The sequence below is a fragment of the Gossypium hirsutum genome, chromosome A12, assembly GCF_007990345.1.
Source record: "Gossypium hirsutum isolate 1008001.06 chromosome A12, Gossypium_hirsutum_v2.1, whole genome shotgun sequence".
Classification (NCBI taxonomy): Eukaryota; Viridiplantae; Streptophyta; class Magnoliopsida; order Malvales; family Malvaceae; genus Gossypium; species Gossypium hirsutum.
In genome coordinates this window covers 98788587-98848211 of record NC_053435.1, presented here as the reverse complement: position 1 = coordinate 98848211, position 59625 = coordinate 98788587, and the positions used below count along the sequence as shown (strand labels likewise).

Below are 59625 nucleotides of genomic sequence, written 5' to 3'. Positions count from 1 at the left end.
ATAGAATCGGCTATAATTATGATGGAGTGATTCGGTCATTGTTTGGCATAGGTGAAACCATTATGAAATTGCTACTTTGATCTTGGAATGAAAATTTTAAATGGAGGTTAAATTTGTTTGGTTAGGGCCGAATAGGGTTTATAAGTTAATGGTATGCTATATATATATAGTTAAATTTGTGTATATGAAAACGTGGTAAGTAATGTGAATTTTTGTTTGTGCATGCGAATTAGGTATTGGTATAATAAGCATAAAAGTTAGTCATGGCATATTTTATAAACATATTATGCATTGAAGTTATATGATTGTCAAATGTGACTATTAAAGAAGTAATGTTGAATAAGTAATTAAACAAATTCATTTGTTTTAATTAAGCTCATGAGCAAAGAGGATCTAAATTAGATAAGGGAAAGGAGAAAGCAATCGAGTAGCCTATCCGCAGTTGTTCAAATAAATCCGAGGTAAGTCTTTGAGTAATGGAACTTAGCTTAAGATTTGATAAACGATGATATATATTTATATGAACATAATAAATAAAATGTGACCTAATGGTTCTACTTGAATTACATATTGAAATAAATAAGTTTCTAGCATATAAGTTTAGTTATAATGAAGAATGATATGGAATACGGGTAAAGAGGGGACTATGAATTGGTGTAATTACCTATAGTAAAATGATAAGGAATAAGTGACTTCTATGAGCCTTAGCTGATTGGTTATTAGAAAAGTGATATTTAAATTATGATTTGTATGTGATAATAAGAAGTACTTATATATGATGATATGTTTTAAACTCAAATGGTAAGTTCTTAAGTGTTTGGACTTGGAAATTTAAGAGCAAATTGTAATAATCTGCTTAGGACAGCAGTAGTAGCGTGATTTTTGAAAATCACCATAAATTGTTGGAGTGGAATTAGAGACTGAATAAAATATGTAATCAAAGATCAATGAGTCTAGTTTCTTATAAAATAAACAGTGCAAGCAAAGGAATTTCCTATAGAGAGATATTTAAAGTTGTGTGTGACAGTGTCAGAATGAATCTGAAATCCCCTGTTCTGTTTTTAGAAAATCATTATAAATAGTAGAAAAATTTTTATAAGATAAAATTTATATTCTTAGACTCCTTAATGAGTCTAGTTTCAAATGAAATAAACAAAAACATATTTTGAAATCTGTACAATGAGAAATTTGATTCGTAGCTGTTGCAGGCCCATTTGCCCGGGCCCAAGAAAGAAATAAAAGGCCCAGCACCCTGGCCCAACAGCCAAGCCCACATCAGACTAGGGTTTCAGAAACTGAAACCCTAGTATCCCACTTGCCGCTGCTCTCTGTCAGCCGCACGTCCCATCGCCATCTCTCCTCCACCTGCTCCCATCACCTCCTTGAACACCTGCAAACATGACGGAAGCAGCAACAGAAACAGAGACGCAGCAAACAGTAACAAAACAACAATAGGACTTTGTATAATCGGCTATAAAGAGCCATTCATTTTCAATGTAAAAGGGGGGAAACCAATTGTATTTGAGAAAAAAAAACTGAGTGTATTTTAAGGGAGTTTTCCCCTCTTTTAAAGACTTTCAGGAATCAAAAAGAGATTTTAAGGTGATTTTTGGTTTTTACAATAGTTTCTTTCATCTAGTTCTGGGTTTTGATTTCTTTGTTTTTTTATTGTGTTTTAGTTCTTTTTTCTTTTTCATGTACGAAAATAAACGAAAAGGTAAAGAGAAAGGTAACCTCACCTTGATCTTCCCACAGACTCATCGCTGGAGATCTCTTCTCCAATCGCCGAAGTCGAACCGGGGAGAGGGGGAACCTTTCTTTCGATTTCTTTGGGGTTGAGAAGGCATGGCCTTCGAATGTGCCTCAAAACGAGGCTAAGAAGCCCATCTCCGCGCTTCGTCGGCCACCGGGTACGGTGGTGGTACGGCGGGCGGTGGAGAACATGATCGACGGAGAGAAATAGGGGAGGGAGAGAAAGCAAACAGCTTTCTGTTCTTTTTAAAATTGGGGGTTGGAAATGAAATTAGAAAAGAATGGTTTTTTTGTTGTTTAAATGATGATGATGAAAGGGCGCCGTTTGGTGGAGTGGGGGGTGTGCATTCTCCCTAAATGGGTAATTTTCGAGATTGGTCCTTCTCCTTTGCAACTTCATTCGATCAGGCCCCAGATATCCACTTTTCTTGCGATTGGGTCCATAGACCTTCTGCACAGAACATGCTAGAACGGCGTCGTTTAATAAGTGAGGGGTTATTTCCCTCTTTGGTCCTTCGCCCTTTTGCGCCCTTTTGTTTTGGTCCTCCTCTGCGCATTTTATTATAGTCTTAACCTTTAAATTTTATTTTTATCCCAAATTGGCCCATTTTGTTATTTTTTTTGTTTTATTAACTAATCTAGCTATTATTATTATATTGTCCCATTATATATATGTATATTTACGTTACCATTATTATACCATTTAGCTTTACATTGTTATTGTTATATTTTATTTATATTTACTTATTTAAATTTTGAATATATTTGTCCTATTATTATTATTATTATAACTATTTATATATATCTTTATATCTTATTATATATTTATATCTTATTATATATCTATATATCTTTTTATAAACATATTTTTTAGCTTATATACATGCATACGTTTTGTTATACATACATACATATACATCTATATACATCATTCATTTTTATAAAATATATGTATATACGTCTATTTTCTTTTATATATACATATACATACTTACATTGTTTTATTTTACGATATACATACTTATATCTTTTATTTTTATGTAATATATATATGTATACACGTACCCATTTTTTTATATATATACATATTATACTTTTATAATATATATACATATGTACATACGTGTTTTTATATATATATATACACATACTTATACATATTATTTATATTTCAAAATCTATATTTTTCTTACGTATTTTTTATATTTTTATAATTCATATACATATGTTTTTATATATATTGCAATACATATTAGCATCGTGTTTAATTTTACCCGATATATCAAAATCTGTTTCAAATAAATTAAATCTCGCGTTTAGATATATAAAAAAAAATCGTATCCTAGCTTACTGGGTTTCGATTTTCATAATAAATCTAAATACACGAATCTTTTCAAACTCAAGTTTTTAAACGATCTCGGGAATTAAGAAAAGATCGTGCCCTAACTTACTGGGCCTGATTTATTTCTAAAACCAAGATAATAAAATATCTTTTAAATAAGCATTTTTCATCCGCGTATCGGGAATTTGAGACATTGTGTCCTAACTTACTGGATATGATTCTCTTTCTCGAATAACGTGAAATATCCCCTTTTTCCTGAAAATTTTCAACGTTTTAATAAGGATCGTATTTTTAAAATTCTTCAAGGTTCTCAATTTTTGACATTAAGACATTAAGTAATCAACTAGGTACCAATTTTGGGCGTATCGAGGGTGCTAATCCTTCCTCGTGCGTAACCGACTCCCGAACCCGTTTTTCTGAATTTCGTGGACCAAACTTGTTGTTTTAATAAAATCAAACCGTTTATTAAAAACAACCCCTCTTCGAGGTGATCCAATCGCACCTCATAAAAAAAAAGAGGATTGGTGGCGACTCCCGTTTCTTTTTTCAAAACCCAAGTCAACCCCGTTTTTCATCCAAAAAATAGTGTCAACAATAGTGAAGAGTGGTTAGTATAGTCAAACAGTGAAATAGGGGAAACTTTAAGAAAATTCTGGTTTTGATTGGCCAAACCAAAAATCCTGAAAATTTTATGGATAGAAGATATATGAGTCTATTTTTGGGAAAAAATTACGGCACTTCATTTGGAGTTTCGTAGCTCCAGTTACAAATAATTTAATGATTGTTGCTCAAGAAAACAACTTGTAGTGAATCTGTGATTTTGTTGTAAACATTGATGAAACTAATTGAGTTGCTTATAAGCTATTGCTGAATTGATATACAAGATAAATATATAGGTGGTGAGGCCAAAATGGCTAAAATATAAATGTGTGCAAGTTATCCGAATGGCTATTTTATAAACGTAAGCAATGTATATGTAATATGTGTTGATAATTTTATAAATTGAAGGTGTGGTGACTTATATGTTGTTTAGCCGAATGGTTGTCATGAGAAGAATGTAAGTCATGTGTGTATTTTCTTATTTAGTTGGAAGTTTATTGAAAGGGATATATATATGTATATATAAATATATGTTAAAGTCGAATGCTATTATGACATGAAGTTAAGGTACATGCTATACGCTTATATTCGAATGAGGTTAATGAATTACAATGGTGATAGTTTGTGTGAAATGTGGTAACATGTGATTAAATATACATGGAATTTGGAAAGTATCCGAGTTAAGACTCGCTGACTGCATGATGTGGCCTAATGGCTCTTGTGAAATGAGACTAGCTATATTGAGATACGAATAAGTTCGAATGAAGTGATACCTTATTAATGTGTTTCCGTGTTGGAAAAATCGAAGGTATGTGAATTGATGTGTATACAACTTTGTGAATTAACTATGATGATATATCCGGGCTTAAAGTCCCGTAGGCTTGGTACTGGTAACTGGATTCAGATTTTTTTTAAAACCTAGCAAGCTATGGCTAAGTGCCTTGAATTATTTCAAACCGAAGACCATTTGTATATCATTAAGATAAGGATTTAATTAGTTTCATAAAAATTTACTAATTTGAGTTGTATTCGGCAGGATGTGCAAATACAAGGTATGAATTGCGTTTGGTCATTTATGTATATGTGATAAGGAATATGTTTGGTCCTTTATATACGTATACGAAACTTTAATACTTGTCATGATTTGATTATTTGAAATATTAATGTGAATATGAACTAAAGAACTAAGCTCCTAAATACATATATACAATTATGTATGTGCACGAAATGAGTGCATATGATTAAGTGGTTAGAGGTATTGAAAGATTGAATTGGTAATTGGTAACTATGGAAATGGTAAGTGTACAAAGGTTAAGTATATGGTAAGTGATACTTACTTGCTATGTGAACTCGATTTCGTTTGTATTACAAATGTACTTGGGGAATCACTTATGAGATGGTTATAAGTTATATTCAACGAGTATTGACTCTATCAAATTGTTTATGTAAGATGAAAACATGAATATGTGCTTCCAAATATGGAAACCGAATGTGATTATAGTGTTATGTTTTAGTTCGACTGATTAAACTAAAAGTAGCATTGATGTTTTTAAATGCGAAGGGGTATATACTCTTAAATTTGGATGAAATAGATGAATTACATGTGCATACATAGGGTTTAATCTATTTGACCGAATGGTGATATATCTTGACATTTCAAAACGTGATTTGTGTAAGGCCTAATCTTAAGCGATTTAGTAATAAATCAACAATTACGGATGATCAGCACATTAAGTTGGCCAGGTATGTATTATGTACTTGTGTAGGCTTATTAAGCCCATCAAGACTTTACTTGGATTTTGTGTAAGTTATAAATGTATTTAATCCAGCAAAGTTAATTGTTTTACTTAAGACTTACTAAGCCTTGAAAGCCTACTCTGTTGTTACGTTTCTCTGTTTTATAGATTATCAAATTTGGCCTTTGCTCGGGGATTGTCAACAACTCGTCACACTATCACTATCCACTGTTTGGTACTGCTATGTTTTGGATTATTTTATGGCATGTATAGAATAAACTAGTAGCAGAATAATATTCTGGTTAATGTATATAAGCCATGCGAAAATGGCATCTTTTGAATGTGTACTTATAGAAGTTTAATTTTATCCCTGGCTGTATTTAGCATTTATCTAAATAAATGATCTTTATTTCAAGAAAAAAAAGTAAAAAAAAAAATTACTGTTCTGACATGAGTTACAAGTCTGGTAATACCCCTTTCCTATTCCGACAACGGTTACGGGATAGGGGTGTTACATATAATTAGGAAGTTCACAAAAAACTTTTAATCAGGAAGCTCACGAAGAGCCTTTAATCAAAAGCTCCGGATAGCTATATATCAGAAAGTTCAAGTGAGCCATATTAGGACGCTCACAAAGAGCTGCGTTTGTGTCCGCAATATATGCTGGATCACAACCGATCATATAACAGGACGCTCACAAAGAGCTGTGGTAGTCCGCAACACATACAAGATCACTACCGATCAGGATACTCGCAGGAACCAAATAACGGGAAGCTCGAAAAGGCTTATAACGGGACGCTCGTAGAAGCTATAGTGTGTCTGTAACACATGCAAGACCACAGCCAATCGGGAAATCCTATATCCATCGAATTCCATTATTTAAACCGGATTTAATATTTATCTGGCTTTGTTGGATATGTAACCAATTTCATATATTTCGCATTTATACAATTCACATACACAACATTTAATTCAAACATATAAATATACACAATTTAGTTACATGAACTTATCTCAAAATATGTTCGTGCACGTAAAATCTACTAATCCGACATTTTCTCTTTTTCTCGTTCTAACTCCGAATTTGGTCTATCCGAATATATATGAATGAATTTAACATCAATTCATGTTCATTTCAATTCAATTCACATGTTTGGAAAAATTACTATTTTGCCCCTAAACTTTTAATTAATTCTAATTTTGTTCCTAGGCTCGGAAAATGAAATTCATGCAATTAAATCTTTATTCCAAGCCTAACAAATTTTTCATATAATATTTACAGCCCATGTATTTCACAAAATTCAGAAATTTTCCATAACTTTTACATCTTTACAATTTAGTCCCGAAATCACAATTTCATCAAAATTCACTTGACAAAAATTGTTTATCTATCAACAACCTTTCATTTTCTACCATAAACCTTCATAATTCATTTATATTCATCCATGGAAAAAACCTAGTACTTTGATATCTTTACAAATTAATCCCTGAGATAGTTAAATTAAGCTATTACGATATCGGAAACATAAAAATTACTAAAAATGGGACAAAAATACTCATCCAATTGATCAAAATAAGCTTGTCTATCTTTAAGCTTTCAAACTAAGGTTTTCATGGCTTTTTGTTTTGGTAAATATGATAATATGATGATAATTTTTTTTTATCATTTATCATCTTTTATTATTTCACTTTCCAATTTTATCCTTTTCTTTATTTTATTTTCCATGGATGAATTATCATCTTTAACCACTAAGCATTTTTAATGGTCTATTTTCCATATAAGGACCTCAAATTTTGAGTTTCATAGCTATTTAATCCCTTAACCTATTAGAACTTAACTTTTGCACTTTGTGCAATTTGGTCCTTTATCAAGTTAAACATATAATCGGTAAAATTTATTTACGAAATTTTTATATGAAATTACTATCATACTATAGACCATAAAATAATATAAAAATATTTTTTTTCCGAAATCAGATTTGTGGTCCCAAAACCACTATTCCGATTTTACCGAAAACGAGTTGTTACATATACTACAAAATATTTATTATTAATATATTTATAATTTTAATAAATATTTATTATTGAAATATTTATATTTAATATTTTTCAATAACATATGAATAATATTATTTAATTTTTTATAAAAAAATTATTATTAAAATAAAAATGAACTTTTAAATAATATATTAAAATAATAAATTATATTAATAATTTATTATATGATTCGGTATATTTTCAAGAAAAATGACTTATTTTTCATTGACTTGCAAGTCATTTTCTCATTTTCTGCTGACCAAACTGTTTTCTATGAAACAAACAGAAGAGAATGCAAAATATTTTCCAGAAATCATTTCCAGTGAAACAAATACATGTTTATTATAAAATCTTCTTGAACGAAACTTACACTATGTTTGGTTGGGTGTATTGGCATAGCCAATACACCCCTAATCAGTGGCCCCACCTAATCCCCCCTTATTCCTATGTTTGGTTCATGGTATTGCTAATACCATTGTAATCCATTACTGACTTAATCGGTGAAATTCACCGATTTGTAATCCATCCCTTTTGCCCAGATTAGGCACCGCTTCAGTAAACCATCCCTGTTTTACCCTCCCATCAGCTTCCCCTTTGTTTCTCTTCTGTTCCTTCTAGCCTCTGCCGATTTGCTCCCTCCGTTTCTTTTCTTTTCTGCCCTCTGTTTATTTTCTGTTCTTTTCTTCCAATTTGCTCCCTTCGTTTCTTTTCTTTTCTTTTCTGCCCTCTGTTTATTTTCTTTTCTTTTCTGTCGATTTGCTCCCTTTGTTTCTTTTCTTTTCTTTTCTGCCGATTTGCCAGTTTCTGCTGATTTCTGAGTTACTGCAACTGAAAGGTAGGTTTATAACTCTCTATCAACCTTGTTACTGTCTTTTGTTTTTTCTGCATGTTAGCAGATTTGAATCACTGCCTTGTTAGTGCCCTTTTCTCATTAATCGGTAACTGCATGTAATCGGTTTCCCCTTTTCTCATTACAAGTTCTTTTTCATCTCACTGTGCCCTGATTTTCTCATTTACAGTTTAGTTTTCCATGGTTATTTTGTTTGTATTGCATGTCCGATTGAAATGTAGTTTTCCCCGATTGCATGTATACTCTTCTGCATAGGACAGCATTCTGTTCCGGAGAAACAATTTTTGGATTAGGCTTAAGAATTGATGATTGTTGTTTGTTGATAAGGTGCCTTGGCTTAAGAATTGATGACTGTTGTCTGTTGTTGGTTAGGCTTAAGAAATGCATACTGTTGTTTGTTGATAGTGTTGTTTGCTTTAATATGGATGGATGGGGCTATTGAATTGTAGTGTTATTATGCATATTGTTGATACTGTTGTCTGTTGTTTGTTGATGTGTTTTGTGTTGTTGGTTAGGCTTAAGAAAAGCATACTGTGGTAAGAATGATAGAAATTTGTAAGAATGATAGAAGGATTATTCTCAGGCACACCTCAAATACATCTTACACCAGTTAAATGTCTCATATCAGTTATATAAGTAATGTCGCACTTTACCAGTCCATACCTCAACAAAAAATTAACTTTGGAGTGTAACCAGATTTTCTTACACATCATATCATACCTATCAAAAAGAATTCCAGGCTGGTGATAAACATATTTATTTTCTTTGGAAATCTTATATTCCCTTCTTTTATGATGTAGGTAAACCACAAATTTGAATTTAGAGAATCAATTAATTGCTGCTTGCAAATAAAAGTACCATTTTAAATGGAAAATAGATTCATGAAGTATGCAGTTCATGGAAACAATATGACACAGAAAGTAACTGTTATTAGGAAAAGTATCTAGCGAGTGAATAGGGAATATGAGAGATCTTGCAGATTATCCTTTACCTGCCTTCTTGCTTTGGTGAGTGCAATGGAGTCTCCATTCTGATCTTACCTAAACCTGATAAACCAGAATAAACTTGGGTAATACCATGTTATTAGGATGTTGAAATTTGAAAACCACTTGCATCAGTATCTTGATAACATAGAAAACAAGTAATTAATCAAAGTTGAGATACCTTCATTAGTGATGCACTAGCAGGTTAATTAGAGCCTAAATGGGTAAGGTAACTGTAATTCCTTCTATAATAATGAGAAACGCATACATTATCTGTTAATGTATTTTTTTTATTTATGAAATTTACCTTTTTCGATCTTTTTTACTGAAAAGTATGAAGGGAGCAGGTTTGTTAATCATCTTTAAAACTGACTTGACTACTTCAACTTTGAATGCTTTGAAATGTTTGCTCACTGATAAATGAATGGAGACAGACTAATTTCGTGAATGATCCTCTATTCTCTAAATTATGTTTTAATATATATAAATATTGAATGTGTGTTAATACGACTAGTTTGAAATGAATTAACACCCAAGTACATTTACTGCTAATTTGATCTCCAAGTTGGTGTGGAATTATGAAACTAAGAGAGTTTTTTTCCTATATGTTGCTTTTACATTTCACTCTTTTTGAAATATGTATGTGTAGCGTATGTTTGGATATATGTATGAAGATACTGATACTTCAATATCTTTCAAGTATTCCATTTTTTCTAAAATAATTAAACATACACATGGTCAGTTACATAGATATCAAAGACTTTATGATTTCAATCTTGTAGGTAAAGTACTTGTACATTACAAATTCATGGACATAATATTGTTATAAAAAGGAGCAATATATAATTTGGTACTTGTGTTTTTTCTTTTTTAATCTATTATTTGTATTTGATAAATATTTTGATACTTAAAGATAATGGTGTACCAATTTTTGTATTAATATAAAAAAATGTGAGTACTACATGGATCAAAAAATGATGAGATCGTTATAATTTAAAAAGGACATCAAACTTTAGTACCAATTCTTGTATTAATATCAATTATGATCTTTATTTAACGATTTTGATACTTTCAAAGATCTCGTTCAAATTTAAACATTATTAAAATAAATTGTGCTAACTCTAAGCTCAAATAAAAATTTGCATGAAGGAATGGTATATTCATGGTACCTAAAAAGATGGGGAAGTAACCAAGAGAACCACAAATGATGAAAGAGCAAAATAATAGCAATAAATGAAGACATGTGGGCATTGGCCTAGAATGGTACCCCCAAATTAATTGATGAAAAAATAATTAAAAGAAATTTTTATCATAAATTTAATGACACAAAATTATAAGCAGATGCTGAAAAATAAACCATGGGTTCCCACAAACATCTATGTTTGTTGTATTAATCAATTCCTTTACCTACATTGTGGACTTTAGCTTTTTCTTCCCCTAATTTCAGCTTTTATTGCAGTTTGTACCAATTTTTTCATTCCAAAACCAATATAGCTCTTTGCCTCTTAATTCTCTAGCCCCTAACATGGACTACTTACATATATATATACATAAAACCTAGTTGCTCTCATTTTTAATTTGTTTGTCTCTCAATTATTTTTATAAAATTTATATTTGATACATTGATTGTATATAAGATTATTTCATCTAACCTTTTCTTAATATAAGTTAATTATGTTTATCCAGAATATAATTCTCAAGTTATATTTTGATTTGAGTAATTTTATGAAATTATATATCATTATTAAATTAAATTTAATATTAATTATTTTAAATTGTATAAATTCATATAAGAAAATTTATTATCAAGAATTTTATGAAATTATATATTATTAAATTATACAAATTCATATAAGATAATTTATTAGTTATAATTATTTTAAATTTTATTAAATCATATATTTTAATTAAAATATATTTAATTTTAATTATTTAAAATTATCTTTTATAGTATAATATATTATGATTTGAGTAAATTCATATAAGAATATTAATTATTAAGAATTTTATTAAATTATATATTTTAATTATAATATATTTAATAATAATTATGTTAATTTATATTTTATAGTATCATATATTATGATTTGAGTAAATTCATATAAGAATATTGATTATTAAGAATTTTATTAAATTATATATTTTAATTATAATATATTTAATAATTATGTTAATTTATATTTTATAGTATCATATATTATGATTTGAGTAAATTCATATAAGAATATTGATTATTAAGAATTTTATTAAATTATATATTTTAATTAAAATATATTTAATTATAATTATGTTTAAATATGATTAAAATATTTATTACTGATAATAATAATCTTATTAAAATTTAAATAACAATAACAATAATCATTTACCAAAACAATTTTATGCTAAAGGTATTCTAGTCATTTTAGTTTTTTCCATTATGCTATTACACCTCTATTCCATTCAACCAAACACAAGATTACTATTACGCCTCTATTCCATTACATTCAACCAAACAGTGGATTAGCTATTACACCTCTAATCCAATACACCTCTAATCCAATACAGCGAACCAAACGCACCCTTAAAGTTTTAGGGTGAGGTGATTCATTTAAGGTTTAAAAAAAAAAGAGTCGTAGGGGTGTTCAAATGATCGGTTCGATTATTAACCGAATCGAACTAGCATTAATCAAATTAATTGAACTGTATAATCTATTAACCGTTAATCAAATCAAATTTTTTTCAAAATAAATTAAACGAACCAAAATATTTCGATTGATTCAGTCGGTTAACCGAATAAATCGAAATGTATATGTTTGTCTTTTGGTTAAAACAAGTATAAAACATATCAAATAAATATATTGAAATTAACTAATATATATATAAATTTGTCTTAAAAGTTAACTGAATTAACCAAAATTTTATGACTTGAAAGAGTACATAATAAAAAACACTACATACGTCTTAAAATTAATACATAATATTAATTATTAAGTTCGATTAATTCGGTTAATTATTCGATTTCAAATCGAATTAACTAATAAACTAAATTTCAAAAAGCCATTAACCGACCTTCGACAGTACTAAGTTCAACCACCAACTGATTAATTAAATAAGATTGATTTAATCGGTTAATTCAGTTTTGAAGTTTGAACACCCTTAAGTCCCCTCACCATGAAATGACAACGTTTTTCAATAAGCATGCTTTGATAACCTTGGCCTTGGATGCACCATCAATGGTGCCGCACGTTGTAAAGTCAACCCATAAGCTTCTTCCATGTCCAGCTTCTCAGGCATTAATCCATCAGCCAATTCCCAATCGAAAGCATGCGCTAACGTCGCCGTCAACAGTTGAACCATGTGCAATCCCAAGCTCATTCCTGCACAGATTCTACGCCCGGCGCCGAACGGTATGACCTCAAAATCATTGCCCCTAACATCAGCGTTTGGCCTTTCGCCGCCGGGCAAGAACCTCTCGGGCCGAAACTCAAGCGGGTTGTTCCACTCGTTAGGGTCTCGAGAAATGGCCCATACGTTGACCAAGAGGGTGGCGTCCTTGGGAATGTGGTAGCCGTTGATGTCGCAGCTGTCGGAGGCCATCCGAGGGAGGGAGAGTGGGGTGGATGGATGGAGGCGGAAGGTTTCTTTGATGACGGCTTGGAAGTAGGTTAGATTGGGCAAGTCCAAGTCGGAGACTAGGCGGTCTCGACCAACGACTGAGTCCAATTCTTTACGAACTTGAGCCATGATGTTGGGATGCCGTATTAGCTCAGCCATTGCCCATTCAACTGTGCTTGAAGATGTATCAGTTCCTGCTGTGAACATGTTCTGCAATAATCATGTCCAAACAAGTTAGTAATATCAAAGTTAATTAATATACTTCAACCCATTTGTTATAAGGTATTCGTTGTCGAAGTCCTGGGTTTCGAGTTGTAGAAATTGTTTGGTGGTGGTATTTGCGCGGAACTAATTTGTTTGTAGTAAAAAAATGTTATTTTGCTTAAAGTTTGTTAGAATTGTGTGACCCAAATTCTAAGAGATTGCTTGCAAGTCAAGTTAAACAAAAATATATTTTCTTTCTAGAAGATTTAGCATTTATTAGTATAGTTTATTTGACTTACTAATTTAGCCTATAAATAGGCTCCTTTACAATCTTAAAAAATAGACACCCATTAGATTAGAACTCATAACACATTCAGAGAATTTTGTGTTTACGTTTGAGGGTTCTTTGTTTTTCGGGTTTTCGGGGTTTAGTTTTTATCTCCATCTTTTGTACTCTTCATTCTTTTGCCATTATAGTAAAATTATCTTTGCCCGTGGTTTTTTATCCTCTTTTGAGGGGTTTTTCCACGTTAAATTTGTGTGTTCATCTTCTCAATTTCTTCTACTATTTTTACTTGTTCGTTGCTTAATCGGGACGATCCTAACAAAGTTTTTTCTAAAAATAACCAATAATAACTTTTAAATAATAAATTGTTGAATATTTAAAAATTAAAATAAAATTTGAAAATAAAAAATCAAAACAATACTAAATTATTATTATAACTACTTATAATTCGAATTGTATCACTGTTGGAGTTGATTCTAAAAAAAATCATATTATTCAAACCCAACCCAATAGGTAAGCTCATTTTACTATTTAAATAAAATATTTATATATATTATAAAAGTTAAATAAATTTTTTATTTAATCTATATTATATTTAAATTACTAATTAAGATAGTATCATGAGACAATTAAATACTATTGACAAAAAAATTATTTTATTTAAAACATAAATTAATTATTATTAGGAATTTTTTTATCTTCTTATATAAAAATAATTTTAATCCAAAATAAATTTATAAATAATTAAATTTAGAGAAAAATTTAGTATACTATCAGTTAAATTTTTAGATTCCATAAATAAAATTAAAAAATTAAAAATGTTTTATAAAGATATAATAAAATATTAAAAAATAAAATATATAACAACTTTTTAAGAAACTTATAAAATAAAATAAAAATAAACTACCTAGATTTCAATCATACAGCAACCTCGTTTACACTTTATATAAACTTTTAGCTCAAATAGTAGCTATGACGTAATCTAATTTGAATTATGTGAGGAGCCCCAACTTGCGGGTAGCCTAAAGCTAAGATACATGTTATATTATATATAATATTTTAATAATAATTTTGTATATTAATATTATATTGATTTTTATATTATAATATTGCAATTAGGTTTTATCCGATAATAAAATTATTATGAGGCAACACTAACTCATCTAAGAAATAATTAAAAAAATTATTGTTTTATGAAATAAATTACGTTAATTATAGAAATTTTTTATTTTTTTACATTTGTATATAAAATTTAGGATTTAAACTTAAAATTTCATATTTTTAAACTTTTAATTCTAAAACTTCAATATATATAAATTTATAAAAAAATATTTTTTACATAATATTTTCCCAACATAATTTAATATTTGTAGTGCCGGCAAATTATAGAAATGACTTTTGTCACTATAGTACTGTGATTAGAAAAAGGTTCACACGCATGACATCATTTAATCAGCAAGCAAAAAAATCACATTAATTATTTCAGAGTCTAGTAGTAACTAAACAAAGTGTTGCTTGTACCATCCACTTTGCTAGTGGCAGATAAGTACAAACTTAACTAAAACTTTAAAAAAATTTAAAGGGTTTAGTGAGAATTTTTAAAAATTTTGATAAATCTAATTAACATTTTTTTAAAAATTTTAGAGATTTTACGAGATTATAAAAAAAAAATTGAAGAGTAATTCAAAACTTTAAAAGTTTTCAAATGTTTAATAATATTTTTTTAAATATTAGAGGGCCTAATTATTTTTTAAAATAAAGGGTATAATTACAATTTTAAAAACTTTAGTTGGCCTCTGCACTTTGTGGTGTTATATTACATAATAAAAACATTTAAAATACAATTTAGATTTTGAGTGAAAATATTTATATAATATATTTATTAAAAATTAATATAAAAATCAAATATTACTTTAGTTTAAATGATAAAGTTAAGGAGGATAAGTTTTACACCTTGGGTCTAAATGATCTCATGTATTTTTTTATTTTTATATAAAAATATATATTTGAATTAATATTTAATAGTGCCTTAAAATAAGGGTCTTTTGGTACTATGGAGAAAAGTAAAGTATAACATATGATATATTTTTGGTTCAACAAAAATAAAGATATAATTATAATAATGAGTATTATAAGATATAAATTATAGTAAAAATAAACAGTTATAAAATTTATAAAATATATAATTATTAATATAAAGTATTGGGGATTGTATAATATTAGATTTATTAATATGATATAATAAAATAATTAAAATTAATATTTTGAAATTTATATAAATGTAGAATATCTGAAACTAACTAAATAAATAAATCATTATGAGAGAAAAGGACAGAAAGGTACTTATAGTTGGAAAGTGGAAAGAGTACCAAAAGTAATGCTTTGATCTCAGTGTCGGAGAGCTTTCCACCTTCAGCACCGTCAGCATTCTCCAATGAAATCAACGTACTTAATAAATCCTTGTGTTTCACTTGCCCATTACTTTGTCGAGCTTTGGTTTTGTGTTCTTCAAGAATGCCACTCAAGAACCTATCGAATCTGTTATGGAGTTTCTTCATTTTAGCTTGCACCCCTTGCAGGTCCAGCCATTCAAGCGCCGGAATGAAGTCGCCGATGTTGAAAACCCCGGCTAACTGCATCAGTTCCACCACCATCGACTTGAACTCATCCGCTTCTGGATCGGCGCCGCCGCTGCCGTCTCCGAACACCCTTTTCCCCATCATCACTTGCCCCAGGGCATTCACTGTGCATACGTTCAAAAGTTGCCCCAAATTCACCTTTGTTTTAGCGCTTGCCAAAGCTCGTACCAACACCCTTATCTCCTCCTGTTTGCAAATCATATCCATGATTTAATTAAACCCTATTCAGATCCTTAAAGTATAGTGAGGCTTTATAGTATTCCCTAAATTCGGATCTTAAATTGGGGGGGGGTGCATTAAGATCTATAATAATGATAAAATTGAAGTATAACTTAGAGACAATAATAATGATAAAATACTATAGAGTAATGAAATAAACCTCGCGAATGTGTCTAAAGTCGTCCAAAGCCTTGCCGGAGAAGAGATGAACGGAGCTGATTTTACGTAGCAGCCGCCACCTCGGTCCGTACGGCGCAAACACAAGGTCCTGATAGTTGTAAGCCACATACTTGGCGCCGGCATTCGGTGGGCGGCTGGAGAAGTTAGAGTCATGGACTTTCAAGAATTGAGCCGCCATGGAGGCGGACGCTGCCACCACAACATCCACGAACCCCAACCTGAGGTGCATGAGAGGGCCGTAGACTTTGGCCATGGCGGCTAAACCTTGGTGAGGCACAGGACTCATATGTGGCAAGTTGCCAATGATGGGCCATGGTTTAGGACCAGGAGGGAGAGGCAGACGGCGGCGCTTCCTCGAGATAATGAAAACGAAATAGAGGAAAACGGTGGAGAGAATAGAATATAGAACAAAGGAGGCCATGGATGTTTGTTGAAGTTGGAAGTGGTGAAGAAGAAGAAGAAGAGCGGAGAGTATTTATATAAATTAACAGGAAAATAATAATTATATAATAATAATAATTTAAAGATAATTGTAAAGAGAGAATTTTCGAAGGGATTGATTAGATAACAATAAGTTAGCTATGGTTTGAAAACGAGGGTTGGGGAATGCGATGGGTTAGAACGTGAGGCTGGTAGGTAACACTAAATTTAATGGAGAACCATTGATTCACAGGCGAGAACGGAAGCTAGAACTAAGCAGAGAACACACGATTCATCATTCAAGGCCACTCTAAAGCATTAGAGAGGTATCTACTGTTATCGCTATAATATGATTTTAGCTCCGTATTTGCATTTAATTCGACTCATTGAATGTTAACTAAAATAGATTTTTTTTTATTTGTAAGATCCAAAAGCCATAAAGTAGGTGAATTGAATGGACTGAAAATTTTCCAAGACTTTTGCTATTATTATTTTTAGGTTTAACCCACATTTTTAGTCTTTCAAGTATATATTTTTTAGTTTAGTCCTTAAATTTCTTTTTCTTAACATTATCAAATGTTATTAATTTAATTTTTTGCACAGGTTGAGATATTCAATTAATCATACATTGACACATTACATAGTTAAAAAATCTTAATTTTTTTAAAAGAATTAAAATAAATTCTAAAAATATATGTAAAAATACAAAAAATTACAAAATTACAAAAACAATATAAAATAATTTACTAAAATTTGTATCCCCTATTCACAACTAAATTGACTACATCCAAAAAGTATAGTGAAGCTTTAGTATTCCCTAAATTTGGATCCTAAATTAGGGGGGCCATTAAAATATCTCTGGACATAATTTATTTTCCTTTAGTAATTGTGGTATGATTTAGAGATATTTCCTAAAGTTTTAACATGAGATCATTATCTTGTGGAAGGATATTACCTCAATATAATTTAATAAATCAAATTGATAAATATTTTAGGTGATAAATTTAGATAATTTTTTTAAAATTATTTAAATAATGAAAAATAATATTTTTATTATTTAATTGAAATAACATTATTTTTCATTATTTAAATAATTAAAAAAACTTATCTAAATTATCAACTAAAATAATCTAACAATTTATAAATTTTAAATATACGAAAAATATAAAAACTGAAATATATTTTAACCTTTAGAAAGATTCAGACAAACCCAACACTGAAGGGCAAGCTCTTCAGTTTTATTGGCTTCTTTCGTCAACCATTACCATGTGAAACCAAGTTGAATCTTTGTAATTATGCATTTACAATCTTTGTTAAGTTTATAAAAATTTTAAATAGCATTTTTGATCATTTTTCACGTTGACATTGTTCCGGCATTTTCAAATCTAAAGGATGATGCTAATCTTTGTTATATATGCTGGTAATTAGATGCCGAAAGAAGAAACTTCTAATGATATACTTCCAGAAAGGGACTTTAGATTATGTCAACCTTCAAGTTTAGTTTAAGGCAAAACATGTTAGTAATAAGAGTCTATAACACCAAGTTTTCACATTATGGGACAGAAAAATAATAACTTGCCTGCAATTCTTTTCCTCAAATTCTAGAGCAATTACTTTTCTGAGCTCAACTTAATTTGGAAGTCGTATATAACAATTTCAGAAAAAGGGAGTGAAAATACAATTAACATTTAAACCTTAAGTTGTCTCCAGCAGTGTCATATAAGTCAGAGAAGTAAGCAGCAAGCTCAGCTCCAACATCCTTTCCAGCTACCAAAGTTGTGTGTCTATAGTTCATTGTTTGAGGATACGATCATTTCCCCCTGTGAAATCATAATTACAATCAAGATTAAGAATTATAGTAATTGATGTTAGAAACAATTTAATTATCATAGTAAATAAGCATAACCCGTAGTTGTTTGAAATGAAATTCTTTTTTAGCCCCGGCAAGGCATTAGTAAGTTCAGCGCAAGTAGGTTGTTTCACCGAAAATAATTTATGAAAAATACTTCTTGCATTTTCTGCATTTGTTTCATGAGAAAACAGCACAACAGAAAATAAACCCTTTCAAGAAAGAGCTATTTATAAGTAAATTTATTTTGATGTAAAAATTAACTTGAATCATGTCTAATATGATTATATTAATAATAGATTTTTATTTTAATTTTCAAAAAGTAACTAAAATATTAATATTAAAAATATTGTAATGTTCGATTAGTAAACATACATATTTAACTATTTATATTTAATAATATTTATAAATAATTAATATATTTTAATAAATTATTTAACATTATATTTTTATTTTAATAATAAAATTTAACAGATAATAATTTTAAATTTTAAATAATATTATTGAAATATTCTTGAAAAATTAATGTTTTAATAATAAATATTTTATAGTATAAAATATGAATATGTCAATAATATAAATATTATGTTTAAATCATGCTTAACTTCATTTATTCCTTTCAATTTTAATGTATAACTATCTACTTTCATGTATATAATATATATAATTTAAATTAAGTTTTAAATAAGCATTTTTATTATTAAATTTATAAATGATATTAATTATTATTAAGTATTTTCTTATTATAAAATAAATTTCAATTGTCAAAAAGAAATGTTACTATAATATTTATGTTATCTTTTTTCAGTAAAAACAACTTTTACAAAATGATTTTAGTGAAATTCGTCAAACAACAAATTTTTTTTTATGTAGAATCATCCAGAATAAAAAATTATATGTATCAGTTTTTCTTTCAAAAAGTTAATTCACTTTCCAAAATCATTTTTCAAGGTTGCGAGACAACCACACAGTGCAATGCAAATAATAACCACAAATCTTTCCTACCAAAGCAGGAATGGGTCGTTTGGTTATCTGATGTTTTTACACGAGGGAAAAAAATATTTTTTTCCCTCCCCTTTGCTCAAAGAAATCATGTTTTCAGTTAAAAATTATCAAATGGATTTAATTTACTACCAACTTATGCAAGTGGTCATCATTGCTGTCAAAAAATACTAGAGAAATAAAATGTTCATTTTAAACATGACTTGTAAAGTAAAAATATACATTTAAACATTGTTTAAATTTGTTAATTTTATGATATTTTAGTAAGAATATAAAAAATAATTTTTTATAACTTTTTATTAATATTTTGATATATAAAATATAAAATTTAAATTCTTTTAAGCAATTAATATTAATTATTTCTAAATTTTAATTTGAATATATAAGCAATATTTTAAACATTAAAATATAACTATTACAAATTAAAATATATAATATTATATATTTGAAATAAATTTCAATAGGGAAATTATTGTATACTCAATATAAATATTACATAAAATACATTGGATTATAAATAAGGGTTGAAAATGTCATTTTACTCCAAAAATGTTTTTCCCAAACATTTTTATGTTTGGGTTCAAAAACACTTTTCAAAAGAAATTTTGACTTGAAAAGTTGTCTGTTCAGCATTACTTTTCAAAAACACTTTTGAAAAACAATGAAAAAAAAAGAAGAAGCCTAATACATGCTTAAAAATCAATATTCCTACCAATAGTCGCATAAAGATCTATGTGCGCGTTTGTGTCAGTGCATATGTCCAGAAAGAGGGGTGAGAGAAACTTACTGTAATCTTGTTTCATTCCTCATCACTATCATAAACAACTGCCATGCGACGATGTGTAGGAGCTTTTCTAGGAGGTGAGTCCTCATCCGACTCGATTCCCTTGCGCTTACTGCTGCCAACAGACTCCTTCACTTTTTGCCTAGGCTCCTGCAAAATAATCAAGATAATAAAATTCATAAAACTCACAAGACCGTATAATCGATGGGGAAAATTATTTCCAGATTTACTTGTCATTACTAGCCATTATTCTGCATAAAAAGAAGCTATTATTTCCTCTAAAGAGATAAAAATATCGAGGGAAGGTGTGGTCCAACCAAAGCAACACATACAAAGAATCGTCTAATACTGATAAAAGACGAGTTCTATTGATCATATTCTTCTGCATATATGCTCCACGTTAGGGATATTGATGATATCTAAAATGTTCACATTACAATCTTCACCATTTTTCAATCCAATCACAGACGTTTAAACATCACCAAACAAACTTAGACACCCGTAGTAACCATTTCAGATGTCCCAGCACAGTCCAAAGTTGCAGCCATGTTAAATGAACATGCTAATAAAAACTTCACTCTTCCACTCAAGATGGTAACTGGAATGCTTATAGTAGTAGTAAAGGGCAATAGAGACATCAAATTTTAGTATCTAGGAAGAAGCCTTTCCATGCAAGCACATATGTTTTCTAATAAATCCAAAGACTTCCCCAATAGCATCATGTCTTACAACTTGAATAAAAACCTTGTTTTTGAAGGATACTATGTCATTCAGCAAGAAAACATAATCCAACTTTTTAGATTCATAGCATGCAAAAGCATATATTCTTTCAATTTTCTGAGTATCCAACCCATGTCCTCTTTTTGGCGGGTTGGGATTCCATCCATTACTTTCCAATACATTTAGCAGCACCATTAAAATGTGTAGAACCCATCTATGAATTGTCAAAGTCATACCTTTAAATGGTGATTAAAGTTGTATTGGACAAAAATGAACATAAAAGTAATGGATGGAAGCCAAACCCCTTTTTGTCCATATCGAATTCAATGCATGGCATATGCGAGTAGAAGAATGTATAGCTATCAGAACAATTAGGGACCTCTTAATATCACAAAATCAGCAAAATGAATTGTGGACCCAACAGTTCAAGAAAGTAGACGCTAATTGAACTTTACCGGCCATTCATTTAGAGAAGCTGTCTAATCGGTAACATTTAATCATGGAATACAGATGTCAAAGGCATACAGAAATCACTTGTGTTGCATATGCAGCACTGAGAGAAGCATCTGAAATGCTTTTCAGATATGGTACATGAATTTTATGCTCAAATAAAAAGCATGGAGAACTTGTTGAAGAGAATAAAATAATAAATACTTACCTCAACTTCCTCTTCCTCCTCTGAAGCTCTGTTAGCGTTAGCATCTGCCTCTTCATAGCGCTCTTCCTCTTCCTCTTCCTCTGATTCTTCATATTCGGGCTCCTCGTCCTCAATCCTATTGTGTGCAGACCTCTCATCTTCTTCCCCTTCAGTTTCATACTCAGACTCCTCTCTGTCACTTTCAGAGAAACTAATAGGCCGCCGAGATGATTTTACATCTGATACGGATGACTTGCGAGGGACATCCCTGTAACCCTGTGACTGGTAATCACAAATAAAAATAAAAACATACAGTTAACAAATTGCAACAAGAACAATTTCCTAGGAATAAGAGTGAAAGTACCTTCTTGGCATTCATAATGCGTTTTTCTGCCCGAGCTTCTACTTCCAAGTCTTCCTCAAAGCGGCGGCGAGAGCGACGGGAATCATTATAATCCATTTCATCATCCTGAAAAAATAAATTTGAAAAACATGTGTTATTCAGTTTAGAAAGTATGATTTAAGGATATCTAAAAGGAAAAGTTACACATGCTCAAGAAATGAAGATTGCTGCAGGTTTAGTCAAAATAAAGAAACAGCTGATAATTATCAATATAAGACATTCCAATATGTATAACATGAAAGGAAATTTCTAGACCTCATCAAGAGCACCCTCCAGATACCCAGTTGAAAGTTGACGCTTTCTTTCTACAGTTTGTGTATACTTTCGGTTCACCTTTTCCCTCTTACGATTCAGAAGAACATTAGCTCTGATTGTTTGATTCTCAGCCTGCAAAATCACACACAAAAGGGAAAAAAAAATTTAAAATTCCTGTCACTGAGAAACAAGTTGCACCGAATTGTAAGATAAGCAATTAATTACCTTCTCCTTTTCCTCCTTTTCCCTTTCTGGATCAACATCAGTAATGCAATTCTTAACCTTATAGACTTTTTTATGATGTGAATCAACAAGAGCAGTCAACAGTCGATGAGAATTTGATGACAATGACGAGGGCATAAATCTCATCTTACTTAAAATCCTTCCTTGAGATTGAAGAATTCCCTGCAATTACCACAATTAAAGCAGTTTCCAAGTCCAGTTTGAATTTAAGCATTGTTACAAGATCAATAACAATAACAGAAACAGCAACAGCCACAAAAATGAGAATGTTATATTGATTTCATGGTAGAGCCAGCCTTAGGAGTAATACTTAAAACCAAATAATAACACCATAGACTGCATGGAATGAGCAGATAATAGCCCAAAATCAAGGTTCTGAGGCCAAATTCTGTTCCTACTGGACCTATCCTACCAAACCGATTCCAAAATTGAAGCAAGCTTCCTACACCAAGATGCTATGGCTGGAACTGCAATAGCATATAGTGGAAGTTGACTATAAAACTTCCATACTCCCCTTTTTCCCCGCAAAATACTTACACAAAAAAATATACTCGCATATATCATGTTCACAGAATGTAACTAAAAATATGCATTTCAACCTCAATACAGAAGCTCATGTTGAGCTATTTGCAATATATATAAAATAGTTCACATACCAATTAACACAACAGAGATATTGTCAAAAAGGATACCAGGAGCCACAGATTTCATGCCCAAGACAATGTACAGATAGAAATAGCTGTGGCATTTCAATATGCCACATTCTTTTACTTCATTTTTAAATCATTCCTTATGATCAGTGGACCTTTGAATCTAGAGTCTAGGAGGCTTTCAAACAGTTTAGCATATTAGGTCAGCAGCTATAATAAGATGCCAGTTCAATTTGACAATTATGATATTATGGATTACTAGATGCACAGACTTGACATTCAGATCACTCTCGAGTAGCCATGAGGAACATCCATTTTTTTGTGTTAAGTTTTATCGTAGTTTATGACAGAAAAAAACAAGAGATAAACAACAGAAAATGAAGTAAATAATATATATGTGACCTTGAAGCTTTTGTTGATCCATTTCACATCTCAGAAGCATTGGTCAGAGAAAAAAAAAGAGCAAAAGAATTGAAGATATTACATACTTCACAAAACCACATCAACTAGGAGGAAATAGTCACCTTCCCATGTCGAAGAAAAAGGTGCGATTGATCATGTTGTGCCTCTTGTACAGATATGTCCAGAACTTCATTGCCAATTAACAACTGTAAACTACCATCTGACCATCTCACAAAGCGAGCATTGCTTTCATACTACATACAACAAGAGGAAATATAAGAAACCCTGCTTGGTTAAGAAATTAAGGGATTGATAACAGACCATAAAATTAATTCTGACAACGAAATAAAAACAACAAATATAGTTAAGGAAAAAAAAAAGAATCTAACTATAGTGGTGGCTAACAAACACCCTACTCACAGTTTTTGATTAACTTTGTAACCATCCCAAACTTACAGCACATACATACAATAAATAGATCTACATTCGTTTCCAGCACGCTCAAATCAAATCACCAAAAAGAAGGGGAAGGTGGCAGAAATTTACTCACTGATGTTGTGCCATCTTTCTTTCTGACGGTCCTCCAACGTACAATATTGTTCTCCAACCTAATACGTTTTTTTGAGCCAGACTCATCTGTTACAAATGTATCCTCCTCAACATATGTCTTGGGATCAAATGGTTTTGGGTCAATGCCCATTATATTTGAAACTTTGATCATGTTCATCTGCAAAAGAATGACAGAAGTATGAAGTCTAGCCTCAAGCGCTTAGAATGTTCTTGGTTGAAAAGAAAAGTGTAAGGAAAGAAAATAAAAGAGATGACTATTTTACATCCTAATGCATAATAAATATTTTGGAATGTTAAGAGGACAGAAAATGAGGTGGATGTATGTTAGTTCAAAATTATGCATTTTTGAAGGGTTTCATTTTCTTTCCTCTTATTCTTCAACTCTACAGAACAATGAATGGAAAGGAAATTAATTTTTCTTTCAATTTTTTCATCCCTCCTACCGAGCAGACCAATAGAAAGAAAAATTTTATTTTCCATCTTTCTATTTTTCTATTCTTTCAATTGTCTATCCTTCCAATTTTCTTTCCACTCTACCAAGCAAAGCCTTAAAGTAGTAATGACCCTCAAAACCTCCAACGCACTTCAACTGATGCTTCCATTTGAAATAAAAATGGCATAATGTACCAAAAATCCAATTGAATAACGAAACAACTTCTAAAATGTCACTAACTATAAGAAGATATCCTTAAGATGCTGTTAAGTTAGATTTTTTCAAGAGAGAGCATAGGAAGAAAATAAACCTTGGTTGGATGAGCTGGAGCAGGGCGAAATGGAACCTCCAGCTCCAACGGGGGTCCAACTGGCTTCTCTTTTTGTTTCACCTCAACAAGTTCGTCATCTGACTCATAACGAGCATCTTCATCATGCACCATATCTTCAAGTCTTGGACTCTTCCCATAGCTCCCTTCCTCTTCCATAGGAGATCTCTAAGGGACAAAAGAATTTACATCATCATTCTAACATGACCACAGGCATACTGGAACTTATATAAAGGCAAAAAAGAAGAACCATATTGCGTTTGACACATGATACTCACAATTTCCTCTTGCTCCATATCATGTCGAACTGCATATTCTGCTTCTTCTTCTTCTTCGTCAGAAGCACCAAATACATCACGAATTTCAGCAGCTGAATGTGAAAGGTGAGTTGGATCCTTCTCCTCCTCTGGTGACTTACTGCCATTAAGCCAATTTGGTAGAACAGTAAATGCAGATCATTAGAGACAATAGTACATCCAAGGAATCATTATCATATAAGGTTTTGCATGAATTTTTTCTGTTTCAGTTTTGGCAAAAAAAGAAACATACTATTTACATTTTAGAAAACATGTAATACAATGTCAAAGTACCAAGTACTGCACACCTAATAGGCAAACAACATATAGGAGAGTAACAATAAAAAATGAACAAATAAAGACAAAAGGAGACACAGGCAAGAACGCACAGCATGAGACTGAGTAAGGGAGAGAGCAAATTACCTCAAGCTTCTAGTTTGATCAACCTCTTCATCTTCGTTATCAGGATAATGGTTTTCCTCAGACCTTTCTGACCCACTCTCAATTACTTCCCTTCTCCGGCTAGTCACTACCCTCTGACCATAGTCTTCTTTTTCATCACTATCTGTCTCTTTTGCCTCACTTTCTTCCCTTTGATCCCCAATATCCACTTCTTGGGAGCTTTGTACTCTTTCACCCTCACTTTCTCCAGGATCAGGTTCTAAATCTCGTAGGTCACCATCACTCTCCACTTCTGCCTCACCATGTCCCTCCACTTCAACTTCACCTTCGCCTTCACCCTCAGGCTCCATTACACCCTCAGCTTCATCCTATATGCAAAATCATTAAACAGGTTAACTTCAAGCAATTATACTTCTAATCACGCACAAAAAACATAGAGAACTCCATAATAGCAGAAAATATCTAAGCAAACTAGGATCAAATACCCTAAGGCTATTTTAGGTCTTTCCAGACCCCAAGAAAAGGAGAAACTCACAGCCGGTGAGAACACCAATTTATTCCTTTCTAGACTTGAATTTTTTTGTATATAATTTAAACTCAGAGAGTAACTCTCAATAACAGCAAACATCTTGGTAACAGATCAACCATTCTGAAACTTGCATTTCTTTTTCATCCAAGAATAGGGGAGGAATAAAACATGTGAAAAATATCAAATTATGACATTCTAAACTATAATTTAGTTAGAACAAAATCCCCCTCTAAGGTTCTTGTACTGAGCGTACTTGGCCCATAATAAGATGATTTCAGAATCGCATTTGTATTCGAAATACAAATTCCATAATCAAGAGGCGCAAGTTGGAAGAAGAAAAAGATCAAATGTGCAGCTATACACAATTTCCGAAACATTAATTGGCAATTTAAATGAACCTAAATCAACAATACAACAATGATCAACTTATTCAAGCCTAAGCTCGGCATTATCCAGAAAAAATCAATCTAAAAAAGATTGCATGAACAATAGGGTAAACCCATCCTCTAAATTAAAAATAGTCATCGAACCAAATCAATCACTTACTAGCGAAACCCAAATTAAAAAAAAACAATTACTGTCTAATTAACATTAGAAAAAATAAATAATTGACAAAAACCACGACACAAAAAATAAAACCTAACGATTAAAGAAAGTAAAAGAATTACAGAAGCGTAATTAGGATGGGGATTTGATTCATGTTCGGAATCGATCTCTTCCTCTTCCTCCGACTGATCGCCGAAGAGGTTTTGCATCATCTCGTGTCGCTTCTCCTCTCCCATCGCTCTTCTTTTCTCCTTATCTCTCGCCCTTCGATTGAATGAATTCCTTGGCTCTTTCACGCTCGAAAGCAAGAACTAAGAGTACTATTTTTGTTCAATTTTTGCGTTTTTTTATTTTTGGTTTTATTTTTGTAGTACATAACTAAAGACATAAGCGGGCCTGCGGCATTGTATAGCCCCTGGGTTTCGGCTTATGTTAACTCCCGGCCACAGCACCTTTGCCACGTCATCTATTTCCTCTTTAGAGTACCATCCGGTCGATCATGAATCGGACCGGATAAGGCCCAGTTGGTAAGCTAAAATTTTGGTCGCCTGACCCGTTGGGCCTCTAAACTTCTTTATTTTCTTAATACTAAAAAATTGGTGAAAATAGCGTCATACTCCTTGTATTATCAATAAGGGAGCAAACAAGTCCCTCTATGAAAAAGAGAGCAATCAAGTCCCTTTACTTTTAAAATGGAAGCAATTTAGTAAAATTGATAATGGTGTTAGCAAAAACCATCCAAACTAATGACGTGTTATGTGACTTTTTTATCAATAATGATGTGTCATTAACGATGTTGACATGAATCTAATAAAAATTAATGTTTTAATATGAGGTGGAATTTAAATTAAAATACAAGTTAAAATAAATTTTTCTACTTTTTATTACTCCTTAAATTTTAAAATAATCAACTAAAATAAAATTAATAAAAATAAACAAAATTGAAAAAGTTGAAAACACAACCCTTAAAATTGAAACCAAAAAAAATAATTAAGGATTGAAAAGGATTCGCATGTGCTTGAAACAAAAAGAATACCAGAAAAGTTTTCCAAACATAATCATTCAATAGGATAACATCGAAATAATATTCCAAAAACACAATTTTATGGGAAAAAAGGTCTCAAAAAGGATTAGGGTTTGAAATGAGTATTAAAACAGATTAAGGTTCACTTAAAATTAAAGAAAATCAAACGAAGTTACTAGTTCTTTGCAATTGATTTCTATAATTCAATCTTTTTTTTTTTCAAACAAGTGAATTATGTGATTCTTTATTGGAATCGTAATTTTTTTTAATTCTTTTAATTACATTTTGATTAATTATTTTCTAAAGTTACGAGCAATATAAAAAAAGTTATTTTACACTCTTTTTTTTTCGAATTTTATGTTATATTAAAAAAATTATAATTTATTACGTTTTTCTTTAACACCGTTGATTATTTTACCAATTTGCTTCTATTTTAGAAATATAAGGACTTAATTGCTTCATGTTTTAGTAGAAGGACTTGTTTGCTTTCTTATTGATAATATAAGGACTAGAAGGGCACTTTCACCCTGAAATTTTAAGCCTTTATATTTTGCTGTATATTTTAATTAAAAATAATACATTCTAGAAGGCCTTTTTTAATATACATGTATATATATTTTAAGATGAAATTGGATTGGATATATGGAATTTTAGTAATTCAAGTTTGAATAAGTTGGATTAACCATTAAATATGATTTAAATAAAATTATTTTGTCGGTATAAAAAAATAAATTTATTTGGCAAATATTTTTAATCATTTAAATATTAAAAAACAATTAGCTAAAAAAATGTTGTTGCTTAATCATGACTTTATCAGTAACTTGCAGATTTTACTTGTATTTCTCACAAATTTACATTTTAATTATTATAATTTTATTTTTATGAATTTAGTTCCCTATTTTTTAGATTTTAAAATTTAATTTTTTTTTCCTAAGTTTGTTGGTAGCTATATAATTAAAAAAATTCATGTATAGTTTTGAGATTTATCTCAAATCCTTATCATCCTATTTCCACTTAAAACTATTTAAAAGCTTTCTACTTTAAAAAAAGGGTAAACTGCACCATTAGTCACTAAATTTTGAATAAGTTTTCGTTTTAGTCATTTAACTAAAAAATTTACAATTTGGTCATTAAACTATTCGAAAGTTTTCATTTAAGTGATTGAACAATTTAAAAGTTTTTATTTAAGTCATTGAGCTATAAAGTTTTTCAGTAATCTCCAAGCGACGATTCGATGATTGGTACTGTGGAACAATACCTATCGATAAGTAAAATAGCATACCTTAAATTTAAGTTGATCTGAAGGTCAGTATCGAAAATTAGAGAAAAAAGTTGTTTAAATTTTGGTTATTAGATTTGTGACGGCTAAAGTTGTTTCTTGAAGGAAAAAAAACACTTCACTGTAAAAGAGAAGGGAAAGAGAGTTTTTAATTGGTGTAGTCAATGCGAACAAAAAAAAGCAATAAAGCATTGGTTTTAATAGCTAGTGACTTGAACGAAAACTTTTGAATAGTTCAATGACCAAATTATAATTGTTTTTAATTAAATGACCAAAACAAAAACTTATCTCTAGTTTAGTAACTAGTAATATGGTTTACCCCCTACAAAAAAACCCTTTTCAATTGTTGTTTTATATAGGTTAAAATATGTTATAAGTCCCTATACTATTCACAATTTCATAATTTAGTCATTGTACTTTTATTTCTAAAAATTTAGTCGCTCTACTTTTCAGATTTTAAAATTCAGGTTTAATGGTTAACCTTATTAAAATTATTTTGTTTAATTCGAGTTCATTACAATACCACTTTTTAGTTACATGGCTATCAAGTAAGGTTTTTTTTTTTAATTTTTAAAATGTTACACCAACAAATTTAATAAAAAAATTAACAATGTTAATAATTAGACCTAAATTTTAAAATTTGAAAAATAAAAAAAACTAATTTCATAGAATAAATATATAAAAAGAAAATTTATGAATAATACAGAAATGTATGAAATATTTTAACCTATTATATAATATATATGGATTACTAGTTTGTATCTTATTTATTAATAGCTTTTAAAATAAAATTATAAAAGTTAAGTGATCCTACCTTAATCAGGATTTCATCCTCTCGATATGGAGCAATTTTAAATTATGGGAGCCCCTTAAAGAACGCGGACTCCTTCGGAAAAAAAGAAAAGAAAAAAAACACAATGCAAAGAAGATGAAAGATGTACAAAATCTTTTATGTAGATCGGACGGCCAAAAGTCTAGACACCCTCAAGCGTGGGCGCCACTGGCGATGATTCTCCACGTGTCTGAATCTCCTTGCAGGAACACCAAATTCCATCTCTACCCACACTTACCCATCTGCTTCCCATTCTCCCAAACCAAACATGCCTCGCCCCTTTCTGGCTTCCTCTTTCCTACAACCTCCCTTCTTTCGGCTTCGACTCCAGACCTCACCTTCGGTTCCGAACCTCAATTTTGATCCTCTGGTAGTTGAAAGTTTTACACTATATCGATCACTTTATCTCTCTCTCTCTAAAAAAAAAATAACCAAAATAGTTCTCTCCATTTAATATTTTCATTCGGATTCAAACCCTAAAAAGTTTTGATGTTCTTCAAGGATCGATTATTCGAACTCCATTTTAAAGGCTTGTTCGCTTAACTGTAAGTTCACTCGTCATGTTGCTCTCCCTAGGACCCCTAATACGTTTTTAACACTGAGAGGCCGAATACATGCTAGGGCAATTACTTATATTGCCTTTTTATTTTTGATGGCAATTACATGTTTCTTTTTCGTTCTTTTGTGGCCTTGGTTAGAAATGTGAGTTTTTGGACATAGTTTTTGAGTTTTAGCGCCTGTTTGGTTGCCAAGAAAATGGAGGACGCGGGGCATTTTTTACCGAGGAATTACAAATTTTAATTTCAGGAGAAGTTGTAGCAGTTCTTTTATTTTTGCTCTTTAAAAGGTTATAAGCTTTCTTATGTAAATCTTTTCTGTTTTTATCTTTAATTTGGTTCCCTACATTTCTAAGTAGTAGTGGATTTGTGTTTGTACTTCGCTTGCAGTATTTGGTTTGGTTGCTTCTTAAGCTTATCTTTTAGCATTTGGAGTCCATTGAGCTTTACATGGTAGCTTTTGATGCTTGTTTTTCTTAGTGGAGGTAGTCTTTTCTTTTTCTGTTGATGGCTGCTATCCATTATTCCATATTTCTATTTTTTGGTCTACCAGACTGCCAGGTTCTTATATATACTTTTAATTTAGTGATTAAGGAAACTAACTTTAATTTAGCTTTACAAATTTGAAGATTGTACTGTTTCATATTGAGTAACGAGGATGCAACCTAAATTGATAAGGAATCAAGGAAAAATGGTGCCATTAACAAAAAAATAAATAAATAAATAAATAAATAAATGTTAGGTTGTGATACAGCATCTTCTCTTTTATGAAAAGTTCATATTTAACTTGTATGTCAGTAGACTTACTGTCAGCATGCTATGCACTCCTGTATAGGGGAATAGATTTTGAGAATGATCCATGGAGTAGATATTGAAAAGATGTTTGCGATCTTGAGAATGATCCATGGAATAGATTTTGAAAAGTTGCTTGAAGAAAGAAGCCTTCTTAAACCACACTACTGTGATGCACCATTCAGGGTGTATGGTATGATGCAGGAATGTTGGGTTTTTTTAAGTTTCTATGGGGACAATCCTCTTAAACAACATTAGTCTGGTGCACTATTGACTATATTGAAGTTTCATACAAGAGAATAATTTATTGCATATCTTTGTAGCATCTCATGGTTATTTTACTTCTACGGAAAGGAAAGAGATATGCACCTGGAGTTTCTTTTTGATAAGGAAATGAAAAATATGTTAATTAACTATTCTTTTTTTTTCTCCAATTTAAAAGTATTCTAACATTACTCTTTTTATCCATGCTGAACTAATATAATATTTAAAATAACAATGACTTTGATGCATGCCGCCTTTAAAATGCCAAGCATAAATGCGTTGCTCGAGAACCGATTAGTAAGTCCCGATGCTTTTCATATTGTCAATAAAAAATGGTTGTGTATGGTGTTGAAGGTGTTCATTGTTATTTTAATAATCCAAGATTAAAACATACCTACATTTATTAATGCTTAGTTTATATGATCTTAGTAAAAGTGCCTAGATTTGTTCTATCTAATATTTGCCGTCTGCAATTTGATATGTTTGTTGGATGCTCCTTTTTTGGGGGATATTTTTATACTTGTTGGTGCACCTTCCAGTCAAAATGAAGAAAAAGGTGGAATAATTTTCACCATGGGGTTGCTGGTTTAACTTTTGATTCCATGAAGAGATGATATGTTGGTTTTATGCATGCAGGATATGGTTGAGTTTCAAAACGTGGCAACTGTGGTGAATTTTAAATGTGTGGAAGAGGTTTGTTTCTATTACAATTGGATTTAAAGAAGGATTCATATTTTTGTGTCCCCTGTAATGGAACCGTGAAAAGTTTAACTTAGTTCTTGCTTCTGTAGGTAATAATTTTGTTCTCACAAAATTTTAGCTGCTGAGTATTTTCGGCTTGGATTATCTATGCCTGGCAACGAAGTTGGTGATAGTATCCATAATTTCCTTGGCCAAGAGAGCTTGTCCCTGGGCCAGCATCACTCACAGCTCATTGACATTACCTGGCCTGGCTTAAGTAACAATCAGTGGGTTGAAAGCCAGAGACAAGTTGGATCCCTTGTTTCTAGTGTGAAGAATTTGAGTGTACATCAGTTAGGTAAGGTGTCTTGTTTGTGTAGTTTCTACTAATGTTACAACAATTTAGTAATACAACTTTACTTTTCTAAAACACATATTGGTTGGCATAATTATATTTTCTTTTGGGATTAGCTGAGTTTGACAGGGGGCATACTGGTGAGACTTCAAGCCTGCAGCATGGACTGGACTTCACACAATCTGGTATGAGGTCTGAAATTGCCAGAAATCACTCGCAAAATCAATCATCAATTGCAACTGGCTATATGCAAGTGCATCAGGGTTTCCAGGCAAGGCAGAATAATACAAACTTTTTGGGAGTGGATACAGCATCTAGATGCTTGCCAGTTCTTGATTCACATATAGAAAGTGGCCCTGATCTTCATGAGAAAAATTCATTGAGGTTGGAATCTACTGCATCTCCCGTTAATTGCAACTTTCTTGGTGGGCAACCGCACGTAAATGGACAGCATCCTGGCATGATCCAGCCTTTACCGAGGCAGCAATCAGGGATGACTGGCACACAACTGCTACAGCAACATTCTATTCTTAAGCAAATGCAGGAATTTCAAAGGCAACAGTTTCCAAATCCTCAGCAGCTACAAGAAGCAAGGCAGTTGAGCTCTATGAATCAGGTTTCATCTTTTGTAAAACAGGGATCAGGCAGCCTTTCTCCAGCTACAATCAATGGTGTTCCTGTCCATGATGCTTCAAATTATTCTTTGCAACCTGAGCTTATGACACCAAATGCAAATTGGCTGCAGCATGATGCCTTTTCAGCTCTGCAGGGATCATCTGGTGGATTTATGTTTTCCCCTGTGCAAAGCCAGGTGCGTTTGATGGGTTTGGATCCTCAGCAGGATAATCAATCATTTAATGGGGTCTTTAACGGCAGTGCAAGAGGAAATCAATATCAATATTTGTCTGTCCAAATGGATAAGCCTTTATTACAGCAGGTGCCAGCTAGCAGTAATTCCTTTCCAGGTAACCAGTATGCTATGTTTTCAGACGAAGTTGGGTTGCAAGATGGAACTTTGCTTTCTAGACAGGGTGATCTGGGTAAAAGTTTATTTGGTGCTGCAGCTGTTCAAGATTTAAATAGTCTATTTCATTCAGAAAACTTGCAGCAAATGACTCTCCAGCCAAAAAGTGCATTGATGGAGTCTCATGGGAGGCAAGAAGAACATCCTGGTCCATCAGAAACATCCCTGGAAAAGTCAGCAATTCAGGCTGTGCACTCTCAGAATGTCGCTTCACTAGATCCAACTGAAGAAAAGATTTTGTTTGGTTCAGATGACAATGTGTGGGATATCTTTGGAAAGAGCACCAACACGAGCGCAGTGTTGGATGGTACAGATTCTTTTGGGGCATTTCCTTCTCTGCAAAGTGGAAGTTGGAGTGCTCTTATGCAGTCTGCTGTAGCAGAAACATCCAGCAATGATATAGGGGTACAGGAAGAGTGGAGTGGTTTAGCTTTGCAGACTAGCGAACCTCCTAGCAGAAACATGCCATCATTAATTGCCAATGATGGCAGCCAACAGCAATTGCCTGGAGTTGATAACAACTTGCAGAATGCCTCAACAGTGAACTTTAAACCTTTTCCCTTGTCTATTGATGCCAATATCAATCATGATTTTGGTAGTACTCTTGGGTTTCAGCAATCAGGTGTCCAGACTGCAAATGAACAGACTGGGAGAATGCATAATGATTCTTGTCAGAGGTTTGTTCAACATTTAACAGAAGAAAGAAGCAAATGGTTAGATCGCAGCCCTCTTGAAAAGCCTGTAGCTGAAAGTGCCTCACTCTTTGGAAATGTTGCACACTCTCCTGATGTGCACGCAAGTGCAAAGAGCATCTCAGGCCACCAAGGCATGGCCTTATTTAATCCTCATGGTCAGCCTCACAATAAGCCAAATGATTGGAACTTCATTGAGTCTGCATCACGTAGTGGTGGGGCTGTATCAAATAGTCAGGATATTGAAAGCTCATCTCAGCCTTCTCAGAGTAGTGATCACAAGGGTGGCTTGTATGAGGAGAGAGGCCTTGGTTCTGATCTTGATCATCCTCTTTCTGATGTTAATATTGGACCAGGGAATGTAGATTCTGGCTTGGGAAGCCCACAAGTGAATGAAGGTTCTGGTCTGGGTAATGTTGCTGCAGTAACAGATTCAAGAACAAGAAGGGTCATCAAGGAAAGCAGTCAGCAACTTCCAAATGGACATAATCTTAATCTCTGGAAAAATATTGATTCTAAAGTAAACTCTGGACCAAGCAGTACACCGGCAAATTATCAGCAAAATCTTGATAAGAGCCCTCTATCTTTTGATTCATCACGAAATAATTGCTTGGAGAAAGGATTGTCTGAAGCAAATATGTTGGAGAACTCTAATGTCAAAGAAACTTCAAATGACAGTTTTCACTCGAACTTATCCCAACATACCTCCACTGGTGGCATTATAGGCGATGGCTGGTTGGATGCAAATGATCCACTGGCAGGAGAACAGAAGTCATCTGTTCATGTTAGTTGTAAACCTTCTGGAGCCTACAAATTTCAGTATCATCCTATGGGGGATCTGGATGCGGAGGTTGAACCTTCTTATGGAACTAAAAATCTCACACGTATGCAAGCAATAGCCCAACATGTTTCTCAAGGATTCAAAGGTCATGACCAAGGATATTTTGTGCAGTCAAATTATACTGGACATGCTGCTGGCAAGTCTACAGAAACTGAGAAGGTTATTTTATTTTTGCTGTATATGTGAATAGCGTGAAATCCCTTAGTCTTTCTCTCTGTCCTTCCCTGCAGAAATTTACTTTATCTTTAGAATAATAAGTCTCTAGAAGACTAAACAATCTCTGTCCTCTGTGTGTTAGGGTTGTATTCCTGGCATTCAAGTAGAAGAGATGCCTTCAACTCTTGGTTCTGCACCTGACAGATCTTTTAATTTCATCCCAAACAATACAGCTTCAATTAGGTAGTTGAATAATTGTTGTTCTCAATTTATAGCTTGACTTGAATTTTTTGGTTTTCTCAATTTTAATTGTTGATGTAACTTATCTGCAAGAAACATTCATTTCAGTTTTTAAAACAATTATATTAACAACTTACGCATAATATTGATATTTGAAATATGATTTTTTATTTGGTAATGCTGGCTCTTCTATTTTCCTTATTTTTAATGTTGTGCTGATTTCCTTAATTTACCTTTTGTTGTTCTTTGAATATTCTAAAATTTGGCAGTCAAAATATGCTGGAGCTTCTTCAAAAGGTTGATCAACCTAGGGAACCTGGTACTGCAACACACTTAAGCTCTTCTGAACGCAATCAATCATCTGAAATGCCAGATGCAGAAACTTCTGATGGATCAGTAGGCCAGTTTCAGCACAATAGGCCCTCTGCTTCTCAAGGTTTTGGGTTACAGCTAGGTCCCCCATCTCAAAGGTTTACCATTCCAGACCGGTCAATTTCATCTCAAAGTTCTCCACAAAGACTTAATTCTCTAAATTCAGTTCACATCTCTTCTGAGGCAAGAAGGAAGGGTCATACCTTAGTTGGTCCAACAGCTTCTGTTCAGTTACCTCATGGAGAATCCAATGGAGATAGCAGGAATAATATTTCACAAGTCTCCGGTCATACCAACTACAGAGCCTCACAACATAATATTGCGGGCAATGTTTCTGCAGGTTTTACCTCTGATTATCCTTATTTAGAAAGTCATCTTCAATGTCAGCATGTTATTGATGTGGGTAATCAGGTAATACCAAATAAATTTGTTAATGCAGATTTTAGTGGGTTTACATGTCAGTCAAAGCAGATTGATGACTCTTCTGAGAGAGCTCAAATTAGTCAATTGGGAAGGATATCAGCACCTCGCATGCCAAAAAGTGCTACGGATGACCTTTCTTCTTCAGAGACTTCCTGGCCAAGTTATAGAACCCAAAACCATGCAAGGGTTACAGACCAGCAGTTTCCAGTGTTGGAGGCTATGCCAGCTTCCCAACCTTCAGGAGGTGCTTTTACCAAAATGCCTAATGTATGGACCAGTGTCTCAGCTGCTCAACATCTATTAGGAGCTCAGGCTTCTTGGGCCTCACAGAATTTGTTGAAGCACCAGCAGCAGTCAAATGGTAACTCAGAAACAACTCTTCCTAGGGAAAAGAAGCTAGATGATCAAATTGCCTGGGCAGGAGGGAATGGTGCAACTGAGTTCCCTGCAGGATCTGCTAAACCACAGAACTCTGTTAGAGAAGAGCAACCTGCAAAAGGCCAGCAGTTATTGCCAGAGGCTGATGCCAGCCAAAATCCTGCATGTATGCAGAGAGACATTGAAGCTTTTGGCCGTTCTTTAAGACCAAATAATACTGTACATCAGAACTATTTGTTGTTGCATCAGGTGCAGGCCATGAAAAATATAGACATTGATCCAAGTAATAGGAGTGTTAAAAGATTTAAAGGTCCAACTCCAGAGTCTGCTTTGGATGCTCAACAGAAATCTCAAGGTGCAGATCTGTTACCTTATGGATCCAATAATATGATGAGAGATGCGTTAATGATTTCTTCTATAGTTCCTTCTGGAGATTCTAAGATGCTAAACACGTCGTCGGGCGCTGGAGAATACACTGAGAGACAGTCATCTGCTAATGATACACTGGCATTTGCTCAGAATGATTCTCTGAATTTCAACAATGCTAATAATTCAGCTGGTTCTGATAGGAATGAACACCCTCAGATCAGACCCCAGATGGCTTCATCCTGGTTTGAACAGTACGGGGCATTTAAAAAGGGGCAAATGTTGCCTATTTATGATGCTCAGAAAATTGCCACAATGAAGGCTGCAGACAAAGGATTTATCGTTGGTTGGCCTTCTGATAATTTGCATGCGGAGCAGGTTAATGCTGCTGATGCTAGTCAGCTGGATGGTACCCGGCAAAATTCAAACCTCATGCCAATAGCAAGTGGACATATCTCCTGTCAGTTACTTCCTCCCGGTATTCCAAATCAGAACTTGATTGTTATGAGAGCAAAAAAGCGTAAAAGTATGACATTTGAGCTTGTATCATGGCATAGAGAAGTGACACAAGGTCGTTCAAGACCTCAGGACATCAGGTATTTGGAATAATTTTCCAATTTGCTGCAATTTTAACAGCACATGTAATATATGTGTCTCTATATGTGTGTATATACTATATCAATAACCAAAAACAGAAATATTTCCCATTAGCAATTTGCTGAAGTACAGAAATTATTGCTCTCTTCTCTCACTTTCTTTATGCTTTTCTCTTCATTGGAATTATGTTGAGGTTTTCTTTTGATCGCAGTGCGGCTGAAGCAGGATGGGCACATGCAGCAAATCGATTGATTGAGGTGTGTTTGGTGTCAAACTACCATACTTGATATTAGGTTATTCCTTATTTGAACTATGACAGTTCTCACTTAAGGACATTGATCTTGATATCACAGGCTGAAAACGAACCTGAAATGATTGAAGATTGGCCGCCTGTGCTTAGATCAAAAAGAAGGCTTATCTTGACAACACAGCTTATGCAGCAACTACTTTGTGCTCCTCCAAGAGCAGTTCTTTCTGCAGATGCTATAAAAAACTATGAGACTGTGGTCTATTTTGTTGCCAGATTAGGCTTAGGAGAAGCATGCAGCTCAGCATATATATGTGAAAGTGATAAAGCTGTTCCTTCTGAGAGTGGAAGCACGTAAGAACATGTTAATTATGTTTGAAACCCCTGAATCCTGTTTTTTACTGTCAACTGGGGATTTTTTTTTTCTACTATCGTACTGATGCGGTTTTTGTTTTTGTTTTTGTTTTTTTTTCCTGCTTTTAGCCTCCCTGAAAAGGTTAAGAAGAGAAAGCAGTCCATCTTAAAGGCTGCAGAACAGTTTGTCATCGCTGCGGAACAGTTTGTCATCACTGCAAAGAAGCTGGAAAATGATTTACAGAGGTAACCCAGATCAAGTTTTTACCAGTATGTTTTATGCATAATATCTCGTCTTCAATTTTTTTAATATACTTACAAGTAATGTATAAGTTGGAAGCAAGGTTTTGCTTTATGTCACTATTTATTAGTTACATTATATATATATTTGAAATCCTTTGTTTGCCCCATGGTGCTCCCGCTATTGGTTTTACCCTAAGCAGTTGTCATGCTGGTTGTCTTCTAATGTTCCTCATTTTGTTATGTAGTCTGGACAAGAGATCCTCAATCTTGGACTTAAGATTGGAATGCCAGGATCTAGAGAAGATCTCACTCATCAATCGTTTTGCCAAGTTCTATGGTCGGGGACAAGCTGACAGGGCCGAGACCTCATCGACCTCTGCAGCAATTGCTAGCCCTCCCAAATTCTTCATCCAGAGATATGTTTCTGCAGTACCGATGCCTAGGAATGTTCCTGATAAGGTACAATGTCTTCCACTTTGATGATTAGCTAATTGGTTTTTTCCAGTTCAAGAGTTGACTGGATACTGGCTGACTTATAGGTGAAATCTTCTGAAGATTTCTTAGCTGTAAATACAATATAATTGTTGTAAATATAGATTGGCAGCTGTAGATTATTTTTCCTTATTTATGTTCTTTATAGTCTACAAATAGGATATATATGATACTAATAGACTTTATGTGTGGCAATACAAGTCAAAAACCTTTTTGCATTCCCTCTTTATTTTGGCCCAATTGTCATCAAATCCCTCGTATGCTTTTGGTGGTCCATTTTCTTATAATTGAACCACACTAATGGAAATGTAGAAGAATGTGCATCTCTTCATTCATTTCTGTGTTGGCCATTGATGTCATATAGACCTAGCAATTCATGTTCATGTTTTTTTGTATATTTTTCCATGTTATAATCGTTTGAAGCCATTTCATATTTATATAAATTTTGATACATTAATAATTCTTATTATACATTTTGACATTTTTGTATTTGTGCTGTGTTTGTGTTCATGTTTTGTGTTTTAGTTATATATTTTTTCATGCCGTGTTCATTATTACTAAGTCCTTGTGCCTCTGTTGAGCTATATACATAAATCTTGAGAGAAAGATGAGCTGCTCCTTGATTTTTGGGTAAGAAAAATGGGGAGAAACAGAAGCTCGTTTTGATTTTTCAAGAAATAGCTGAATATTCAGGTAATGAAGTCTATTTATTATAATAAGGCCTTTGGATTCCACTCATCATAAGTGGATGGTTTTTTACTTTTTTTAACGTCTTCTCTTATCACAATTTGTTTAATGTCCACAAGTCCAATCTTTTGATCTATTATTATCACTTTTGATTCTGCTATGATAATTGAATAATTAGACAAAGGCAAAGGTGAACTCGGGATTTAGTTAGTTCATTTAATAATTATTTCTAAAAAAGTTGACTGTTCAAATTTTAGCATTTACAATTGTTATTTCATTTTCATGGCCTGAGATATTTGTGTATATGTAACATGTTTGTATATTTTGTAATATCATAATCATGTTTAGGGTATTTGTTATTTATAAAATGCTGGATCATATATATACATATATATTAATGATTTTGGGATATTCATGAGATCGTGTTTTCTAATGGTATCATGTTTTCTTATCTATATTTTTGGTCATATCATGTTTTCTTATCTTGCTGCGTCTAATATTTTCTAAAACTACTATTTCTTTTCTTATACTACTAGAGCGGAACATTCTTTCGCTCATAACGTTAAGGGTGTAGGTTTTTTTTATTTACAAATATGCTACCCGGTCGCATTCTAACATAAATGAAGGTGGCATTGGGGGAAGAATTCGAGATGCAGTACGAAATAAAAAAAGAAAGAAAGAATGGATTTAAATTAATACCAACATGTGTTATTGTATTTTCAGGTAGAGAAATCAGATTTATAATTTTGGTGTTAATATTATTGGAAAAAACAATTATGAATTTGAAAGAAATAATTTTTATGAATCATTAAATGAATATGAAAAATATTCTTATTATACCAAAAATAGATTTAAAATAATACAAATAAAAATACAATATGAACACATAATAAGTAATATTATTGCGATGAAATATAAAATAATATGAATAAATAATAAAAATATAATGCAAATATATGAATATTTTGATATTTTATATAAATATACATTGTTATTTAAGTTTTTAATTGAGTTGTATTACTTTTAATCGGGTTCTCAACTTGGTTAGGGAAACTAATATAAGTTATATTGTTTGAGGATTTTTTTAGTTTTTTTATTTATTAAAAAAAATTAATCAAAATATGCATATGTAGATATTTGAACTTGAACTTGTTGTATTAGTAAAACTTTCAATTTATCACTTATACTTCCATCGATGGCATATATTTATACTATTAATAAAATTTTTAATTAAGTTGATGCTATGAATACAATGATATTTGAACTCAGATTAATTGTATTAGTAAAACTTTAAATTTACCACTCAATCATAACTTTATTTTATTATGTTTTTTATATATTTTTATTTCGGTATGTAAAATTTATTATTTCCATCACTTGTATATATATATATTAATAATGCTGTTAATTGAGTTGGTGTCACAAATTAATTCGACACCAACTTACAATTGAAGACAACATCTTGATAAACAAATATAGTGCATTTAATTAGTATTGTTAATATGATGCATTTATGTGTTTAAATTCGTTTTACTCACAATTTAATTTAATTTTTTATTTTAATATTGTGTATATTTCATATGTTATTGATTAATTTCAAACCATATGTATTTTATTTTTAAACATACATCTGTTTCTAAATTCGTAGTTTCCATATGTGTACGCGTGTGATAAAATTTTTAATATTAATAATGTATTTAATTGAATTGGTGTTACAAGATAACTCAACATTGACGACAACACAATGTTAAAAAATTTAATCTAATTTCCTTAATTTTAATATCATACATATTTAATGTGTAAGTGTTACTAGTTAGTTTCAAGCCATATATGTAATTATTTATATTACGTTACTTTCCAACACACATTTATGTTTTATATTTGTGGTTTCTACATGCATACACGTATGATAAGATTTCTAATAAAATGTTGAACACGAGCAATGTGATTTTAGGCTTCAGAGTTTCTTCCTGCACCTAACAAGTCCCTGTTATAATGCTTGGATAAATTACACTAGTAGTTATCTAATTGTTAATATTCTTTTTGTCACTCAACTACAAAAAGTTATTAAATGGTCACCTAATTATTTAATTTATCTTTTTTGGTTATCAATTGGCTAATTGTGGTAAATTTTAAAATCGAAATAATAACTTGAACCCTCAATATTTATAAATTATGTCAATTTAATCTTGATTCTAAAAAAATTTAGCCTTCAATATTTAGCATTGTGTAATGTAATCTTTTTTACAGTTTTACCCTCAATATTTTTAATTTATTTCTTTTAACAATATATTATTATTTAAAATACATTAATTTTAAAATTTGATAATGTCTATTAATGGTTTTTTAATGAGCTTGTAATTTGCTAAATAGATAAAACTTTACCTAAGTTTATTTTAGTTATATTGACAACATTTATTGTCAATAAATTTTATGCTTTTTTTAAGCTAAATTTGATATTCAATATTTCAAAAAAAGTTGAATTTAATTATTTAAAAAGAGTTCAATTGATATTTTTTAACGAAAACATTAATTAAAATGTTAAAATTTTAAACATAACAATTCACATTTATATTTCCTATTTCCTTTTGAATTTTTATAAGCTCTATTTATTTATTTATTTATTTTAAATAATTTTATAAATTTTAAATTATTTGTTAACATAATATATAAAATAAATAGGGTAATATCTAATATAAAAATACTCATAAACTGCCACACAAATTGCTATACCATCTTTAAAAATTAAATGTTTTGGTCAGTATAAAAAAAGATATTTCACTATTTTTCAATGATGAATGGTCGAACTTAAAAAAAAAAAAAAGTATAACTTCGTGAAAATATAAATGTTGAGGTGTAAAGGGTAAATTCATGATTGTATCTTTTATTTTAATTCCATAGAAGGTTAAGTTTTGAGAGGGGTCGAGATTTCATTGGTGAAAGTCGCACTAGTCATTCGAATAAATCTAGAAATCAAAATAGAAGGAGAAGAGAGAGCTGATAGAGATCGGATCAGAGATGTCATCACACAATAACAATTCAACTTCGGCCAACGATCCCAGACAACCGTCGGCGGCAAAGCCATACGTGGCGCAGCCTGTTTCGCCTCAAGATCTCCCTGTCGATTATTCCGGTTTTATCGCCGTGATTTTCGGGATTGCAGGCGTCATGTTCAGGGTTCTTCCTCTACCTCTCGATTTGTCTTCTGTTCTTGAATTTGATTTCTCTCGTTTAATTTCTTTAAATTTTCAGATCTGAATTTCATCTTATTTATTTTTGCAGTACAAGCTGAGCTCGTGGCTAGCGATCATATTCTGCGCCCAATCACTGGCGAACATGAAGAACGTTGAGAACGATCTCAAGCAGATCTCTATGGCTATGATGTTAGTTCTTTTCCTCTTTTGTTCATTTATTTGTTCATTTATTATTAAAATTGCCGTTTCGTCTGTATTCGAAATATTAACAATGGCAATTATGGTAGTATTGGATTTTTTGGTTAGATTTAGGGTTTCTACTTAGGAGTTCTAATGGATCCGAAAATAATTGGATTATAAGATATATATATTTAAAACGCTTTATTTCAACTGAATTTATATTCGTTAAATTGGCAAATCTTAGTTATTTCTACATTTTGATCCGCAAAATGCACGCATTGTCGAATTAGACTATCCTTGAATTGCTACTGTTTGTTGACTTCAACAAACATTGTCTGAAGCATAAAATATCCATTGATGAAGTCTGAGGTGATAGGGCAAGACTTTCCTTTAAGAAAAGCATGCCGGGTAACTAAGTGAGATAGATTTTGAGCAAAAAGAACTAAGTGAGATACGGTGCCAGTTCAAGGTTTTCGCATGCTGCCATTCAAGGTTGTTTCAACCAGACTGGACTGGCTGAGGTACCTGTCTGGAGAAGGGCATTGGACTGGTTGACTCAGGAACCGGTTGGACTGGGCAAAAACCGGTTAAACCGGATTTTTAATATATTTTTAGTTTAATGACTTTTTTAATGGTTTATTTAATTGAATTAGATGGACCAGTCAGACCATCTAACCGGTGGCTTGATTGATTCGACCACCGATCTAGTTCTGATAACCTTCTGCCATTCCAACTAAGAAAATGGGTTATGTCTAGAAAATGAAAGAGAGCAGTAACTGTTCTAATCTATGCCAATAAGAGGACGGTAGCTGTTCTGATCTATGCCAATTTCCTCCACACGCTGATATTCCTTTAACTTAGTTCTTGTTGTTGGATGGATTGCTTTTTATCTGGACATTCTTCTAGTAATCCCACAGTAATTTATTTTGGGGTCTGGTTTAGTTTGTTGAGCAGATCATTGGTAATCTATGCGGATTTCCTTCAAATACTGACATTCTTCTAACTCAGTTCTGGTTGATTGATTGGTTGCTTTTTATCTGGACTTCATTCAAGTAATGTTACATTATTTTAGTTAGGATCAGATCCTTTTGATCCATGCAATTTCCTTGAAACATTGACGTCCCTTGAACTCAGTTCTTGTTCTTGGATTGGTTGCTTCTTTTAATTAAGATTGACTTCAAGTAATGCTACATTATTTTATCTAGGGTCCTGTTTACTTAGTTGAGATGACCATTTTTGTTCCATGTCAATTTCCTCGAAACAATTGACATTTTCTCAACTCAGTTTCTGTCCTTGGATTGGTTGCTTTTAATATGAAATACATTATTCTATTTAGGGTTAGGTTTACTTTGTTCTGCAGATCACTTGAACTCTACTGGCTTTTCTGTTGGTTCCTCTCAAAATCTCGCGTGACGTCTAATTGAATTGGATAATCCTTCTTTGAACTTTTACGAGTATCATAGTTTCTTAGAGAGCTTCTCAACTTAATTTATGCACAGTTTTCTGCTCCCTTGTTCAGTGTTTAGGCAGATTTTTCTATGGAAAACACCAATTTTCCTTAATAATTTCCTTCTCTTGCTACAGTACTTTTATAACTAGCTCAGAGATCTTAGAGAAATTTTCGACTTGATGTTATCTGTACCATTTGTTAAAAGTTTGTGGAGATAAAAGTTTGTGGAGATGGATTTTGCTAATCAAATATGTTTCTCATTCCAGGCAGCGTTTTCATTTATTTCCCTGTTATGTATGGAATATTTTTGCTATCTCACTTTAATATATATGATGGTTCAACCTTATTGTGTATATGTTACTGATTCGATTCTGTCTTGAAATCAGGTTTGCTATCATGGGATTAGTTACAAACTATTTCGGACCAGCTCGACCAGGAAAACAGAGTTAAAGATAACTCCAATGATGTAGTTAAGTTTCTAATTTCATTTGCACGATGATATCAGATCATGAAGTTTAGATTAAATTGTGACCTTATTGAAGAACAATTTTGTCGGATGATTATATTCTATATGACTAATTGGTTTATATTTATAAAAATGAAAATCCCTTCTTTTAGAGCCGCTCACAATCTGCTGTGAGAATTACTTTGTAATATATTATTCTGACTATTTTTTCTTGAAGTATGCATGTCTGATACTTGTATCCTATCAGGATATGACCTCCAAGAAGCTTCTAGACTTGGAAAAATTTAATCATTCTTGTATTCAACACATTCAATTCGAATAACATTGCTAAGGGTGCTCTTGCTTGGCAGAAAATAACTTCCAAAACTTAAAATTAGTGTTTGTTTCGCGAAGATTAACTAACGAAAGGAAAGTAAGGGTTGTAAGAGCCCAAATTTCTTGGGCCCAAGACCATTAACCAGCCCAAACTAAAAGCCCAAATATATCACCAGTCCAGAGTCCAAAACACAATTCCAAATTTTTGCAAACCCAAAATTAAAAAAAAAAGAAGATAACAAGCCCATGCACCTAAACTTTTGTACAGAAGCCTAAACCCTAATGTGTGCCGCACCTATGCTCTCCTCGGCCACGTCGCCCGTACCTCATCCCGAGGCGCCTCATCCCAAGGCTCGTCTGTAAGTTTACACCGAAATGGAAGAAGAAACCCTTCTTTCCTCCGTTGACTAAGCACCGGCCCTGCAAAAAAGGAAAAACAGAGACAGAAACAAGGATAATAAAAATAATAGCAGAAACAAGATCATGAACAGCACCAATAGTGAAATAAACAGTAAAATAGGACGTTTTATTTGGCTATAAAAGCCAGAAAGATCAATGTATTCTCTCTCTACATACAGACGATTAAGCAATAAAAGAGAAAAACAATAAGGTTGATTACACATCTTGTTCTCTTTTCGATTTTCAAATTTTCTTTTTTTACTTTCATTTTTATTTTTATTATTATTATTTTTTATTTTCATTTCTTATCATAAATCTATTTTAAATCAAAACAAAAGGGAGTGAAAACTCACCGAAATCGTCCCGTGACCGCTTCGTCGGAGGGCTTCTCGTGCCGTTCTCTTCGCGCTTTCGAGGATTGGGAGCGTTTTGGCTTTCGAACACGCCTTGAAACGGGGCTCAATACCCACCCTCGCGCACCGTTGGCCGCCGGATATGGCGATGGTACGATGGACGGCGATTTGGGTGTCCCCCTGGCCGGCCATAGAGAGAAGGGGGAGAGAGTAAAAGGGAATATCAATTTTTTTTTTTGAAAGGAGGCTGCAAATGAAGTTTTTTAAAAAAAATGGGGGTTAAGTGCAGCCCTGGGAACAGCGCCGTTTGGGTGGGAGTCCAAGTGCCAAAACGGCACCGTTCTTATTTATTTATTTCAATTTGCCCCTCTAATTTCATTTAATTCGCAATTAACCCCTTTTTTTATTTATTTAAATTCTTTTTATATGTTTCGTTTATCTATTCATTTGGTGTATTTGTGCATTATTATTCTGTCCATTTGCTTGTTCGCCAACTTATTTATTTATACACCGTTCGTCTATTTATTTATTTATTCTCAAATCCCCATATTTGTTTATTTATTATTATTTCATCCCCATATTTGTTTATTTATTATTATTTCACTTCTCATAATTCTCTATTTTCCTCCATCGGTCATTTATTTGGTTTATGTCTTTCTCATTATTATTATTGTTATTAGTATTATTATTATTTTATTCATTAGTCTACTTGGTTATCTATTCATTTGCTTATTATTATTATTATTATTATTATTATTATTATTATTATTAAATTGTCTTGCGAAATAGATATTCAAACTTGCTTTTACTAATTGTACATTAAATTCGTTTATTTATCTATCTTATATTTCCATACATTAATTAATAACCTTTATATGTTATTTAACTTAGTTATATATACCATTTGTTATAAAACCTATTTTACATACTAGCTATTTTGAAAATTTTTACTATTTTATGTATTGTTCGTTTTAAGTTTTATAATATTCATTTTGAACCGTTTTAATACATATTACATTGAATTATTTTATATATTACTTTACCTTATTTCGTTTATTTATTTTACTCCTTTTATATATCGTTTTTTTAAAATTGCTTATGTCGAAAACATTTTTATTTTGAAAAATGAAGGTCGACTTTAAAACGAAAATGAAGTCGCCACCAATCCTTTTTGTTTAGGTGTGATAGGGTCACCTTGTGATCGATCATTTTAATAAAGTATTTTGATTTATTAAAACAACGTTTTTGGTCTACGAAAAACTAGAAAATGGATTCGGGAGTCAGTTACGTGCGAGGAAGGATTAATACCCTCGCAACGCCCAAAATTGGTACCGTATTGATCAATTTACGTTCTAATGTTGAAGCTTTGAAAAAGAGTTTAAAATACAATTCCTTTAAAACGTTTCGATAACTTGAATTGGATATTGAGATTCTCTTGCTTAGAAGGAATAAAATATTACGTCTAGCACAATTGGATACAATATTTCGAACCCTTGACACAAGATCATCTCAGGATTTTCCAAAACACATGCACTTAAAACTTTTAAAAAGGATATTTGACTATTCGGCCCAAACGGTAAACCGGAACCCAGCACGATTGGGCACGATTTATCGAATTTTCAAATACGAAACATTACCACATTTTAAATTGAGAAAACATGGATGGAATTTCAAAAGGATATTCTATATTTTAGTCGAATGAAAAATCGAAACCCAGCACGATTAGGCACGACCTCCCAAACTTCCAAGCACGAAATATTACCTCGTTTTATTTTAAGAAAGCGTGGATGAAATTTTAAAAAAGGATATTCCATATTTTAGTCGAGTGGAAAATTGAAGCCCATCACAATTGGGCACGACTTCCCAAACTTCCAAACACGAAATATTGCCTCGTTTTATTTTAAGAAAACGTGGATGAATTTAAAAAAAAAAAGATATTCTATATTTAGTCGAATGAACAAAACGAAACCCAGCACGATTGGACATGATCTCTCAAACTCCCCAAATATGAAATATTGTCTCCTTTTAATTTTTTAAAAAGTATGGACGAAATTTCCAAAGGATATTCCGTATTTTAGCCGAATGGAAAATTGAAGCCCAGCACGATTGGGCACGACCTCCCAAACTTCCCAACACGAAATATTTCCTTATGCTGAGAGGGTTTTTTTTGAAACACGAATGGTTATAAAAGCGGTGGAGCATATTTATAAGATTTATTTGAAAATGGGAAAAAAATAAAATGAAAAATTTGAAACAAACAATTAATATCATAGCTCACCCTTCATCGATTGTAATGAAAAAAGTACAAATATAAAAATTAAAATGCATAAAACAACAATAGGCAAGCAGGTAATGTATAAATATTTATGCACAAACATAAAATTTATTATATAAATGAATTTCAAAACAAAGATTATAAGCTAAAATTTAACATAAATGCAATACAAAACAATTTACACCTAAAATTAGTAAGAATATGACATCAATTATGTACAAAAAAAAATTGCAACGTATGCTCAGGCCAAATTTTAAGCAAATAATATGCATACCAGACGGGATAAATGAATTATTAGTACCATCAAAAAAATGCTAACGAATATATATGAATTACAATCTATATAATGTAAAATCAATAAGACAAAAAAATGTTTGTTAACAATTTATAATGCACATAAAGTAAAACTTAATGAGTATAGTATACAAAAATAATGAATAATAGTGTTTTTCTTTTTTAAAAAAATATATAGTAAAATAGGAGTTTTAGAAGAAATAAATTGTACATAAGAAAATTTAAAAATTACAAAGTAAAACAATTTTTTTTAAAAACATAAAATATTTAAAATAGATAAATAAAAAAAGTAAAAGAATTTTAAAAACTAAAAAAGAACTCCATTGAAACAAAAACAAAATCTAGAGGATAGTTTTAAACAAATCAAATTATTAAAACAAAATCAAGGACTTGAACTAGATACGCACAAACAAGTAGGAACTAAAAATGCAAATTCCCCAAGTCCCAAAGCGCTGCACCTAGGCGTGGACTAAACTGGAATAACACGCAAATTCTAGGGATAAATTTAAATAATCAAAGAAAGAATAAGCAGAACCCAATTGAACCCTAGCACAAAGGGGGGGACTCAACACAAAAATTACCCATTTTGAGCCAAAGTGTGTAGGTCCAGCTTCAATTGCCATTTAAAACAAAAGCCATTCAATGGCGTTTATTTGGTAAAACCCAAGCATTTGACCCACCTCATTTGCTCTGCCATTTTTGAAAAAAAGAATAACACCCCCCCAAATCTCAGTTAAGATTTCAACCCAACTCTGAGGAAGCCGCAATAGAGGATCATCGGCATTTATATGCCTCCGTCTCCAACGCCGATCACGGTGTGAACCCAAGTGAGTCTCCTTTTTTCTTTTTTTTTTTAAAAATAGTTTATAAAATCGATAGAGAGGGAAAAAAAACAAACATTAACCGAAAATCTAAAGAAAAGAAATAAAAAACACTTCTTAAGACTGTAAACGGGCTTTTGTTGATGTTCTATTGCTTGTGTATTCTGATGTGAGGGAAAAAACGTCCCTTTTACAATTGCTTTGTTTCGGTTTTATAGCCGACACTTTTACAATCTGTTCTACACATTTGTAGGTTCCTAAGCGGGTACGCCTCTAACGTGGCTTGGTGAAGGGCGTACGACTCGGAAGAGGCGCGCGACGTGCGGGGGAGGGGCGCTGGGCGTGGGCACGAGCAGCAGCTTGCCTGGGGTTTTCACTTTACTGGAAAAAAAGTTTAAGTTATTGGGCTAAAAGCTTGGGCTAGGGTTTAGTCTATTTTTTGTATTTTGGGCTTAAAGTTGGACTGTTTGATTCTTTGGTTTGGGAGTTATGTTTAATGAATTGTATTTTGGGCTGGGTAAAAATTGAGTCCAACAGCTGCCCCTCTTTGCTCATTGTCGTGTAACGGGGATGGAGTAAAGACTTCAAATGGGTTAATTTTACCCGGCCTTCGTGATGCTTTTTTCCTTCAGGTAACCTCATCTAGCCCACTGTATCTTCAGGGGTATAGGAACTCGTCTTCGGTTTGCTCCGCTACAGTTTAGGAGAGATCTGGCCGATGGCCAAAATCTGCTCCATAGTCGATACATGGAGATAAGATCTGTAATTTTCAGTCTGCTTCCTGCAACTTCAGGAAGATAATACTTGCCGTCTTCAGTCTGCTCAACTGCAACTTCAGGGAGATAAGACTTGTTATTTTCGATCTGCTCCATAGTTGATACATGGAGATAGGATCTGTAATTTTCAGTCTGCTTCCTGCAACTTTAGGAAGATAAGACTTGCCGTTTTCAGTCTGCTCCACTACAACTTCAGGGAGATAAGACTTGTCATTTTTTATCTGCTCCATAGCCGATACATGGAGATAAGATCTGTAACTTTTAGTCTGCTTCTTGCATCTTCAGGAAGATAAGACTTGCTGTCTTCAGTCTGCTCCATTGCAACTTCAGGGAGATAAGACTTGTCATTTTCGATCTGCTCCATAATCGATACATGAAGATAAGATCTGTAATTTTCAGTCTGCTTCCTGCAACTTCAGGAAGATAAGACTTACTATCTACAGTCTGTTCCACTGCAACTTCAGGAAGATAAGACTTGTCATTTTCGATCTGCTCCATAGCCGATACATGGAGATAAAATCTGTAACTTTTAGTCTGCTTCCTGCAACTTCAGGAAGATAAGACTTGCTATCTACAGTCTGCTTCACTGCAACTTCAGGGAGATAAGACTTGTCATTTTCGATCTGCTCTATAGCTGATACATGGAGATAAGATCTGTAACTTTTAGTCTGCTTCCTGCAACTTCAGGAAGATAAGACTTGCTATCTACAGTTTGCTCCACTGCAACTTCAGGGAGATAAGACTTGTCATTTTCGATCCGCTCCATAGCTGATACATGGAGATAATATCTGTAACTTTTAATCTGCTTCCTGCAACTTCAGGAAGATAAGACTTGCTATCTACAGTCTGCTCCACTACAACTTCAGGAAGATAAGACTAGTGGCTAAAATCTGCTTCATAGCCGGTACATGGAGATAAGACTCGCCATTTCTGATCTGCTCCACAGCCGATACATGGAGATAAGATCTGTAATTTTTAGTCTGCTTCATGCAACTTCAAGACAATAAGATCTACCCTCACCAATGTTACTACACCGTCCTTTGGGACATGCCCTGTAGACTCGGTTTCATGTATCTATGCTTATGCCAAATAACTAGGATGCTATGATCAAAATAATCCAAGTGCTCTTAGTTAGACGTGATGCTTATATCAAATAATTAGGATGCTATGACTAGAATGAATCAAGTGCTCCTATCTAGATGTATTATGAATGACATTGGTATGAATGCTGAATGTCATGAGAAATGTTTTCTTTTCCTTTTTCTCTTTTTCCCTTACGGTTTAAGCTGTTATTGCTCATCGTTTGCTCTTGACGTATTTCCTCTCGTTTAACTGACACATATCTGAAGCAATAGTCTTCACTTAAGCTTTTTACCTCTCAAGTAACTCTGACCCTTAGGTTTGGTGGGTTCTGAATAATTGACCTATTTCGGGTTCTTGCACTACTTAGAAACTTCTAGAGTAATATGCAGAACCCCTTTTGTGAAAATGTTATTAGTCCATTAACCAAATATTTCAACAAAAAATGCTTGAAGTAGGCTATCATAATGGATAAGATGAAACTTTATTGAGAGCGAAACTCGAGGTAAAATGTTAATCAAGATAACAAATTTTTCTAAGGTACAAAAGATATATGAGATGGAAAATAGGTGCCCCAGATATAGCAGCGTGAGCTCCTCTATTCGGACTGTTCGAAAACTCTTGAAGGCCAGATGTATGTTTAGGAGGCCCAAGATATTTCGTTGATGCTTTCAAGATGTAATGCTCTACCTTCTTGTTAATTCTAGTAGAACAAGGTCGTAACATGCCCCATCCTTGCTCACAAATTGAGCTGCCCTTTTTCGGGTTTTCAACTCAAAACCCTTTTGGTCTCAAGGCGTCCTTTGCGGGTTTTCGCCTTGGCCTCTCCATTTTTCTTCTTTTTTTTTCTTTTCAAAGCACCCTTTGCGGGTTTTCACCTTGGCATCTTCTTTTTCAAGCGTAGTACTTCTTAACTGAATCTGAGTTTATCGGGTTGGGGAAGCTTTTGCCGTCCATTTCTGCTAATATCAGTGCCCTTCCAGAAAAAGCCTTTTTCACTACATAAGGTTCTTCCCAGTTTGGCATCCATTTCCCTCTGAAATCCTTTTGCATAGGGAGAATCTTTTTCAATACCAAGTCCCCTTCCTAGAATACTCTAGGGCGAACTTTCTTGTTGTAAGCTTGCATCATGCGCTTCTGGTACATTTGGCCATGACGAATAGCCCTCAGCCTCTTTTCTTCAATCAAGTTTAGCTGATATACCGGGATTAGACCCATTCTGCTTTATCTAGTTTCAATTCAGATAAAACTCGGAGAGAAGGAATCTCGACTTCAATAGGCAAAACTGCCTCCATCCCATAAACCAATGAGAAAGGTGTTGCCCCGGTAGAAGTTCTGATCGACGTTCGATAAGCATAGAGAGCAAATGGTAGCTTTTCATGCCAATTCTTGTAAGTCTCAATCATTTTCCCCACGATCTTTTTTATATTTTTATTAGCCGCCTCAACTGCCCCATTCATTTTCGGGAGATATGGTGATGAGTTTTGGTGCTTAATTTTGAATTGACTGCAGACCTCCATTATCACGCTGTTATTCAAATTTAACGCGTTGTCAGATATAATCCTCTCTGGCATGTCATATCGACATATGATTTTCTTTTTCAAGAACTTACTGACTGCTGACTTCGTGACGCTGGCGTATGAAGCAGCCTCCACCCACTTGGTGAAATAATCAATAACCACAAAGATAAAACGATGTCCGTTAGAAGCCTTCGGTGAAATCGGCCCAATGACGTCCATGCCCCACATTGAGAAAGGCCATGGGGAAGTCATGACATGAAGAGGAGAAAGAGGCACATGGATCTTGTCACCATAAATTTGACACTTATGACATTTCTTGGCATAGTTAACGCAATCTCCTTCCATTGTAGACCAGTAAAACCCGAATCTCATGATTTGCCTGGCCATTGTAAACCCATTGGCATGCGTCCCGCAGACACCTTCATGGACTTCTTTCAGGATTTTCTTTGCTTCAACAGCATTAACACATCTTAGCAGCACTTGGTCCTTTCTTCTTTTATACAAGATTTCACCGTCTAAGACATAGTTACCGACCAGCCTCCTCAATGTTCTTTTATCATTTTCGGTTGCCTGATCAAGATATACACGATTTTTCACATATCGAAGAATATCCTGATACCAAGGATGATCATCCATCTCCTCCTCCTCTTCAATACTGTTGCAATGAGCTAGAGCATCACAAATACCCATCTGGATCATCTTCATATCCTCTTGTTTATTCGCTTTAAACATGGAAGCTAATGTAGCCAGGGCATCAGCCATCTGATTTTCATCACGTGGGAGATAGTAGAAAGTGATATCATCAAACACCTTGATTAAGTCCAGAACCAGTTCTCGGTAATTGATCAACTTTGAGTCTCTTGTTTCCCATTCACCCTTGAGCTGATAGATCACTAGTGCGGAATCCTCATACACCTCTAACACCTTGATTTTACGTTCTACGGCTGCACGGATGCCCATGATACATGCTTCGTACTCTGCTATATTATTTGTGCAATCAAAATCCAATCTGCAAGTAAACGGATATTGATCTCCATTTGCGGATATCAAGACTGCCCCAATTCCATTACCAACAGCATTGATGCTCCGTTAAAATTCAGTTTCCAGGGGCGATCTTCTGGAGTGTCTTCTTGAGTGACTGCCACATACATTAGATCTTCATTGGGAAAATTAAAGTTCAAGGGCTCGTAATCTTCTAAAACTCTACTAGCTAGGAAATCTGCTATTACACTTCCTTTTACAGCCTTCTGGTTCACATAAACTATGTCGAACTCAGAAAGCAGAATTTGCCAGCGGGCGATCCTTCCATTCAGAGCGGCTGACTCCATCATATACTTAAGAGGATCTAATTCCGAGATTAACCAAGTCGTATGGTACAACATGTATTGCCTCAATCTCCGAGTTGTCCAGACCAAAGCACAACATAGTTTCTCAATTGGCGGATACCTTATCTCACAATCAGTGAATTTCTTACTGAGGTAGTATATCGCCTTTTCTTTCTTTCTTTCCTGTCTCATCGTGTTGGCCTAGTATACACCCCATTGAGTGGTCAAATACTGTCAAATACAATATTAATGGTCTACCCGGGTTGGGTGGTGTCAACACCGGGGGATTGGACAAATATTGTTTAACTCTATCAAATATTTTCTGGCACTCTTCATCCCACACACCTGGGTTATGTTTCTTGAGAAGATGAAATATGGGATCGCATTTTTCAGTTAGTTGCGAAATAAATCGGACAATGTAATTTAATCTTCCCAGAAAACCTTGAACTTCCTTTTGAGTGCGTGGCGGAGGCAATTGTTGTATAGCCTTGACTTTTTTAGGGTCAACCTCGATTCCTTTTTCACTGACGACGAAACCAAGTAGCTTTCCTGATCTAGCCCCGAAAGTACATTTTGTCGGATTGAGTTTTAGCTGGAACTTTCTCAGCCTCAAGAACAATTTCCTCAAAACCTGTATGTGTTCCTCTTCTGTTCGGGATTTTGCAATCATATTATCGACGTAAACCTCAATCTCCTTATGCATCATGTCGTGAAACAAGGTCACCATGGCTCTTTGATACGTTACTCTCACATTTTTTAACCCGAATGGCATCACCTTATAGCAAAATGTTCCTCACAAGGTTATGAATGTGGTCTTTTCCATGTCTGCAAGATGCATATTTATCTGATTGAATCCAGAAAAACCATCCATGAAAGAGAATAACGAGTAACCCGCCGTATTATCCACCAGCGTGTCGATATGGGGCAACAGGAAATTGTCCTTTGGGCTGGCCTTATTTAGGTCTCTGTAATCCACACATATTCGCACTTTCCCATCCTTCTTTGGGACAGGGACAACAATAGCAACCCATTCCGAGTAATTCACCACTTGCAAAAACCCAGCGTCGAATTGCTTCCTGACTTCTTCCCTTATTTTTACTGCAATGTCGGGTCTCATCCTTCGAAGCTTCTGTTGAACAGGCTTGTATTCTTCTTTTATGGGGACTCGATGTACTGCAATGTCGATGCTTAACCCAGGCATGTCTTGATACGACTACGCGAAGACATATTTGAACTCTTATAGCAATTTAATGAGGTCTCGCGTTACTTTCTCAGTTATGCAAGTTTTGATTTTCACTTCTTTCCTTTCTTCCAAAATCACATTCTCGGTCGTCTCTTTGTGGGGTAGAATTTGTTTCTCTTCCCGTTCTACCATCTTTAACAAATCCAGAGATAACCCACATTCTTCGTCATCTTCAAAATCTTGAGATTCCTCTAAACACATATATGGCTCGAAAAGAGATTCTGAGTCCGTAACGGTGCTGCTCGTGACGTCGATATTTGGAAACCTATTATAACAAAAAAATATCTAAAGAATAAATCTAAAGGTGGCTTATTTTTATGGCATGATTATGAATATGCTGAGAATATGAACAAAAAGATTTGCTTAGAATGAAACACAAAAGATGCATTTTTTATTGAAAACAAAGGTGTTCGAACATGAGCCTATTTCACAAAATATTTTTATTGTTTCTAGGCTTAAAACAATAAGTGTGTTCTGAATATTACTCTGTATTAGCTCTAAGAACTACAGGAATTTCCTCTGCAGTCCAGTTATTCAGGACACTTCCAAGCTCATAAGGGCAGATGTCTGATAAGTTTCCTTCTATTGCCCTCTCCTCCAATATGACGTTAATGCTTAAACTTCCCATCAGCTCTTCAACTGTCTCTTCTCTTGTCCTCTCTGACTCAAGATGAATAATTCCTCTTGACACAAATGTATTGGATATATGGGGAAAGTCATTGGCTCCCATTTAACCTCTGCCCTACTCAATCGTGCCCTTCGTCTCTCCTATTTCTTCACTAGCTCCTCCTTTTCTTGTTTGGCATCCAGCCTATGTCCCAAGCCAAAACAATCCCGTTTTCCAACTAAAACCAGTACTTTGACTCATCCGTAGAGGTATTTTTCGAGCCCCCTTCCAGGCAATGCTCATTTTCCTACCATCAATTGTAAGCTCATCCTTGTAGCTTCAGATAACTCTGGCGTTGGAATCTTGCGTCCTTCAATGATGAAAGTTGCGTTTACGAACTCTAATGACCAGAAAGCACATTTAATTACGTCATCATCACTCTCGATGTATGGCGTATCATTAGTAACGGATGCGATAATGTCTTCCTCTGCGTTTATGTTTATCAGCCGACCCTTCGTTACTAGCTTCAGCCTCTGGTGCAATGATGATGGTACTGCTCCTGCTGAATGAATCCAAGGCCTCCTCAATAAACAATTATAAGAAGACTTGATGTCCATTACGAGAAAGTCTACCTCATACGTGTTAGGTCCGATCAGAAAAGGGATCTCAATCCTACCCATTACTTTCCTCTAGGTGCCATCGAACGCTCTCACTATGTTCTGACACGTCTTCATGTGAGAGCTATCTATGGGTAACCTGCTCAATGTGGATAGGGGCAAGACATTTAGCGCCGATCCATTGTCAATCAATACCCCCGGTAATGTATACCCTTTGCATCGGGTAGTGATGTGCAGAGCCTTGGTGGACCCCATGCCACCTGGCGGTATTTCATCATCGTTGAAAGAAATAAAGTTATCAGTACTAATATTGTTGACAAGTAGGTCCAGTTTGTTCACCGAGATGTCTTCAGCAACATAGGTTTCATTCAACACCTTCATCAATGCATTATGGTGTGCCCCCAAATTTTGAAGCAAAGCTAGTATCGAGGTGCGAGCTGGCTGCTTGTGCAACTGCTCCACAACACTATACTCACTGTGTTTCAGAAACTTCAAAAATTCTTTAGCTTCATCTGCTGTTACTGGCTCATTAACCAGTGGTTTTGTTCTCCCCTCCCCTCGTTTCGATATCAAAGGCTTCTCTTTTACAGGCTCAACTTCCGTATCTGGTGTGCTGGCCAACCTTCCCTCTCCTGGCAATGTCACATTACAATTATAACTCTAAGGCACCCTTTTTTTTATCCTTGTAAGGAAAAGCCGCTGGTTTCTGAATCACCATTTTTGGCATTATTTTTGCTCCATCTTCATTTGTTCTCGGTCGTGAAATGATCACTACTGGGTGATTGACTTCACAGACCTTCTTTATTAGCCCCTCTTTTGAGGCGCACACATGTTTCTCCTCAGCGAACTCGAAGAACTCCATCTCCTTGTTGTCCATTAAACCTTGTACCAGGGCCCTGAATCCATTACATGTTTCTATCTCATGGTCTTCCTCACCGTGAAACTCACAATAGTTCCCCACTTCTCGAGACTTGCTTTCAAAGTCTTGTATGATTAGACCTCTTTTTACCATCTTCTTTAGAACCTCCCTCATCGAGGTTTTCACCTCTGCTATATCTAACTTAACTCTCATTCCCATATTTTCGTCTACCGCATTTACCCCATTAACAGTATGATTGGGTAACGGGTTTCCTGTGCTAGGCACCTCATCAAACTTGACAACACCCACGTTAATGAGCTTTTCGACCACTCTTTTAAAAGAGGTGCAATTCTCGATCTAGTGTCCTGTAACACCCGCATGATATTCACATTGGGCACTTGCATCATACCACTTGGGATACGGGGGCTGCAACAGTTTTAAATAGAACGGGGATACAACGTGTGCATCGAATAGATTTTTGTACAACTCCCGATACGTTATTAGAATAGGATTAAACTGGGGCTTCTCCGTATTCCGCTTTGTATTGGGTTCCTGTCTTGACGAATCTTGCTGGCCAACGATTGTCGTTTTTAGTTGATTAACCGTGATTGGTTTTACATGTCCCATGCTTATATTGTCGACCTTATTTTCTCTCTTTTTCGGGGCTGACCTTCTGGCGCTCTCCCCAGTCTCTATCTTTCCACTCCTTATCGCGTTCTCAATCATTTCACCAGACATTACTATGTCCGTGAAACTTTTTATCGCGCCTCCTAGCATGTGATTGATAAAAGGTACCTTCAAAGTATTAATGAAAAGCATGGTCGTGTCATTTTCCAAGAGCGGCGGTTGAACTTGTGTAGCGACCTCCCTCCACCTCTGAGCATACTGTCTGAAACTCTCATTTGACTTTTTCTCCATATTCTGTAGCGTGATCCGATCGGGCGCTATGTCCGTCACATGGCCATACTATTTCATGAAGGCCTGTGCTAGGTCTCTCCACGATTTAATTTGGGTACGACTCAGCTGATTGTACCATTTGGCTGTAGCCCCACTCAGACTATCCTGGAAATAGTGAACGAGCAACTGATCATTATTGATATGACCAGTCATCCTCCGACAAAACATCGTGATGTGAGCCTCAGGGCAGCTGATTCCATTGTATTTCTCAAACTCCGGTATTTTAAACTTCGGAGGGAGCACTAGATCCGGAACCAAACTCAACTCTTTAGCATCCATACCGTATTGATAATCTGCATTTTTCAGCGCCTTGAATTTCTCTTCCAACCATTTGTATCGGACTTTCAGCTGCTCTGGAAGTTCTCCTTTTTCCTTCCCTACCTCTGTCATCTCATCAAAGTCAGGGACCGAAGGATTTACCCGATCGTCCTCGGGTTTAGAACATGAGCCCATCGAGAAATTGATTAGTGCCAAAATACTGGCCTGATATTGGGGTTTGACATTAACAGACACCCTTTGAGGTGGTACTGGGGTATGCACTGGGGTGAAACCTGGAGGGTAAGTAAGGATCTCGCTATCACCATCTGGGTTGACTATAGGGCTCTTCCCTTTTCCTGGCCCTCCGAGCAACAACTGAGTTAGCTGATTCGTCATGTCCTTCTACGACTCTTGCATCTGATCTTTCATATCTTGCTGAATCTTGGCCAGTTGCTCTTGCATCTGTGCTTGCAGCCATTCCTGTATTTCACTCTGCATTTGTTCCAATTTTTCCAGCCTTTGATCCATAGCTTTAGATTTTTTGCGTGTGTAGTATTGATGTTCCAGGGTAACAATAATATAATTTTAAATTAATTAAGAGTTTTTTTGAAATTTAATCTACGTGATGTGATGAAATGCAAATGTATGAAATGAATGCAAAACTAAAAGGGCATCGATTCTGATCCAATTCCATTTAGAAACTTTCTTAGAAAATAAAATCCTTTACATAAAATAGACTATATATACGACTTTGCCCTAATGCTCAAAGTTTTAACTTTCTCAATAAGGTAAGCCAACTCACGACCTCGGTCCGACTCTAACTCATACTTCACACTTAGCACATCA

The 59625-nt window shown here is 33.5% G+C and overlaps 5 protein-coding genes across 7 annotated transcripts; 2 read left to right on the top strand and 3 right to left on the bottom strand.

Moving 5' to 3' along the window:
* Positions 1–12166: 12166 nt before the first annotated feature.
* On the bottom strand, positions 12167–17232 carry LOC107951234 (flavonoid 3'-monooxygenase). The gene is made up of 3 exons (XM_016886196.2): positions 16406–17232; positions 15757–16212; positions 12167–13107 (listed from the first exon to the last, which is right to left on the bottom strand). Exons 1-3 carry the CDS (start codon positions 16844–16846, stop codon positions 12472–12474), a joined length of 1533 nt encoding a protein of 510 aa, XP_016741685.2. The 5' UTR covers positions 16847–17232; the 3' UTR covers positions 12167–12471.
* A 1069-nt stretch (positions 17233–18301) lies between these two features.
* Positions 18302–27344, bottom strand: LOC107951233 (protein LEO1 homolog). 2 transcript variants are annotated; one of them, XM_016886194.2, is made up of 12 exons: positions 27017–27344; positions 25841–26187; positions 25400–25538; positions 25104–25289; positions 24341–24517; positions 23913–24044; positions 22721–22900; positions 22496–22627; positions 22202–22306; positions 21859–22119; positions 20484–20630; positions 18302–18665 (listed from the first exon to the last, which is right to left on the bottom strand). In XM_016886194.2, the coding sequence occupies exons 1-11, from the start codon at positions 27128–27130 to the stop codon at positions 20496–20498; spliced, it is 1908 nt and encodes a 635-aa protein (XP_016741683.2). In that variant the 5' UTR covers positions 27131–27344; the 3' UTR covers positions 18302–18665; positions 20484–20495. The 2 variants fall into 2 exon arrangements, with proteins under 2 accessions (XP_016741683.2, XP_016741684.2); XM_016886195.2 differs by lacking the exon at positions 24341–24517 and having other exon boundaries at positions 27017–27292.
* Positions 27345–30049: 2705 nt separating this feature from the next.
* LOC107951236 (uncharacterized) lies at positions 30050–39321 on the top strand. Of its 2 annotated transcripts, none has more exons than XM_016886197.2 (11): positions 30050–30574; positions 32279–32335; positions 32434–32681; positions 32795–35394; positions 35534–35634; positions 35901–36343; positions 36443–37766; positions 37979–38024; positions 38121–38368; positions 38498–38614; positions 38857–39321. In XM_016886197.2, exons 3-11 carry the CDS (start codon positions 32492–32494, stop codon positions 39089–39091), a joined length of 5304 nt encoding a protein of 1767 aa, XP_016741686.2. In that variant the 5' UTR covers positions 30050–30574; positions 32279–32335; positions 32434–32491; the 3' UTR covers positions 39092–39321. The 2 variants fall into 2 exon arrangements, with proteins under 2 accessions (XP_016741686.2, XP_016741687.2); XM_016886198.2 differs by having other exon boundaries at positions 30167–30876.
* Positions 39322–42516: 3195 nt separating this feature from the next.
* Positions 42517–45231, top strand: LOC107951238 (protein Asterix). The gene is made up of 3 exons (XM_016886201.2): positions 42517–42967; positions 43073–43173; positions 45001–45231. The coding sequence occupies exons 1-3, from the start codon at positions 42809–42811 to the stop codon at positions 45062–45064; spliced, it is 324 nt and encodes a 107-aa protein (XP_016741690.1). The 5' UTR covers positions 42517–42808; the 3' UTR covers positions 45065–45231.
* A 123-nt stretch (positions 45232–45354) lies between these two features.
* On the bottom strand, positions 45355–46463 carry LOC107951237 (uncharacterized). The gene is made up of 2 exons (XM_016886199.2): positions 46148–46463; positions 45355–45815 (listed from the first exon to the last, which is right to left on the bottom strand). Exons 1-2 carry the CDS (start codon positions 46337–46339, stop codon positions 45675–45677), a joined length of 333 nt encoding a protein of 110 aa, XP_016741688.1. The 5' UTR covers positions 46340–46463; the 3' UTR covers positions 45355–45674.
* Between the last annotated feature and the right edge of the window lie 13162 nt (positions 46464–59625).

Bases quoted from the DNA above. Each gene is read 5' to 3' on its own strand.
- LOC107951234 (XM_016886196.2), bottom strand. From the start codon at position 16,846: ATGGCCTCCTTTGTTCTATATTCTATTCTCTCCACCGTTTTCCTCTAT. The intron at 16,213-16,405 runs GTTTATTTCATT...ATTTGCAAACAG, and splicing joins ACTTTAGACACATTCGCGAG to GAGGAGATAAGGGTGTTGGT. The intron at 13,108-15,756 runs GTACTCTTTCCA...TGATTATTGCAG, and splicing joins AGATCAAAGCATTACTTTTG to AACATGTTCACAGCAGGAAC.
- LOC107951233 (XM_016886194.2), bottom strand. From the start codon at position 27,130: ATGGGAGAGGAGAAGCGACACGAGATGATGCAAAACCTCTTCGGCGAT. The intron at 25,539-25,840 runs GTAATTTGCTCT...GCTTAATGGCAG, and splicing joins GATCAAACTAGAAGCTTGAG to TAAGTCACCAGAGGAGGAGA. The intron at 22,901-23,912 runs GTGACTATTTCC...TGGTAATTGCAG, and splicing joins TTTTTCTTCGACATGGGAAG to GGAATTCTTCAATCTCAAGG.
- LOC107951236 (XM_016886197.2), top strand. From the start codon at position 32,492: ATGCCTGGCAACGAAGTTGGTGATAGTATCCATAATTTCCTTGGCCAA. The intron at 35,395-35,533 runs GTTATTTTATTT...TCTGTGTGTTAG, and splicing joins AGTCTACAGAAACTGAGAAG to GGTTGTATTCCTGGCATTCA. The intron at 37,767-37,978 runs GTATTTGGAATA...TTTTGATCGCAG, and splicing joins TCAAGACCTCAGGACATCAG to TGCGGCTGAAGCAGGATGGG.
- LOC107951238 (XM_016886201.2), top strand. From the start codon at position 42,809: ATGTCATCACACAATAACAATTCAACTTCGGCCAACGATCCCAGACAA. The intron at 42,968-43,072 runs GTTCTTCCTCTA...TTATTTTTGCAG, and splicing joins TTGCAGGCGTCATGTTCAGG to TACAAGCTGAGCTCGTGGCT. The intron at 43,174-45,000 runs GTTAGTTCTTTT...TCTTGAAATCAG, and splicing joins CAGATCTCTATGGCTATGAT to GTTTGCTATCATGGGATTAG.
- LOC107951237 (XM_016886199.2), bottom strand. From the start codon at position 46,339: ATGGCCGGCCAGGGGGACACCCAAATCGCCGTCCATCGTACCATCGCC. The intron at 45,816-46,147 runs GTGAGTTTTCAC...CCTTTTTTGCAG, and splicing joins GCGGTCACGGGACGATTTCG to GGCCGGTGCTTAGTCAACGG.